This window comes from Lolium perenne, chromosome 6 (genome assembly GCF_019359855.2).
Source record: "Lolium perenne isolate Kyuss_39 chromosome 6, Kyuss_2.0, whole genome shotgun sequence".
NCBI classification, from domain to species: domain Eukaryota; kingdom Viridiplantae; phylum Streptophyta; class Magnoliopsida; order Poales; family Poaceae; genus Lolium; species Lolium perenne.
The window spans coordinates 46693816-46765061 of record NC_067249.2 but is presented as its reverse complement, the minus strand read 5'-3'; the positions used below and the strand labels follow the sequence as shown (position 1 = coordinate 46765061).

Genomic DNA, 71246 nt, shown 5'->3' with positions numbered 1-71246 from the left:
ACCAAGGTTTATCGAACCAGTAGGAGCCAAGAAGCACGTTGAAGATTGATGGCGGCGGGATGTAGTGCGGCGCAACACCAGAGATTCTGGCGCCAACGTGGAACCTGCACAACACAACCAAAGTACTTTGCCCCAACGAAACAGTGAGGTTCTTAATCTCACCGGCTTGCTGTAACAAAGGATTAGATGTATAGTGTGGATGATGATTGTTTGCAGAAAACAGTAGAACAAGTATTGCAGTAGATTGTATTTCAGTATAGAGAATTGGACCGGGGTCCACAGTTCACTAGAGGTGTCTCTCCCATAAGATAAACAGCATGTTGGGTGAACAAATTACAGTTGGGCAATTGACAAATAGAGAGGGCATGACCATGCACATACATATTATGATGAGTATTATGAGATTTAATTGGGCATTACGACAAAGTACATAGACCGCTATCCAGCATGCATCTATGCCTAAAAAGTCCACCTTCAGGTTATCATCCGAACCCCCTCCAGTATTAAGTTGCTAACAACAGACAATTGCATTAAGTATTGCGCGTAATGTAATCAGTGACTACATCCTTGAACATAGCACCAATGTTTTATCCCTAGTGGCAACAGCACATCCATAACCTTAGAGGTTCTTGTCACCCCTCCAGATTCACGGAGACATGAACCCACTATCGAGCATAAATACTCCCTCTTGGAGTTACTAGCATCAACTTGGCCAGAGCATCTACTAATAACGGAGAGCATGCAAGATCATAAACAACACATAGACATAGCTTTGATAATCAACATAACAAGTATTCTCTATTCATCGGATCCCAACAAACGCAACATATAGAATTACAGATAGATGATCGTGATCATGTTATGCAGCTCACAAGATCCGACAATGAAGCACAATGGGGAGAAGACAACCATCTAGCTACTGCTATGGACCCATAGTCCAGGGGTAGACTACTCACACATCACTCCGGAGGCGACCATGGCGGCGTAGAGTCCTCCGGGAGATGAATCCCCTCTCCGGCAGGGTGCCGGAGGCGATCTCCTGAATCCCCCGAGATGGGATTGGCGGCGGCGGTGTCTCAGTAAGGTTTTCCGTATCGTGGCTCTCGGTACTGGGGGTTTCGCGACGGAGGCTTTAAGTAGGCGGAAGGGCAGGTCAGGATGGGGCATGAGGGGCCCACACCCTAGGTCGGCGCGGCCAGGGCTTGGGCCGCGCCGCCCTATGGTGTCGCCACCTCGTGTCCCCACTTCGTCTCCTCTTCGGTCTTCTGGAAGCTTCGTGGCAAAATAGGACCCTGGGCGTTGATTTCGTCCAATTCCGAGAATATTTCGTTACTAGGATTTCTGAAACCAAAAACAGCAACGACAAAGAATCGGCACTTCGGCATCTTGTTAATAGGTTAGTTCCAGAAAATGCACGAATATGACATAAAGTGTGCATAAAACATGTAGATAACATCAATAATGTGGCATGGAACATAAGAAATTATCGATACGTTGGAGACGTATCAAGGAGGAAGAGGCCCCTGCCGAGGGCTACGGCAGCAGCGACGAGGAGCTCGCCGGTAGCAGCGCCGACGGCAGCCACGACAGCGCCGACGAGGGCAGCGACGGCCCTTAGACTAGGACCACTACCATAGGACTAGTAGTAGTAATCGGCTCTTTTGTTCTTCCTCTTCTGAGCAATCGGCTCTTCTTTGTAAAAATCCTCTTTATTAATGAAGAAAATGTTTCTATGTCGATTTTGCCTTCATACCAAATTTGCCGATTGTCAAAGCAAGTCAACGCGCAAAGAGCCGATGGCAGCGCATCGGCCTTCACCATAAAACGCGAGTAAGGCCAAATCAGTTGCCCATTCAAACGGTAACCTGCAACCCTTATCTGAAAGAGCAAACTCAGATCCCCAAATCACCGCTCGAACAGACCCAACTTACAGCCACGCGACTCTCAGATCTCGATCGCGCAGACCCAACTCCACAGCGAATCCAATGGCGGAATCATCAAACGCCAACACTACGGTCTCTGGCCTGAAGGTAATCCTCAACCGCCCCTCGCTATCTGAGCACAGTGTTAGAATTAACAGCAAACATCTGAATTAATGTCTCATTCCGTCATCAATTTTTAGGTATCAGACATTCTGCTGCCGCATCCTTCTCTTCCAAATTCTCTCTGTCTTGGCCCTCGTTCTACCGAGAGTCCTGCCCATTTGATTTCATGCGAGGCCAATAGAATCCCCTTCGTGAGCCAGACTTTAGATCTAACTTCTTGGGCCTACTGCTTACGAGCCTGGCCTAATCCTCCTGAGGATTGGGTTTCATGGTACAATAGAATATCCAAAACCCACCAAGCCACCTGGGAAACCATAGGAATAGCCGATGCCTTAGCTTTATCACTGTCTCCCCTTGAGAAACATGAAAACCTTCTGAAAACCATCGGCTACTTTTGGTCTGATGCTCTGAATTGCTTCATGTTTGGCCATTGGCCCATGACACCAACCCTACTGGACGTGGCCATGATCACTGGTCTAGACATTGCATCCCCAAGCCCCTCTGCTTTTATGCTGCCAAAGGTCCCTTTCACACTCTCGTCCAAAACAGAGTGCACAAACTGGGGTGCTTATCTTCGACGCCACATGAAAACCAAAGGCCCCGTAACAGAGAAAGAACACACGGCTTTCCTGAATTTCTGGTTGGAGCACTTCATATTCTGTGGCCCTTCACTTGCTCCAACCAAGAATTACCTTTCCTTGGCCTATGAACTTGCCAGAGGCACCCAGCTTGGCATTGGCAAACTGTTTCTTGGAGAGGTCTATCGATATCTCCAATTAATGTCTGTCAAGCTGTTTTCCCAAAAGACAGTCAAGACAGGAGGTCCCTGGTGGTTTATTCAGTTATGGGCTCAGCTTCCAGAACCACACTCCAAACTCCCCACTTCTGGCCACTCGCACCTTTCCAGATGCCAACGGGAAGCAAATCCGATGCACTAGCTATGGCCAAGCTTTGTACAGCCTTCCAGGCAGTAAACTGACTCCCAAGGAAGCATCAAAATGGTTTAGCATTTTCTTCCGAGGCCTGGACAATCCTCTCTTCTTCCCTTACACGGAATCTGAGCATTTTGAGAATCCGGTCTCCTTCAGGCTAGACAGCTTTGCCGATGACACCAGCACCCGGCAATTGTATTCTACCATGATCCGTCCCTGCTTCCTTCCAGTGGGCATGAGCACCTCAAACAGGATCATCAAACCTGGCTATGAGTCCTATCAGCCGGTCGTAGCAGCCCGGCAGTTTGGTCTTGGGCAGGTGTCTCCCCATTTCTTCCTCCACCACTTAACAGAGAGCAGAGCTGATCTGCCCGATGTTCTCACGAGTCAGAGGTGTTACTCTTTCTTTGATGCTCTAGCCATCCCAATTCCTCACAACCTCTCTTTTACCTCATCAACCGATGGTTTTGAGACTTGGTGGTCAATGTGGAAAACTCATGCCTTCAGAAGAGCTCTGGGACCATTGCTGAAACAACTTGACGCTGAATATGATATCCCTGCAGAACAGGTACCACTACTCACGAATTATCTTGAAGTGGCTCATAATGATTCCTTTCCTTTTATAATCCTGCTCTGTCTTCTTTCAGCAACAAGACGGTCCAGAACCTGTACATGATGATGGCTCCCCTTTCAATTTCCTCCCACCAGCTCCGGTGGTCCTCTTCTGCAAAAACTCACCACCCTTGAAAAAGGTCGTGATGCAGGGCCAGCCGATTTCACCAAAATCGGCTCCCAAGAGCAGAGCATCTTCTAGGCCAGCTGCCCCCCGAGCCTCAGCTAAGGCGAGAACAGCAGTGAGGAAAGTAGCTGCCAGGAAAACCTTGAAGCGCCAAAACCCTACTCCAGCCCAAGAAAGTTTGCACGTAAGCTGATCCATGCCCTGGCTGATTTTATCTATCCTTCTAGGCTTCTGCAACATGCTTGTATTTCTTTTACAGACTTCTACTGAAGAAAACTCCAGCGAGGGGACATAGTCCAGTCGAGGGGACTCGAGCTCGGGCAACTCTGGGAAAACCACCACGCAGAGCCAGCCAGACTTGCCACCGTCGGCTTCCAAGAAAAGGTCAGCTCCTGAACCTGTTGCTTCCCAAGCTCCAATCAAAGCAGGGCAGGGCGGATTACGCACAAAGAGCCGATGCATCAAGAGAGCTCGCAAGGAACCGCAAACTTCTTCATCAAACCAGGAGGTTTTGGATGTAATTACCCTCCATACTCTCCTTGGCACATATTTCATGCTAACCTGTTGCTGTTCTCATCGGCTAACCACTTCCTTTGCAGACTGATGACACCTCTAGTGGGGAAGTCGAGGAGGTGCTGATGCCATCCACCACCTTGGACCTAGCAACTTCTAAAAGTGTAGCTGATAAGGCTGTCAACTTGGCCACGCCCACAGCAGAAACACAAGAGCCGATCACCTCTTCATCGGCTGCCCCTCTGGTCTTAGGAGAGGTACCCTCCCTTTCCTTAGCTCTGCCTTTCTCTTTCGCTGTATACTGACGTTGTTCTTGTTGTTTGTCAGGGTTATGACCTCTCAAGCTTGCTAACATTCGACCCTGAATCCATCGAGCCAGCTACGTCTAAAGCAAGTGAAGAGTCAGGGCCCAGCGCTACACATGATCAACTCCAGCATCTCAAGGCCCTGCTCTCCTCCTCAATTGAGACATTGGTTGAAGACCACGAAGAAGTGAAGAGCATCCTTGAAGACATCCAGCCTCATCTCCCGGTGACGTTGCAGGTGAGACTCTGGCCAGTTGTGACTCTGTCTGCCTACAGGTCGAGGGTGAAATTGGCTCGTCAGAGAATCAGCCTACGCCACGCCCAGCTTCCGTTGAAAGCCGATATTGCAGACAAATGTCAGCGGCTTAATGAGAAAAAGGCAGCTTTGGACCCCAAAACTGACACCTCTGTCAGCACTGCTGAACTTGTGACCTTGCGCAAGGAGTTGGAGGACCTTGAAGAGAGGGTCCGGGCCACCAAACGGCTCATCCAAGATAAGGAAGCTCTTATTGCCCACTCCCACGAGGAAGCAGAAGGCCTCAAAGCTGAACTAAAGACTGATCTGGCTGAAATACGTGCCCTGAACAGGCAACTGGTGGCGGGCCAGGACGAAGATGACGAGGCCGAGATCGCCGAGGTGGATCGTGTTCGTGCTAACGCCCTCCATGCCCTTGAGGCATATCTTCAGTAGAGCTTTGATGGCGTGTAACTCACACGTTCGTTGGGAACCCCAAGAGGAAGGTATGATGCGCACAGCAGCAAGTTTTCCCTCAGAAAGAAACCAAGGTTTATCAAACCAGGAGGAGCCAAGAAGCACGTTGAAGGTTGATGGCGGCGGGATGTAGTGCGGCGCAACACCAGGGATTCCGGTGCCAACGTGGAACCTGCACAACACAACCAAAGTACTTTGCCCCAACGAAACAGTGAGGTTGTCAATCTCACCGGCTTGCTGTAACAAAGGATTTACCTTATTGTGTTGAAGATGATTGTTTTCAGAAAACAGAGAACAAGATTGCAAGAGATTGTATTTCAGTATAGAGAATTGGACCGGGGTCCACAGTTCACTAGAGGTGTCTCTCCCATAAGATAAACAGCATGTTGGGTGAACAAATTACAGTTGGGCAATTGACAAATAAAGAGGGCATGACCATGCACATACATATTATGATGAGTATAGTGAGATTTAATTGGGCATTACGACAAAGTACATAGACCGCCATCCAGCATGCATCTATGCCTAAAAAGTCCACCTTCAGGTTATCATCCGAACCCCCTCCAGTATTAAGTTGCTAACAACAGAGACAATTGCGTTAAGTATTGCGGGTAATGTAATCAGTAACTACATCCTTGAACATAGCACCAATGTTTTATCCCTAGTGGCAACAACACATCCACAACCTTAGAACTTTCTGTCACTGTCCCAGATATCAATGGAGGCATGAACCCACTATCGAGCATAAATACTCCCTCTTGGAGTTACAAGCATCTACTTGGCCAGAGCATCTACTAGTAACGGAGAGCATGCAAGATCATAAACAACACATAGACATAACTTTGATAATCAACATAACAAGTATTCTCTATTCATCGGATCCCAACAAATGCAACATATAGAATTACAGATAGATGATCTTGATCATGTTAGGCAGCTCACAAGATCCGACAATTAAGCACAATGGGGAGAAGACAACCATCTAGCTACTGCTATGGACCCATAGTCCAGGGGTAGACTACTCACACATCACTCCGGAGGCGACCATGGCGGCGTAGAGTCCTCCGGGAGATGATTCCCCTCTCCGGCAGGGTGCCGGAGGCGATCTCCTGAATCCCCCGAGATGGGATCGGCGGCGGCGGCGTCTCTGGAAGGTTTTCCGTATCGTGGCTCTCGGTACTGGGGGTTTCGCGACGGAGGCTTTAAGTAGGCGGAAGGGCAGGTCAGGAGGCGGCACGAGGGGCCCACACCACAGGGCCGCCCGGCCAAGATGGGGGGGCGCCGCCCTAGGGTGTGGCCACCTCGTGGCCCCACTTCGTCTCCTCTTCGGTCTTCTGGAAGCTTCGTGGTAAAATAGGACCCTGGGCATTGATTTCGTCCAATTCCGAGAATATTTCGTTACTAGGATTTCTAAAACCAAAAACAGCAGAAAACAGCAACTGGCACTTCGGCATCTTGTTAATAGGTTAGTTCCAGAAAATGCACGAATATGACATAAAGTGTGCATAAAACATGTAGATAACATCAATAATGTGGCATGGAACATAAGAAATTATCGATATGTCGGAGACGTATCAAGCTTCTCTATGTAACCTGATAACTGCTCAATCGAGCTTGTACCTCTTGAGTCGATGGCTGCGCATCAGCTTTTTATTCTAAAGTCGATGTCTGTGCATCGGCTGTACTTAACAATTTTTTTTATATATATATGGTCGATTGATTTATGCATCGGCCCCCATATTTCAATGTCCATCCTCCCACATATTTGGTAGGTATTTCTTGAGATGCTGGCCATTGACAGCCACTGGGCACCTACTTCGTAGCCTCGTACCTTATCCGTTTAAGTGCCCCCCGAGCCGAATCTTTCAAGTAATTGAAGATATCGGCTCTCCAGTCATCTTACTATAACTACGTGACGTGCTTGAGGTGAGATCATTGCTTTTTTTTGGGCCGATCGCAGGGATCGGCCTTGCCACGTACGTCTACTGACTTTGGTCTTGCTACTCTGTCAGGCCGGTGGATAAGACCAGCCTCACCCCGTTTTTTGAAGCTTCGATGCGCTCACAGCCGTCCAAACTGATTCCAGAGATCGGCTCTTGGTCGTCTGCATCCCAAATGTTCATGCCAGCTAGTGAGATCTCGATCGAGTCATCTGCATGAACGACCTCCACTTCATCTCCATCCCACTGTATCAGGCATTGGTGCATCATGGATGGAATGCAACAGTTGGCGTGAATCCAATCCCTCCCTAGCAGGACATCGTAAGTGCTTTTGCTGTCGACGATAAAGAACGACGTAGGGATGGTTTTCCGGCCTACGGTTAGATCCACGTTCGGAACGCCTTGCGCTTCTGATGCTTGGCCGTTGAAATCGCTTAATGTGACGTTGGTCTTGATCAGATCTTCGTTAGAGCGTCCCAAACGCCGTAGCATGGAGTATGGCATTATATTGATTGCCGCTCCCGTGTCAACCAACATCTTGTTGACAGGCTGCCCATTGATATAACCTCTTAGGTACAGGGCCTTCAAGTGCTTGTAGCTCCTTTCTCGTGGTTTTTCAAAGATAACCGGCCGTGGGCCGCAGTCAAACTGTGCTACTGGCACTTCTTCAGTTCTTGGAGCATAAAACTCCGATGGCAGTATGAACACCATGTTTGTATCAGCCGATGCCTCTGCATCGACTTTTGTCTGCTTGGGGCGCCATTCTTTCTTTTGCGGGCGCCTCTCCATCTCCAATGTTTGCTGAATTTTCACGGCCAGATTGGGCCGTGCTTTCCTCAACGTGTACAGGTACTGCGCTTCGGCTTCCTTGGCCGGTGGTACCTATCTTCTTCTTCATCTTCTGACTCCTCGAAGTCTTCATCTCGAGATGACTCAGCTCGTCTGCTCTGAGGTGGGAGAGGCCCTAGACGCTTGAACACTGAAACCTCACTTGTGCCCTTCCTCTGCTGTCTACATTCTGGGCAGTTATCGATTGTAGGTAATCGGCTCATTCCTGAGTCCCGGCAGTGCTTAAAGAAAGGACAATCCCAGTGCCTGTCCATGTCCTCCTGCTCTCTTGATCTCCCTTTAGCGCGGCGTTCATATCCTTCGTCGTCTCTGTCATATCGACGATGTTTCCTGTTGTCTGCATCTGACCGACGATATCTGTCGTCATCTACGTCGTACCGCTGGCGTCGGTCGTACTGGTACTCATATTTGTTAAGGAGATGCGCGGAGAGTGGTCGTTGGTACCGCACGCTTCTCACTACTTCCTCGGTGAGGTACCGTATGTTATCATATTGGGGCCGGTCGCGTGGATCGGCCTCCTTCTTATCCTTGCCACAGGAGTGTCTGCTCTCCTCTTTATCTTTACCATGGCGGTCTACAGGCCCTGCCATATTGATATCGAAAGAGAAACCCGGCTGACGCTTTGTGGAATTGTTGAGCTCCACCATGTTGACGCCAGGAAACGGTTGCATATCCACTTTCATGGCAAACTGACCGAAGATCAATCGGCCTTGTTCTATTGCCATTTGAATCTGCCGACGCAACTCTTTGCAGTCGTTGGTGACGTGGGTGAATGTGTGATGCCATTTGCAGTACGGTCTCCCGTTCAACTCTTGCACCGTAGGGAATTTATGGCCTTCGGGTAACTTCAGCTGTTTTTCCTTCAGCAGCAAATCGAAAATCTGCTCAGTTTTGCTTATATCGAAGTCAAACCCTTTTGCAGGCCCTGGTTGTTTCACCCATTTGCAGGACACGGGTACTGCCCCCCGAGCCCATTCAGCCACGGCGACCTCCTGATCTTCTGCAGAGTCGTCAACTTCTTCTGCCTCGACCAGGCCTATCGGGCGCTTGAACTTGTCTTGGTACAATTCCGGGTGGCGCTGCTCATACAATGTCAGTTTCTGGACCATATGCGCCAGTGAATTGTAATCCACTTGGAAAGTCAGATCCTTGAGCGGCGCTGCGAGGCCTGCCACTGCCAGCTCGACTGCTTCTTTCTCAGTTAAACGAACCGAATAACATCGGTTCTTGACAGTCCTGAAATGCTGAATGTAATCAGACACCGTCTCTCCCCGCCTTTGCCGCACCTGCGTCAGATCGGCAATGCCAGCTTCGGTAGCTTCTGAGTGATATTGTACATGAAACTGCTCTTCCAGTTGCTTCCATGTCCGAACTGAATCTGGTGGCAACGAGGTGTACCATCCAAAAGCTGGACCCGTGAGCGATTGTGCAAAGAACCTTACACGTAGCGGGTCTGATGCTGAAACCATGCCCAACTGTGCCAAATATCGGCTCACATGCTCAATTGAGCTAGACCCTTCTGATCCACTGAACTTTGTGAAGTCAGGGAGCCGATACTTGGGCGGCAGCGGGATCAGATCATATTCGTTGGGATACGGCTTGGAATAGCCGATCGTTCTCCTCTTTGGCAGGATACCAAACTGGTCTCTCAGGATTGCACTGATTTGATCCACGGTATGAGCTGCAGGGGTTGAGCTTTCATGACTCGTTCCGGTGGCATATTTAGCTAGCCACGCCTGTTTCTCAGCGTCTGCTCCAGTACTCCCTCCTGCTCCAGCAATCCCTCCTGCTATAATCTGGTTCGTGTGCGCCCAGTTGTTGCAGTCCGGCACGTATGTGCACACGTATCCATGTGGGATCTCTTTGGGCGGCTCATACAGGAATTGGTAATCGCCAGGATCACCTCCAACCTTGTAGACGACGTATGCCGGTGAACCTTGTTGCTGTGGAGCTGCAAGCGTGAATGGCAGTTGCGGTCTGGTGTGGCACGATATTTCTCCTTGGTGAGTCCCTAGGGCAGGTCCTGATGGAGAATACTGATGCTTCATGATTTCCTGAACCGCACGAAGCGCAACATGCTCGAAAGCGTTCACCAGGCTCTCAGAATGACGATGTAGAGAATGAGCCACCATATAATTGGTTTCCTGGCGCAGGGCTCTGGTGCGTTCCTCCGAAGGAAGAGACAGATCTACTCCATCGAGCACGACTTCGGGTGTGAATCCTTTGAACCTAATGCCATGTGAACGGGTCTTTTCGAAAGAGCCGATGAGATCGGCTTCGAAGAGAGCCTTAAGCTCATCATACTTCTTCTTGTGCTCTTCAGTCAGATCTTCGTACTTGACTGGTTCGCCTGACATCTCAGCTGCAGATGTTGACGTGGTTGCTGCAGATTGTCCCACCGGGCGTGCCAGAATGTGTTGCCTGCCAAAACCCACCGGCGAGCAGCGACGAGCAACACGAAGAGCCGGGAGGCTCCCAGATCGCCGTGGGCCCTGGTCCCTCGGTCAACGGCCCGCAATGCTCTGGCACACGTCCTGACGGTCGCAAGGGCATGCCACCTGACCTATACCTGGTCAGGGAGGTGTTGGATCGCTTCGATTAGTTTCCTGCATGGTAGACATGAAAACATTAAATGAGCCTCGATCGGCTCTCAGGTTACCCTGCTCATCGGCTCAAAGAGCCGATTGACCCATGGTTCATGTTAGATCTTGCAATAACATGGGTATCATGCTTCATTAATATTAAGCTAAATCGATCTACGACAGTTTAGGGTTTTCACCGTATAACCGGAACATCCTACACGTAATTGAGCCTAGCAGATACGAAAGATGATGGAAACTAACCCTAAAAGAGGCCTAAAAACCAACACGGAGTCGATTCCCGGAACATCCCTTCTAGGATCGGCAAACCATACCTAACGCACTACCGGATCGTTCAACCCGTTTGCAAGGCCTAACCATACGGATATCATACTAATCCTTGAAGAACAAGGAGCAACTATAACAGATCAAATCTACTAAATAAAGATGAAGCAAGATAAGGGCAGCTAGATATCGAGGGGCAGCATAGCTAAGCAAGCATATCAGGAGAACAACGATGCAAGCCCCAAAACATCTACGATAAGTAGTGTTACTCGCCATCAACAAGGCTTCAGTACGAGTAACACCAGATAACGAATAAACCTATACTGCCTAGATCGCAAGATGCGATCTAGGCAGCATGATGCTTACCCGAAAGAAACCCTCGAAACAAGGGGTGGCGATGCGCCTAGATTGTGTTTGTTGTGAACGTGGTTGTCCTCCTTTCTCAATAACCCTAGGTACATATTTATAGTCCGTGGACTTTCTAATTCGGGAATACACCTAACCGTGTACGAGCTAAACTCTATCTCTTAATTCTAAACTAAGATGCGATCTATCATAATGTACAGATACACGGGCAGTCTAGCCCAAAATCTCGCACGAGGCCGATTCAGAGACACTCCACGTGCATATCCTCCAAGCCCATCTCAATTACGGCCCATGTCTTGCTCTGGCTAAATTCTGGTGATAACAATAATCATTCAACTGTATATGCATGAGGCGTTCTACTAACTCTAACCATTGAGCCCACTTGTTGGGTGTTAGCTTTCACCCTCATATGAAGGTTTACAAATGGCATGCCAAGCTCTTAAACAAAGTGTCTTTGAACTATCATTTTATTGGATGATAGTCCACCAGAATTTTCTAACAAATGTTTGACATGTAATACACTAGAATAGAGGGAAAAACAAATTCAATGAGCGCTAGTGTACAAGCATGTGAGAACTTGTTCACCTTATAACCAGTAAGTTTTGCCTTAAACCTATCAGGAAAGCATAAGCTGCAGATCTACTCTTCTCCTGAAGAATAAGAGGGTGCCCAAGGTGCAACATCCATGTTAGCAACTGGGAAAGTCTTTAAATAGTAGCAACATCAACTCGATTAGTATGTTTACTAAAATAAATAGAAGGCTTTGTCTAGTTCGGCGTCATTCGCAAACATCAAGAAGTGATGGGTGGAGAACTAGGACCTAACATGATTCATTCTATATTTGTTGTTTCCAAAGACCGATGCATCGAAAGCAACATTTGATCAACTACAAGGATAAATAAGTACAACAACAACATACAACCTTGTATGATACCTCGATTGCTACGAAAGCGACCAAATCATATGTGCATTACTTAGTACCGAATACTTGAGATGTAGGTACGGACAAGATAAATGAAATGATCATGCAACCCTTTCCGTGCAAGAGTTCTAGCTATAAAATCCCACTCAATTATATTAGAATTTTTTTCAAGATCAATTTATAGCACCATGAAAGCCTTATGTTCTGAAAAAAGTGAGTAATTTCTTGAGCTTGAGCAACATTATTGGAAATCCTACAATCTTGAACAAAAGCTTGTTGCGTTTCATGAATATAACTTAGCAAGGAACCCTTTAGTCTATCTGCAAGGGTTTTAGTAACGATCTTGTAAATGCCATCGCAAAGACTAATATGTCTAATCTCATGAGGAAAGGAAGGATTACTCTTTGTTGAAATGAAAGCAATGATATTCTCATTTTAATTTAAGGATGCAAAGTACCGCAAGCATTGCAGTCTTGAAAGATATTGGTAACATCATCTCCGATCCATCTGCAAGTAGACAATTAAAACTCCACATTTAACCCTAACCCATCCGGACCAGGCAAAGCATTCTTCTTGATGTCCAAAACCTGTAAAATTTCTTCCTTCTCTGGCATAATAGAAGAAACAAACGGCTCATTTTGCTCTTGTGAAGGAAGAACTGGAGGCTCAAATTTGGATTAGAGGCCGTGAAGATGTTGGTAAAATTATTAGCAAAACAAGTAGCACTATCTTGCGGATTATAAAGTAAGTTGCTGCTGCCATCTTTTATCAAACTTATTATATTATTTCTCCGTCTCTACAAAACAACATTATGAAAACAAGAAGAACTATGTACAATCACCTTGCTTTGCCCCACACTAGTAGGAAAAGCCTCATCAGTGGCGCACGAAAAAGTGATTCTGTGGCGCATGGACGGTGCGCCACAGAAACTTCGCCACAAAAATAAGGTTTCTGTGGCGCACATGTCCATGCGCCACAGAATTAAGGTTTATGTGGCGCACACGGGTCAGCTGCGCCACAGAAATAGGTGCGCCACTGAATTCTATTTTGGTGCGCCACAGAACAATGTACAAGTATACTCGATTTTGTGCTCCCTGGTGTATTATACAGGTTTTATACAAGTTTTGTACACAGTATACAAGTATAATATAGACAGATATAATATGGACACATATAACATAGCAACATTATACATCATCATCACAGTACTTAGAGCCCGATCGAGATACATATATAGTGGCAAGTGTCAAATGTTTTGCATACAACTCTTAATTCATACAAAATTCACAATTTCGAGATACAAAGTAGTCTTCATCTGGTTCCTCCTTTGCTCCCTCCTCTCTACCCACCAGGCTCGCTTGCATCGGGGTCTTCATCCGGTTCCTACTATGATTAAAATGGAAGAAAGTGAGACCAACAAGTCCGATGCACAAGAGAAATGAAATAAATGCCTCATACATTGTTGGTCAACACAAATATTAACATTCAGGGATGGCGTAAGTGAGACCAAGTCCGATGCACAAGAGATTGATATTTGTGCTATCTTACCAGGCTCACTTACGCCACCCCAGAGTGTACCGGTGACCAAACATTTTAATCATCGGCATTTTGAAAATACCAAAGCAAATGGAATGACAAAATGGAATAAGTGCCTCATACATTGTTGGTCAACACAAATATTAGCATTCCGGGATGGCGTCAGTGAGACCAAGTCCGATGCACAAGAGATTGATATTTGTGCTATCTTACCAGGCTCACTTACGTCACCCCAGAGTGTACGGTGACCAAACATTTTAATCATCGGCATTTTGAAAATACCAAAGCAAATGGAATGACAAAATGGAATAAGTGCCTCATACATTGTTGGTCAACACAAATACTATGGTCAGAAACCATAGTTGCAGTATACGCCGCAGTATACTTTGCAGAAGGGCCCCCTTTCCCCGGCCGCCGTTCCGTGAACGGGTCCTTGACGAGACAACAACGCTGATCTGCCTCTCCAGCGCAGAACCACGGCAGTCCCAGCCGCCTCCCTTGTGGCCGCGTCTCCTGCGCTCTTCTCCATGGTCGGACCACTATTGGACTCACCAGGGGAATAATGATAATCGCGATCACCACTATCGCCAGACTCCACAGGTGCATAGCAGTTTGCAGCAGATGCCACTTTTCTTCCCTTGCCGTCCATTGAACGAGTCCTTGATGCAAAAGCGTGTTGGCCGCCCGGCATTATGCCGGCCCGTGTTGCCGCGCTTCAGGCTGTGTGTTTCGCGCCCTGCACTGTTCGCCTTCTTGCCCGATGAACCAATAGACTGATCGTTAGAATAAGGAAACCGATGACGGCCGGTCGCAAGATTAGATTGCGATCGGCCGTCATCGGCTTCCTTATTCCAACGATTAGTCTATTGTTCACCGGGCAAGAAGGCGAAGAGTGCAGGGCGCGGGAGACACGGCTCGAAGCGGCTGCAGTGGGTCGGCATGATGCTAGGGAGGCCGGCACCCCTTTGCATCAAGGACTCGTTCACCGGATCGAGAGAAGAAAAGTGGCATCTCGGCAAAGTACTCTACACCCGTGGAGTCCGACAATAGTGGTGATGGCGATTATCATTATTCCTCGGTGTGTCCAATCGTGGTCCGGCCATGGAGAAAGCGCAGAGCGCGAAGACGCGGCCACAAGGGAGGCGGCTGACCGGCGTGGTTCTCGCGAGAGGCAGGTCGGCGTTGTTGTCTCGTCAAGGACTCGTTCACGAAACGGCGGCCGGGGAAAGGGGGGCTCGTCTACAAAGTATATTGCGGCGTATAGGTGACCAAACATTCTAATCATTGGCACTAAAATGGAAAAAAGAGCCAAGTGGTATCTCAACTAGATATCATATGCCTCATACTTTGTTGGTCGAAAGAAATATTAACATTCAGGGATGGGGACAGCGAGGCCAGGTAGGATGCACAAGAGATTGATATTTGTGCCATCGTACCAGGCTCACTGGCCCCACCCCAGAGTGTACAAGTGACCAAACAATTTAATCATCGGCACTAAAATGGAAGAAAGGCCAATGCAATTAAGAAGTAGCTAGTATGAACTAAATGGAATGCCTCATACTTTGTTGGTCGAAACAAATATTAACATCCAGGGATGGAGTAAGTGAGGCCAGGTAGGATGCACAAGATATTGATATTTGTGCCATCACACCAGGCTCACTTGCTCCACCCCCGAGTGTACGAGTGATCGACCAACCATCTAATCATCGGCAAGTATAAAAACACCACCAAACCAGCAACCATGGTGACATAAGTCAAGATGCTCAAACACACATAGCATGCATGGAGCAGATGCTCCAAAGGGATTATAGACCAAGTGATGCTGGCAAAAGAGAGGCCAATCAAGAACCAGTAAATCCAGTAAGTGATAGATATGCCTAAACAAGCAACAACACATAGCATATCCCAGCTAACCAGATGAGACAAGTCTTGGTAGCCAACTTAATCACCTAGCACCACCTAGGCTTTTAAAACCATCGTAAATGTACCATTTTCTTCAAAGGATACCACAGTGGCATTCATTTACATGATCCCCTACTGTGGATATCTCTATTTTCATCAAAGCCAACAAGAAATAGATCATAAGGCATCAATTAAGGAGGCAACCAGGGACAAAGGGAAACATTTGATGATCCATTATCATAGGCAACAAAGCAGCAAATTTTTCCCCTCTAATCTAGCTAGAGTCCTTAAAAGAAATCCATCATAAGCATGGTAAAATACACATATATAGCATGTGGCAGATGCTCCAAAGGGATTATATATTCATCACTTGGTAATTTGGAGAGCAAACAAGCAGTAGCCATAACACGCAATCCAATAATATAGTAATTTGGATCATAAGGCATCAATTAAGGAGGCAACCAGGGATAAAGGGAAACATTTGATGATCCAGTAAGTGCATGACACTTTGAGCTACCAAGAATAAATGCCAACAGTGGATAAACATCTGCTCAACCATTTCTTGCACTAGAGGAAAAGTAACCAACATTGAAACTTGAACAGTCAAGTGACACTACAAGCAGCTCACACACACATGCAAACACATGTGTTGATAGTAACTAAACAGCAGAAGAACACCACCAGATATTCATGGGTACTTAGGATCAGTAGGGAATTGATAAAGTACAGTGAGGAGCAAGCATACCATCAGAAACTGTCCATTTGAGAGAAATAACATTGGGGTAATGTTAAAATGTTTGTCTCCATATTTGGGAGACATTTTTAATATTGGAGTCTAGCTAATGGAAATCAAGAACTAGTCTTGATCTCCAAATGGTGATTAGAGGGAATTTATTCATCTTAAGCAACATTAGGGACAAATGGGATCATGCAAGGGACTTGGGTCATTTGGATCATAAGACATCAATTAAGGAGGCAACCAGGACAAAGGGAAATATTTGATGATCCATTATCATAGGCAACAAAGCAGCAACTTTTTCCCCTCTAATCTAGCTAGAGTCCTTAAAAGAAATCCATCATAAGCATGGTCAAATACACATATATAGCATGGGGCAGATGCTCCAAAGGGATTATATATTCATCACTTGGTAATTTGGAGAGCAAACAAGCAGTAGCCATATCACTCAATCCAATAATATAGTAATTTGGATCATAAGGCATCAATTAAGGAGGCAACCAGGGACAAAGAGACAAAGTAATTTCGTCGAGCACTTTGTGCCCGCACGGGAGAGGAAGATGGAGGGGAGGGGAGAGGTGGAGCTCACCGACGATGCTGTTGGAGGAGGGGCCGGGTAGAGGAAGAGGGAGGGGCCGGGTAGGGGTGGAGGAGGAGGTTGACGATGACGGCAAGGGTGGAGGAGGAGGAAGACGCGGCGGCTCCTCCTCCTTGACGCGGAGCCGGCCCCTCCTCCTCCACGCCGCAGCGGCTTGTGCTGCTGGTGGCGGGGATGGGTGGAGCGTGGCGGCATGCGGCCCTCGCGGAGGAAGGAGGCGGCGGCGGCGACGGCGACGCTCACCATGAAAGGCGGCGGCGCGCGGCGGTAGGGAGAGGAAGAGGGGTGGAGGAGGATGTACGGGCAGGGAAGGGGGTACGGTTGGATATAGAAGGCGCTATTTCTGTGGCGCACCAGCACAAGTGCGCCACAGAATCAACTACTTCTGTGGGGCACCAGAACCAGTGCGCCACAGAAACACTTATTTCTGTGGCGCAGCACGCCACGTGCGCCACAGAAATACCTACACTATTAATTAGTGGTGGCAGGATGTGGACCCCACATAATTTCTGTGGCGCACGGTTCAGTAGTGCGCCATAAAAATAGCTTATTTTTGTGACGCATTCTTTCTCGTGCGCCACAAAAAATCTTTCTGTGGCGCATTTCTACTGGTGCGCCACAGAACTAAGCTCCACCTATAAGCATTTCCCAGTGACTGCATGCTTTTTTGCATGATACCTATAAAACTCTGTTAACTTGGTCATGGTCTGGTCATAACTTAGGGTGATACATGCTTACTTGACATGATCCCGAAGTTAACTGGCTTTTCTTCCCACACCACTTCTCCGAAGATCCCGCAAGACTCGAAGTTCTAACGTGAAGAGGCTTGTTAGAAGAAACAACCCAAACTTGTTGAGCTGTCTCATGAAAACCATTCTCAAGTAACCACCAGCTTTCCAAATAATTTTGCTTTTCGAAAAGGTTTATATTTCGGAGCAAAGGTAGCACACAAAGTTAAGCATACGACGATTACATTCTGTCTCTTGTAAACTGGTAGACGATTACATTCTGTCTCTTGCGCAACGGTGCCGGTGGCAGCCCACAGCCAGCAAGGTAGGTAGCAGCAAAGTGTGGAGTCGACGAGTCGTGCAAGTCGAAGAAATGGACATGCGGACAAGCGATGGGCCTACGGCCCACAGGGACTGCTCACATGGCAACGGTAGCTGGAGACGTTTCCGGTTTCCCTGCGCGGGACGTTTTCGCCGGCAGCGTTCTCTTCTTGTTTTTTTTTCCTCTCTTCCGCAGCCTCCACCGGGGGGATTTGCACATTTGCCTCCACCGCCGCCGCCTCGCCTCCCCCCAGCGCCGGCCCCTCCGCCCGTCCGCCCCAGATCCCACCGTGCGACTCTCCTCTTTCTCCCGCACCGCACCGTCCCGCAGCGCCGACACCCCTCCTTTCCCTGCAAGCCGCCGGACCATCTCCTGCTCCTACTGCCGCACCGCCGGACCACCCAGCCAGCAACACCCGAGCCGCCCTTCCAAGCGCGCTCTCCCCACCGACGCATCATCTCCTTTCCAGCGAGGTGAGCATCCCGATCTGCCCACTTCTCTCCGTCACATGTGTTGTTCATGTTGCTTGTTCATTCTTGTGGCCAGTGCATTCGGTTTGTGCCAATCAATACCTTGCTGCGGGCAATGCTGGATATGCCGTGTGAAAAAAAGCATTATTTGTCGCGGGCAATGGTAGATAACATATTTCTTGTGTGTAATTTTTTCCCCATCTCATCGTGTGAATCAGGTTTGCTCATGGAATTCGACGACAGCGACCTCGTCTTCGATTTCGAGGCCGACCTCCAAGACGCCGGCTCCGACTCCTCCGTTGTCGTGGGCGCCGCCTCCGCCTCCGGCGCACTCGACCCTGCCGCGGCCGGGCAGCACCATGACCAAAGCACCGTCCGGCGCACCGTGTGCAAGTACTGGCTGAAAGGCCTGTGCATGAGGGGCGAATCCTGCGGGTACCTGCACCAGTACGACCTGGACCGCATGCCGGTGTGCCACTTCTTCCGCGCCGGCGGCTACTGCGACAAGCTGGATTGCATCTTTAAGCACGACGCCGAGGACGCCAAGGAGTGCGCCATGTGAGGAAACATCCCTGTCCCTATCCTATCCCTCTGATGATTTATTCACTTGTGCGGTGGATTGCTACCTGTCAGTTGCTTAGCTATGGATTTAGAACTGTGTTCGGGCCACTTTCTGTTTTGTTATCGTCGGTTAGTCCTAGATCTGTGCTATGTTGTTGTTTGTGCTTCTAGGAATTTGAAGCCATCATTGTGGGAATTCTTGGCACTTGTTCTACAAGTCGAATGATTCCGGGTTGGTGTTAAAAGTAATGGGAAAATCTACTTGTTGGCGCTGGGACCCGTGCCGCGGCTTGTCTGCGCGCGCGGTCGATGCGCTTTGACTGGGTCGCTGATCTGCCGCTTAGAACCATTAGTATGAAGAACTCCCCTTTCACTAGCGCTCAGAGATTAGAGACTGCTAGGTGGCAGCCAACAAACAAGTTTTGAATTTTGATGAGAACCCAAAATTTTGATATGATGGTTGCAAGGATTTTTAATTGACTGGTAATTCTATGTGTGAATCAGATTTGCTCATTGTGTGAATCAGATTTGCTCATCCCAAACCCTAGTCCACGAAATGGAATTCGACGACAGCAACCTCGTCTTCGATTTCGAGGCTGACCTCGAAGACCCTGGCTCCGACTACGTTATCGTGGGCGCCTCCGCCCCCAACGCACTCGACCCCAAGCAGAATTACATCTTTAGGGTTGTATTCTACTACTCTTTGAGTTGATAGTGACTAGTGATGTCATATATTTCTAAACCCTCGTGGATATATTTATTATATAATATTACTTAATTGGTAGCTTTTAAATTAGCTGATACACTGGTAATTTTTGGCACCATCGATTAAACTGGTTTCAGTATTGTTCAATTAGTATTGATTTAATCTTTAACTTACGTGAAGATCCATATTGTTACTGACACTTTTGTCTCTTGTGCTACCCAGTAGATCATATAAAGTGCTTTATGACTTCAAATCTAAATTCAATTCTACATTCTTTGTACCAGTTGTAAAAGGGCGATGGCTTAACTTTAACCTAAACTGTGTTCCTGTTTAATCTGAATCGCAGGTATAACATGGGGTTTTGCCCTAATGGTCCCTGTTGCCGGCTCAGGCATGTTAAGAAACCTGGGCCGCCTCCTCCGGCTGAGGAAGTTGTCAAGAAGCTTCAGCAGATGAATCCGTGGAACTATGGCTCATCAAATGCAACTTATCAGGCCAGACACAATAACAGTAATCAGCCGGAGAAAGAGAGTCAAAATTTGGCTGCAAATGCTACTCCTGTACTGAAACAACCTGCTGCACATCATGCTCAGACAGAAAACCCACAGCATGTACCACCACCACACACACAGCAGCAGCAACAACATGCTCAGGTGCAAGGTGTTCCTAATGGTTCATCTGACCAAGCTACTATAACTGCAAGCCCACTTCTACAAGGGAAATCAAGGTGGGTAGGGGACTTGTAGAGGTTTTGTGAAGCTTTTCAAGCATATTGGGTGAAACGACAAAAACATAGCGTTGGACAATGTGTTATCTTGTTCTGGTTTTTTATGCTTCCCGTCTTCCCTGAAAGATTGATGGGTTTAACTTCCGAACTTACTATGCAGTGTTCTTGACTGTCTATTAGCAATCGTCGTAATTCCCTGTTGCATTGTTATGCTAGGAAAGACTTTTTTCTCTATATTCTGAGACAAAGTAAGCTATGGCTAGGCAATCACGGTGATTTCTATATGCTTAGTGTTATTAGTAGTTGATGCGTGTTCCTAGTCTTTAGATGCACGTGTTGAGATATTTATCTCAGTCGAGCATTTTGGGTGAAAACGATATACATGACCGTTATGATGCACTCCCTCTGTCCGGAAATAAGTGACTCAAATTTGTCTAGTTCCGCTTGTATCTAGACACGTTTTATTGTGTAGATACATGCGAATCTAGACAAATCTGAGTCACATTTCCGGATGGAGGCTGTATCTGTCTTACACATCAGGGACAATGTGTTGCTTGTTCCGGTTTTTTATGCTTCATGTCTTCCTCATAGATTGTTAGGCCTAATTTCCAAACTTGGTGTGCACTGTTATTACTTTTCTTTCAGCTAGAGCCATAATTCACTATTGTATTATTATTATGCTAAAAATAATTTTTTTCTCTGGATGATGAGACTAGAGTGTATGGTTAGGCTTACTTTTGGCTTTTAAGCCAAAAAACACCTAAATAGGTGTTTTGTCTGGATATTATTGCATGATGGTATAAACTAAAATCCAAAACCAAAAGCACATACTTAGGTGTTTTTTGGGCTTATAAGCCAGAGTCCAAACCCAAAGTAGCCTAACAAAACATCCCCTTAGCTATGGCTTGGCAAGAAAGGTGATTTTTATATGGCTGATGCTATTTAATGAAAGAGTCTTTTGCATCGTCTTAGATGTACATGTTGAGATATTTGTTTCACTCCTCACCTGTAGCTCTTTGCATCACATGATTTGGCTAGTGGAACATGAATTCTCACTTGGTTGTTTACCTTTTTATGTAATTTGGAACTGTGCCTATGGGATCTCGTGAGCACGTTAATGCATTATATGAGTTTTGGAATTATGCTTAAAAGATTTTATGTTGATATGTTTAAAACACAGGTACTCTGTTGTTCAAAGTTGCAACCAGGAGAATCTGGAAATATCAGTTCTGCAGGGTGTTTGGGCGTTCCAAAAAGGAGTAATGATGTCATTTTAATATTCTCCATCTCTAGGACTCTACATCTCCATCCTCCAGGTGAAGAATATGTTCCATCTTAGCTATGAAATAGCTAACATATAAAATACTCTCAGATACACAGCAATATAATTTATGCTTTAATGGAAAACTATTTAGTGTCTTCTAAATATGGTCATACAATAATTAGTTATTGCTGTCCAGAATAGAACAAAAAAGTTAGCTCAGTTATTAAGGGAGTTAAATGGTGGTAGAGGTGAATTGGTAACCATGACATGTTTCTTTCTTTTTTCTGGTAGAGGTGAATATGGAATACTCCAAATTGCTATGTATTTTGTCCTTTAGCTCCAACCACACAGGACAAGGAAGGATTTAATGGCTTAGTCTTTAACATAGGTTGATCCAACTGTATGCCAAACTCTGACATCAGTACCAAAAAGCATAGGGCGGAAACTATTGCCTCCAAACTAGTGTAACGAGTATATATAGACGAAGCCAACTTGCTAACAGTCTAATAGGACATATCCTATTGACTGAAGGTGGTAATTTAGTATAATATCATTTGTTCTGTAACATAGTAGTTTAAATTAAAATAATGTCATTCTAGTTGGATACATCAAATTATAGCTAAAATCACTTTTTTCAAGGGTTGTACGAAGGTTACTTCTCAATTTGGTGGTGGAATTTGGAAATATCAAGTCCATTATTGTCAGAACTTCTCTCCAGTGGCTTAAGGTATTGACCTTCTTATCCATACTCTTTTTTCATTTATCATCATGTCACATTATTTATTCCCAGTGATAAATAGTACTACTCTTTATCGCTGATGGAATATAGGATCTGGTAGCAGATTAGACAGCATAAGGTTGTACATTCACACCATACCCCAGTGCATGCTAATATTTGTTAATTGCAAAGAAATAAGGTGAGTTTCTGTACCATTCCATTCACTCAGCATAATGTAACGTCAGATCTTATGTTAGAGCCGTGTACATTAATTATACTAGTACTTTATGCCTGGGTTAACCACGCCCTTGCATATAACTTAGATTAGTTTACTACTCCCTCCATACCGGTTTATTGGGCTCATTAGGAGCAGCACTGCGACCAAGGTGCTCTGCGATTGGGCGAGAAAATTTCCTTCCATAGGCTGTAACTCCTGATTTATCTCTCAATCAATGTATTAATTATGGAAAACAAAGACAACCTTTGGTTTGCATGCCATCCAATCAAAATAGAAAAAAAGAAAGGATTTGGCGCATGCATTGGTGAGTCATTTTTTGGCATTTGACAGGGAGATGAAGGTTGTGGCCTTCCCAGAGAAAAACATGCATTAATAGGTAATTGAGCCTAATTTAATGGATTATTCTAGTTTTCTTAGGAGCCTAATAAATCGGTATAGAGGGACTAATGAATTCAATTAGTGCATAGCTCTGTGGTATCATGTCTGCATGATCGTTTATTAATATGTTCTGCCTCAGATTAGGTACTCCCTTCGTCCACTTTTGTAGGGCATATTTTCGTTGAGTGCATAGACTAGGGAAGAAATCATTGGACTGCATGCTAATAATTACTAATTCTGCTTAATCACCAAATAAACTTTAGTGAATTTCTTTACCATTCCACTTCCGATCCATATGGATCTGAGGGAGTATCATAATATTTAATGACAGATCTAATGCTAGAGATATTTCTACTAATTTGTACTTGCTTTGCCTTAAGGTTGATATTAACTTGGCTGAATTCACAGGTTCTGACATTGGCAAACACACAATCTGATTAGTTATAACCATGGTTTTTGAGTCGCCGAGTCAAGTCAAGTCGCCGAGGCTGCGACTCAGTGTATAATCGACCAAAGTCGCTGTATAGTCGCGAGTCGCCGTGATTTTTGGAAAACGACTCGGCGACTATACAGCGACTATACAGCAACTCAAAAACCATGGTTATAACAAAGAAATCAAGATATAGGAGCCAATGTCTGAACTTTGCTGGATATTTAGGCTTACTGTGGACAATTTCATAGGAACTTCGGGCAAAAATAATTCAACATTCCATGCGGTAGCAAGGCAGTTATGGGGAGTGGCCAATTAATGAAATCTTACAATCACCACCTTATTTTTTGGAGTTAGGTAGTAAGGAGATATGTAGAGAGTAAGAAAACTGAGGTATCTTATACTTGCAGTCTGAATACATGCTAGCTGAAAATAAAGAGAATCAAGCTAGGATGACCAGGTGACTCTAAAATATCCACTACATATGTTGTAATTTATTGTTTGCTGATCCATGGAAATCTCAGAACTGGTGAATCTTGATGGTTTTTAACCATTTGGGACTTCATTTACGATGGCTACGAGTTGAAATTCTGGATTTTTTTTTCTAGGATGCGCTGCTCTCTAATGAGGCACATGGAGTTGGCGCTGATGAAGGTGTCATGCTATGTGAGGAGGGAGGCGAAGAAAAGGACCAGAACTGTGGTCCATGGTGATAGTTTTGGTCTGTGGCCACAGATTTGCTGGTGATTTCAGGGTTCTCTGCTCAATAAGCGCATATTCATGAGTATATCTTGCATGTACTATCTGCATCCACCACAGCATGGGTCGGCCATAGCTGTTTCACATCCGGCATCCCGCCTCCCCGTGGATGCATGTAAAGGCAGTGTCCACCAGACCACGAGGACTACAAGAAACAGCTCATCCACCACAGTGCACTGCTAGTTTGCCACATTGAGGTACTTCTTTGATCTGATTCTTCCCCTCACTATAAATCTTGTTGCTTCAAAATTGTGTATATTGGGCACTCAGTTGGAGGTTTGTTTGGCTTGTTAGAAGCAGTGGTATTGTTTTTCATTTGCTACTAGTTCATCTTGCTAGAAGGGGGCCAGTTAACTATGGCGCAATTCTCTATCCATTATTAATCTATATTTTTCTTATGAGCTCTACTATCGACCAATCTTTGATGGATAGATTTGGGGAGAATACCTGAGATAGGAGGTGACTTGTGCAAGTGTGTAATCACGACTGACTAATTTACTACAGGTAGGTAGTATTGCCCAAGAGAACCTACCTATATACAAACAATGCTTGCCAGTTAGTTATTTCTGCTGTTTGATACTCAGCTTTTGTGGGGTTTGTTATTGCTGCTGTTCCCTAAGGTGATCCTAGTAGCACTTAATATGTTGAGATCATGTACTAGTGGTCTATATATATGACCAGCACTTGTCTTTACATGTACATCTTTATATAATCTTGTTTTTTCTATGAATTGCGTGATCATAGTTGTGTCTGCAAGATATTGGCTCTGCTCCTGACGTTAAGAAGCAAACGAATTCACCTTGATTATTTTCTTTGAATTTAATCTGTTAACATGCACAGTTTATTTGTGAACTAACTAACTAGGAGGACAGTAGCTAGCTTTCTGTAACTGCAGGAGCTATCATTCTGCACCAATGGTGTTTGCAAATTTCGACCACAATGGACCAAGAAAGAATCGTAGTCCCTAGTGCATTGCTGATAACGTTCATGTCATTTCTTGCTGGCTTGTTGATGATGGATGCTTAGAAAATTGTAGCCCAGTATTGTCGTGTAACTCAAGTTACCAATTTCTTGCTGATCTGTATCACTGTATGCAATACTACATGTAATGGTGCATTCAGAACTATGTGAACTACAATGTTAGAAAAGTTCAGATGATGTTTTTTCTTCTTATGCTCCATTTACAATTTCTGGTCGAAGCTTTTACCTGTTTTGCCTCTGTGGCTTGCCCACAGGCGTATGTAGTCACAACAATATCCAAGTATGACTGGCAGTTTTGAGGTTAGCTCAAGACAAATATGTTTCCGTTTGAACCAAACTAGGGTATTTCCCCAATAACTCTTCCTTTTCGGCTGCACTCAGTAGATGGAACTGCCCTACCTTTTATGGGAAGGCCAGTACATGGTACTTTGCCGAAAAGGCATCCAGTTCATGCTATATTCAGTATGTGTAGCAGAAGACACAGAATTTACAGCAAATGTCCAGCAGGAAACACTGCTGAAACATTCAATGTGCAGAAAAGGCAAGTCAGATGAGCTGCTTCCTTAAACCAGTGCACTGCAGGAGAACAGATGTAATGATTCTTCAGCCTAGCGGCCTGGAGAAGTGGAGAATCTGACGGCTTTGACAGGTTACCATTTGTTGACAAACACCTGGAAAAAGCATGCGCAATATGTGGGGCGATGCTCCACCTTCGATTTCGGCGCCCAAAGAAAAGGTGGTCAGGTTGTAAAAAATAGCCCACTGGGATCTAAATTTGGGTCCCAGATGAAGATCTGGGACAGATGAGAGGAATGTCCAGAGCTAAATAAAAGGTTGGTGGTGGTGCGTGCGTGTGCGCTTTTGTGATCCACTTTGAATTTGTCACAATCGACAACCAAATAAACCCAATAACGCGTCAGCGTGCTGGTGGCACGATGTTAAAACGTTGCCAATTGCACCAGGATCACAGGAGTCCTGAGGGCTTGAAGAAACTGTTATGTGATGGGGAGATGCATCACATTGGCCTTCTAGATAGACAACTGGCCTCAGGGCATCTCCAACCGCGCGACCCAAACGGACGCGCTGGGCCGTCCGTTTTGGGTCGTTTGGGTCGCCGCCCGGACACGCGGACAGCGCCCCGCGTCCGCGTGTCCGTTTGGGTCGCGCGCTGCGCCCAACGCGCGGACGCATCGCATAGGGCCAATTTAAACGAAATTTGAATAAAATGCGAATTTAAACGAAATTTCATTGAACATATGCCCTATTTTGGGCAAATTTGTACATAGCCCTATTTTGGGCAAATAAAACTAACAAAAGAAGCCCCTATATGGGCTTTTAAATTTAAACTAATATAGAAAACCCTCTATTAGGGTTAGGTCGGTGGCGCGGTGGCCGGCGCCGCCTAGCCCTCAGGGCGTCGTCGGCGACGCGGCTGTTGTGGCTGGACCGCGCCGGGGACTCCGGCCACAGAGACCACAGGGCCTCCTCCCACGGCGAGTGGGGGTCCGAGCCACCCGAGGCTGCGGCGGCGCACGGAGCGAGCGCCTCCTCCCCGAGGCGGCTCGTCGCCTCTCTCCCGGGCGCGGTGCCCGGCCTCGGCGCCGCCGCCGCGCTCCGCGCGGCGCCGTCCTCCTCCCGCCGCTGCTCCCCGGCGGCGGTCCTCGTCGGCGCGGCGCCCGGCCTCCTCCCGCCGCGCCGCCTCCTCCTCCTCCCGTCGCGCACCCGGCGGGCCCGGGCGTAGAGCTCCCGCCCTCCGCCTCCTCGACCTCCCGCCGCCGGCCGCCTCCTCCATCTCGGAGGTGCGAATGGCCTCATGGAGGTCTGGCCATTTCGCCTCCTCCTCCGCCGCCGAGATCATCGGGGGCGGCGCGGAGGTCCGGTCCTCCTCCGAGGACTCCGGCCGGCTCGAGGAGGAGAGGCGGCGGTTGCGGCAATGCCGCACCGCCGCGGCGGCCTCTCCGATGTGGAGGCCGCGCCGGTGTCCTCCCGATGGCCGCAACGCCGGCGGACGACGGCGGCTGCCGCTCGCCTCGTCGTCGTTCGCTCGGGAGCGAACCGTCGCCCGGGGCCATGGCGGCGGTTTTGCTCGGGGAGTGGAGTGGGGACTGGAGTGGAGGGCCGGATCCCCTCCGGTCCCCATTTAATAGTCTCCCGGTCACCGATAGGTGGGCCCAAGGGAGACGAGGCGACTGGCCAAGGCGGACGCGAGCGGACGGCGCGTGCCATCCGCGGCCACGCAAACCTAGCCCAGATTTGGGCCGGGTTTGCGTCGTCCCGGACGCCGCGGCCGTCCGCTTTTGCGGTGCGTCCTCGCGCTGGGCCGCGTTTTTGTCCGGCTCGACCCAAACGGACGCGCGGGCGCGGTTTGGGTCGCGCGGTTGGAGATGCCCTCAGGAAAGGGAAAATCAGCACTCAAAATGGTCAATCCGATGGGGACCCAAAAGGCACATGGCAAGATGTCTTTATCTTTGCAAGTCATTGTCTCCAAGAAACTGGTGCTAAATTATAGAATAAGTGGTAAAGGATCAGGTGACTTCCCCTTGGATCTATCTACATGAGCTTTTCAGGAGCATGCCAAACTATATTTTTTTCTGGGAACTGCACTGCTACACAATACATGTCAGGAATAGAAATATGAACTTGGGCGGAGTTACAACATTCCCAGGAATAGTAAGGACATTCCTACCTATAAGTTGCTTATCAGTATTTGATGTGAAATATTACAAGTGTAAACATGGTAGGATCAGCTCACTGGTCACTAACCTCACTTAAAATGATATCATGAAATGAACTCATACATACAATGTAGAAATATTTTATCATTGCAAACAGTGACATCATTAGTAGTAACAACGTGGAACCAAAACATCATAAGTAGTAAGTACACAGGATATGACCGAAACAAGTTCAGTCCCAGTCACACAAGGCAACAAGGTTGAAGAGTCACCAAAGGCATGGGTATTCCACAGAACAAAGTGTTGACATGCATACCGAAATGTAGCAACTACTCCTTACTAAAGAAGTCTATCATATGGCGTAATTATCAGAACGTGGAATAGCTTTGAACTACACTTGATCTATGTGCTTTAATTCCACTTCACAAAACTAGGATGAGCTGCAGAAACATATATAGAACAGGCCAGAGCCTAAGGTTCAGGTGCTCCTATCTTCAGAACTCGACAGTGCCCAGCTTTCTCGATTCTGGCCTGCTACCGTAGTTATCGCAACTGTTGCCGAGCCTCCTAGCAGGAGCCGAACTCAAGAGCTCGATGCCCTGCTTCCCCATCTGCTGTACCTCCTGCGGAGAGAGTATCTTTATGCACGATACGCTGTTCACAAATTCCCTGCAGATTACAAGATCCATAATTGTAAGAATAAAGATGAAATCATAAAGAAAAAAAGCACATAAACAGTCTGAGAAAGCTTCTTAGGAACTTGTCGACTAGAACTTACTGCCACGGGTCATCACCAACTAGAAGGACATCATCCTCTCTGTCAACAAATACAAGCTGCCAGCCTGATCTCACAGGGTCCTCCAACTGGCTCTCAAGGCCAAATAGGCACCCTACCTCACTACGAAGTTCATGATAGCTGCTAAATCTAGTGATGTCAAGCAACCTTCCAAAGGCTCCAGATTTGTAAACCTATATAGGACAAGGTTTGTCAATTCAAAATGCTTTCAGAGAAAATAATACTATGAAGTGAAGCAACTTTATAGATTAATTTCATCAAGTGGACATGCCAATTCGCTCACCTTCACGAAAGTAGCAGGCGGTCGATTTACGTTATCAGAATTTTCCGAAAATGGCACATATTCTGATTCATCTAAGCAGCCCGAACTAGTTAATGCTTCATTCAAGGGAAAATCACTTTGAGAAGGGCTCAGGAAATTGCAGGTAGAATATGGAATCGTGCTTGAACCATTTTCATCCTGAAGGCTTGCATTGCAACCATTGTCATCCTGCATGCTTGGAATGCCACCTTCCATCAAAAGTGACTGAGAGTCTATATTAACACCAAACAAGAGGTGATTTTGATGATCAGAACTCCCATCTTGATCCACCAAACACTCTCTTCCAGGCAATGGTGCTAATGAAGAGCTTTGTGGTATACTAGAAGGGGCTGAATCGAACTGTTCAAGGTGCGATGAATTGGCATGAGACCGGGAAGGGATCACAGACTCCACCGCAATCCGCTTAGATGACCATGGGTCAGAGACAGGTGAAGGGGTGGCTCTTGGCACACCTTGGAGGTTCGAACCGGCTTCTGAAGGAAATGGTCTCAACGTGTCCTGCATGGACGAGATATCCGATGGAGAAATAGAGCTTATATTTGTGTCCTGAAAGTTTTGCTGCGGTGAGAATTCTGAAACTGGCTGCAATGTGGAAGGAGGAGATTGAGTGTTACAGGAAAACTGAGAGAAGACCGACAATGCATTTGGTCCCGAATGAAAGTCAGACGAGTGCTTCTGTTCTTGCATTTGTTGATGCTGTGGTGTTTGCACACACTGTGATGACTGATGCTGCTGGTGTGATTCTTGCTGCTGCTGCTGCTGCGGCGGCAGAGGATTCTGCCCATTAAATGATTGGCAGCGCTGAAGCTGTTGCTGGAGGTACTCAGACTGATTATGGCCTTGGATTGCACTATCATTCATGTGTTGGTGGTGCATCTGCTGATACTGAGGCTGTACTTGTTGCAGAATCTGACTAGATAGAAGAGCAGATCTACCAGCAATGTTCTGAGGCTGCTGGAACTGCAATAATGTCGGCGATACTTGCTTCGTCATGTTCTGAAAACCTGCTGCTGATATTGCTTGGTACATGTCAGGTTGCAGGCCAAGTAGGGAAGTATCCACCCTTGGCTGCATCCAAGGACTTGCACCAAGTCCACCAAAGTTGAATGATTGGAAACCTGGGTTTGCACCAAAATCGTCATTTGTACCATATAAGGAAGGCAATCCTGTTGGCCACGGACGCTTCAGTCGCATAGGAAAAGGAGATGAATACATTGGGTAAGTTGTCAGAGGCTCAATCTCCCAGAGAGACACCCTTGGTTGCCTCTCTCCAGCAGTTGACTCATCCCATCCAACCTGCATTCAAGAAAAAGAAAAATTGCATGCTCAGGCATAAAGCAAGAGGCAGATACATCATAATATGTAAAGACATGCTATCAACTGGAAATTGGACTAGCCGCAATTTTTTAATAGAAATATTAGCATGCAAGCAAATATCTACATTCACAAATGAACAAATAGATAATTGTTATTTCAAGATCTACCTTTACAGAACGCCAGTGTGAGTTTTGCCAACGAACAGGATCAAGGTCGCTTATTCCTGTAATTGTTCCCATGTATCTACAAGAGCACATGAGCGATTTAGACCACTTATATCATATACTACTGAAAATGCAGCTCATGACAGTATCTCAGGAAAACAGCTAGGTAGATATATACATGCAGCAGCAGACATAAGTTCAGGAGGCCCAGTGCAGAAAAATAAGTTAAGGGAGCTAAGTGAGAAAGAGGTGATAGTTTAGGAAGAATGATTTCTCTACAAAGATAACAGAGAAAGAAATAACAAAAGAACCTTATGCAAAAGCCTTCAATTCACTTGTCGAAATCAAGATAAGGAAAGAGTACTATGCGATGACCACACAACAACATTATAAAAGATAAACACATGTTTGACATACCGCCTAACACTGGATTCTTCTGTCTCAAAAAGCATTCGGAAACGCATGCCCACAGATATGCGAGTATGGTAAACTGCTTTTACATATTTAGCCAATGGTATAACAAACTCCGTAGGGCTTGCTCTGCAAAACACGTTGGCAGATCTGAGTATCTGAGAGAAAAAATATCAGATATATATAAGGACTTGTTCTACCTTGGATTATAGAAAGTAGTGAAGCGGCTATTTGTAGATGCAGCATGAGCAGCTGCAGCGAGAAGACCAATATGCATGCTGTCACTAGACAATACTGATGATGGCATGACAGTTTGTGGCCTATTTGCTCGACGAATTCCTAGAAGCAGCTGATTGTTGTCATTCCTGATCAATCAAGGACATAAAGGACATTATCAGAAAAACTCTGATGTGAACAATAAGGTTAAGATGGCGAGCATGGAACGACTGTTCTGAAGAACAGAAATTGGAAACGCAGATATATACCAAATAAAGAGAACAGAGTCTCCAGCGACCAGTCTCTTCGCACTTATAAAGACGCTCCAACCTGTCGTTAGAAGATGCCGCTTTGGTTGACCTGCGCCAGCAATTTGATTTGCAAGTTATTTTACATCATGTACTGGGTTTTGAAACTTATATGAATTGCATGGAACAAGGCTGTACAAAATTAGAGCATATACAGGGCTATATGCACTATCGCTACTGAAAGATCACACAAATAAGAACCAATAAAAGCAGCTGGAAAATAACTAACCTCGAAAAATATGGCGAAATTTCCACTCATTGCCATGAAGATCTTTAGCCACCAACTCCTGTACTGGAGGCTGCTGAGTGAAATCCTACAGAAATATCAAGGAATGTTTAATAATAATAATTCAGTCTAGTTGATCTAAAATAATAACATATCGGTTCAAACGAGGCAGCAGAAAAATGCTGATCAGCAGCACATACCAATGGAGGAAACACCTTCTCCGCTGCTCGGCGGGGAACAGAGAATCCACCATGTGTACTTGTGTCGCTTGCAGTTAACGTTTTGCAAAAATAATTTGTTGGCTGTTTGCTTGCACAGCCCAATTCAGCAGGTAGAAATGGGTCCTTCAGTTCTTGCTGCAATGAAAAGCAAGTACAGTATAAGTTTGTTACAAACAGAAGTATACAGATACAAGGATGTAGGTAGGAAATCCTGTTTTACCGGGCTGAGTGGCTGTAGCGTCATCTGTGCATAGACCTCATCTGTCTCTGCATCAGCCTGAAGCGAAAACAGCAAAGTTTATGAGACACAAAGCTAATGCCAGTATTTACTTGGCTTCGAAACAGATGCGGTATCGCTCCAAACTTACGTGCATGGTCGCATTATGCAGTTGGCATATAAGCTGCGGAGGCAGGTTAGGATAGTTGGGGATCTGGGACTCCATCTCCTTATTTGTTGATGCAGACACCTATGGTAAAAAATTACTATGTAAATCCATTGGTGTCTAACAAAGAAATGCTGCACGATATGGAATTCAAGAGGAAAGTTGTGAAAATGGAAAAAAAATTAAGCGAGATCCATTTGCAACCTTTATTGATATTTAGAGATATTTTACAGAACATTTCAGTCTATTCCTTTGGTATTGAGAGAAAGGAGAGTAACCTGCTCACTATGACCTTGAGGAAAATACAGCACCCGACTACCAACCGCAGGCAACGAAACAAGCGGTCCGGCGCAAGCATGCCACAGCTCTGAATTTAGGCACTTGTGTTCTTCTGACACTGAAAAGGAAAACTATCTCAGCAGAAGGTATGCCAAGTATATATATATGTAGAGTTGAATTAACAACAATAGCTCTAGGTAGCATCTTTCACACATGTCCAAGTTCACAAAATGATTCCTGCATATTACAAGCAATACTATTTCCACACTTCTCACAGAATAAAATGACTTGTCGCAAGAAAATATGCACTAAAAGATAACAGTACCAATTTGTTCATAAACATTAACTGAAAACAATTCCATCATGGGTACATTAACAAAGCAGTTCCGTTGTCAAGAAGCATAAAACACCAAAAAAGAAGAAAAAATTGATAGGTTGCATAAGCCACATTGAATTGATTCGGGCCACATGATTACACAGATTTAAAGCAAGAGCAGCAAGCCAGCCTAACTACAAACTTAATCCATCAATGGAACCAAGAGTAGAGTATTAATGAGCCAAATAAGGTACTACTACAAACTGTCAACGGAAATGCCAAGATAAGGTGCTACTGTACCTTCAGGCGACGCCGGCTGATCCGGAAGGCCGCCGCCGCCACCACCGGCCGACGGCGAGAGGTTCATGCTTGACGAGCTAGAAGGCAATACAGTAAACGGAGAAGGAAGGCAGCAGATTTTTTTTGTGAAAGAAATCTTCCTTTCTTTTCTCTACACCAAATCACGAGCGCTTCCAAACAGCATCACCATCGCTTTCTCCTCCCCCAAACTGGCCAAACCTCCCGCCTTGCCTCCGCCGCCGCACGAAGGCGCAATCTTTTTTCGATCCAGGAGTCAGAAATTTCCGAGCCTCTCGATCCAAGAAGCCCAGCTCTGTCTCAGGGAAGCGGAAGCCGCGGTCTCCAGAAGCAGCCGGCGGCGGCGGCGGGAATGCGCCGCCTTCGCAGCTCGGGGAGCTAGAAAGCCAAGAAACGAGCCGGAGCCTTCTCGGTTGCGAGAAGGCAGATCTCGCCGGCACGAGACCGGAAGCGGTAGCTCCCAGCTCCGGAAGACACGCGGCTGCTCGGGAGCAGATCCACCCGCCGCCGCCGCCGGAGGGGAGCGGAGCAAGCTACTGTAGCTACTAGCTAGCGCTGCCTGCTTGTCGCTGGTGGCTTCCTGCTTGCCCGTGGCACTGTGCTCGTACTGGTAGTGGTGGGAGAGAGATAGAACTGCACTTGTTCTCAGTGGTGGCTTGCTTCGCTTCTTCCTGCTTCGGCTTCTGCGCCCTGCGCTGCTGCTCCTATGCAGTTCTTGGGGTTTTAACCCCACGACCACGAGCGCTGCTCTCTCTCCTCTCTCCACTTTTTTCTCTGTGCAACGTGCATGGTTGAGGTAAGTTTCTTCTACATTTCTTTTCCACTGCAACCCGTGTAACTTATGCAAGTATTCAAGTATGTACACGAGTGAAAAAGTTGCCGCCGCTTGGTTCTTCACATCTCATGGATTAATGGTACTGTATTAGTACTGTACTAACTAATACTCTAATTATTACTATATTATAGTACTATATTGTTATTAAAATAATTGTCTTTTTAACTGTTAGATGAGTTTTCTGGATTTGAACTTTGACTAATATCAGACAGATTTGCAAGTGACCAAATCAAATTATGGTCGATGAACAAGCGTCAACATGTTTTCTATATGGCTGCTATGCAAATGGTTGACACCGTTTCCTACTCGTGCATGCTCGATCCATATACTCCTATAAGATAATCCATGGAAATGACCAATGGTCAGGTGTGGAATCGAAACGTGTTGGGATGAAAAAGTATCGATTTCTTTTCTTCTATGTACTGTGTATTTGCGGTCGTGGTCAGCTAGTGGGCCTTTTTTCCGTCTCATGTAGATCCCCCATGATACTGCCTTTTTGACCAATGTTTATTCACCATCATTACATCCTGTGTTTTTTCTCTCCGTCTTGTATTTCAGCTGTACCGTGCGGTCAAACCAGCGTACATGTACGTGTTGATATGTTTATTGCTCGGCGCACATGCGGCTAGACATGTACCTGGAGGTAGTGTGTCTAGACTTGATTTAATTTAAGTTTTTTCTTGCATGGACACAGTGACGTTGTACTGGACCACTGCTGGCCTAACTCTACTAAGACATGGTTTTTTTTTGGAGCAACCGGCAGGAGCACTGCCTCTTCATTAAGCAAGGGGGAAAAAACACAACAAACTGTACAGGGAGGCATATGTTTAGATTAAGGTGGTAACATAGAAAAACCCACCCTAAAGAAATAAAAACTAATCAGGCTCGGGCGGAAAGGCCTGTCCGGAGGTGGTAAAAGCGCGTTGACGTTGTGTAATGTCCTCCCTAGCAAGATCCGCAACCTCCGGGTATGTGAGTCGAAGGCCGGTGAAGATACGACGGTTCCTTTCCTTCCATGCGTTCCATACAACGTAAAGGAAACGCCCGCTGATACGTCTTTGCTCATTGCGAGGCTTGCCGGTAAGCATGTCGTCCCACCAATCTGAAATGGAGATGAAGGAGGATCTGGTGTCGGCGGAAACATCATTATCCCAGGATTTGGCCATGTTCCAGAGGGCCACAGTGAACGGGCAGTCCTTGCAAAGATGCACAGCCGTCTCGGGCGCTCGTCGACAGAGCGGGCAGACAGGGTCATGGGTCCAACCTCGGATGGCTAACATGTCGGCGGTAAGTAATTTCCCGTGTAGCACAAGCCAGGCAAACAATTTGCACTTTGGCTCTGCATGCGCCGACCAAATCTTTTGCGCAGCGAAGCTGGGATGGGAACCGAGGAATTGTGCCTTATAAGCCGAACTGGCGCTGTAATTCCCGTCGGTGGTCAAAAGCCAGGATATGGAGTCCGGTCGCGAGGGGTCAAGGAAGATGGTCTGAACAATGTCCCAAATCTCCAAATATTGCGTTAGCTGTGTAGGGGAGTTAATCCTTGCGACGGAACGTATCCAGTTGTTGTCGCTTATCTCCTTTGCGACAGAACGGTTTTTCCTTGTGGCGATGGCGAAAAGGTCAGGGGCCCATGCGGCGAGAGGTCCGCGAGTACACCAATTATCGTGCCAGAAGGAAGCTGTTTCACCGTCACCGATGTCAATCCTTGTAGAGGCCCTGAATAGGGACATATCCTTTTCATCACAGGGAAGTTGGGAGCCTGCCCATGGGCGCTCCGGCTCAGTCCAGTTCAGCCAGGGCCATCGAAGTCGAAGAGCGCGCCCCGTTCTCTCGAGATCAGGCATTCCAAGGCCACCGAGCCCTTTAGGCTTGCAGACGGTCTTCCAGTTAACCAGCGCTTTTCCTTTTGCCGCGTGCTCAGCGTCATCCCCAGCCCAAATGAAGTTCCTGGCAATCCTATTAATCTTGTCCCGAGCCCATTTAGACAAAGGTATGGCGGTGGCATGATAGATCCCGGTCGCCATGAGAACCGACTTGGCGAGAGTTACCCTTCCAGGTCGTGCCAGATTCTTGCCCATCCATCCCGGCAGCTTTCCAGCAATCTTGTCGATAAGGGGTTGGAGGTCAATCTTCCGAAGACGGCGGAAATGAAGAGGAAGGCCGAGGTACCTCCCAGGAAAGGTTCCAATCCTTGCGGGAAGATCAGCGAGAATGTCAGTGAGATCAATCCCCTCACAACGTACCGGAAAGACCTCGGTCTTGCTCATATTGGTGATGAGGCCACTCGCTTTGCCAAAGCAGTCAAGGATGGAGGAAATGGCCTGGAGTTCTTCCTTGAGTGGATTCACGAAGATGCCAGCGTCATCAGCGTACAGCGAGATACGACATCTAGTAGTCCGCGAGCGAATGGGGCTCAAAATGCCGTGTAGGGTCGCTTTGGCCAGAATGCGTTGTAGAGGATCAATGGCGAGGATGAAGAGCATAGGGGACAAAGGGTCGCCCTGGCGTAGACCCCTCCTATGGCTGAAAGGGCGGCCGGTGTCTCCGTTTAGGAGCACACGAGACGTGGCCGAAGCAAGAGAGAGAGAGATCCAGTCTCTCCAAATCTGCCCAAAGCCCAGTGCCGTGAGAACTTCGAGGAGGTAGGCCCATCCGACTGTGTCAAAAGCCTTTGAGATGTCCAGCTTGAGGAAAAGGCATGGCGTTTTGGAGGAATAAAGCTCCTTGATGAGGTTCTGGACGTGTAGAAAATTATCATGAATGCTTCTTTTCTTCACGAAAGCGCTCTGGCACTTGGAAACGATGTCGGGGAGAACGGGCGCGAGTCGGTTGGCCAGGAGCTTGGAGAAGATCTTCGAAAGGCTATGTATGAGACTGATGGGACGATAGTCCCCCACAGAAGACGCGTCAGTCTTTTTGGGGATGAGGACGATGTTGGCCGAATTAACAAGGCCCGCACACCCCTCACGTAAGTGAGACATGTGAATGATTGCGGCCACGACGTCCACTTTAATGATGTCCCAGCACGACTTGAAGAACGCACCAATGAAGCCATCCGGGCCTGGAGCCTTAACGGAGGGTAAGGAGAAAACCGCGTCCCTAATTTCCTGATCGCTGAAGGGCTCGTTGAGGTCAGATAAATCGTGGGGGTTGTAGTCTAGACTCGCCCAATCCAGACCGCAGAGTCTGGTAGCCTTAGAGCCAAGGAGGCCCTTGAAGTGATCTAGGAGAACGTCCGCTTTGTCATCGTTTGTGATAGCGGTGCCCGTAGCCGTGGACAGAGACTGAATATGGACCTTCCTTCTACGTCCGTTTGCCCTAGCATGAAAAAGCTTTGTATTAGCGTCCCCCAGCTTGATCCAAGTGAGCCTGGACCTCTGTCGGATCTTGACTTTCTGGATGGAGAGGAGACCAAGGTAGGAACTCTTTATCTGACGACGCATGTCCCGTTCCTCATCGGAAAGAGGCCGCTGCTCCTCGGCATGGTCAAAACGTAAGATGATCTCCTTAGCAGTTGCGATTTGCAAACCGAGGTCCCCAATGTTAAGCCTGTGCCATTTCCGAAGGGCCTTGGCAGTGCGCGATAGTTTGATGTGAACGCGGCGGATGGGGTCGATGGCCAAGATGGTCCTGTTCCAGGCCTCAGCAACAGTCTCCTTGAACCCCTGAATACGGAGCCAAAATTCTTCAAATTTGAAGGAAGGCTTTCTGGCGCAGGCAATAGACCCTTGCAGGAAAAGGGGGGCGTGGTCCGAGCAGGCCGAGGTGATCGCCTGGAGGTAGGCATCGGGGAAAAGGTCGTCCCACCCATCAGTGTAGAAAACGTGGTCAATCTTGGTGAGCACAGGGTCTTGCTGAGCGTTGGACCAAGTGAACCGTCTTCCATTCATCCTCATGTCTTTGAGAAGGAGGAAGTCTCTTGCGGCCCGGAACTTTCCAATGAGGCGCCGGTTGATGTTGAGGTTGTTCTTGTCCGAAGCCTTGGAATTAAGTTGAAGTCCCCTAACAACAGCCAAGCATCAAGCATCAGAGGTTTTAGCTCCCGAAGCTCATCAATGAATAGCAGTTTATCGCTTTCTCCCTGCGGCCCGTAAACGCACGTGATCGACCAAGCGGAACCGTCAGAGAGAGCCGTAACGGAAGCCGACACGGAGTTCTCCGTGATGTGGACGTTTGAAAGCGAGAAATGGGCATCAGATACCGCAAGAAGTATCCCTCCGGATGTGCCAATGGACGGACGGTAGGCAAAGTTGGCGGTGAAGTTGTGACCTAACATGGCGGAGATGAGCGGGGCGTCGATTACAGCCAGTTTTGTTTCTTGTAGACAGACGATGGAGGCGTGTGTGTCACGAAGCAGGTCTCGGACGGCGTCGCGGCGGGCAATACTGTTGAGACCGCGGGGGTTCCAGTTGAGGATGTTGGCGTTTTTGCACGACATTATGAAAAATCGAAGGTCACGTGGGTGTAGGTGCGATGATCGTAGGCGAAAGTCGAGGCTTGCATAGGAGCATCGGAGGTAGCAGTCGAGTTCAACCGGCGCCAAACAGATGGCTTACAAATTGACAGAGTCTTGGAATTTAACGGGCCGACGCAGCGGCAGCTAGTGGAGGCGGTACAGGTCCTCAATCGGGGCAGCTGCCCAACGGATCTAGTAGAGACGGTGTCTCTAAACATCAGGGACGACGGACACGGTGGTGGTTGCCTGAGCAACCGACCCAGGCGCAACAGCCTCAGGCCCCTTCTTCTTCTTCTTCTTCAGGTTCTTCACGTGCTTCACCAGGGCTTCGAGGGCCTTGATCGCGGAGGAGGCCAGAGGAGCCTGGTGGAACACCTGCTGGTAGGCTTCCCAGGTAACAGCATCGAAGGAGGCCGAAGGAGGGAGGATGCCGATGGCCCTGGCGATCAGCTCCTGCACCGCGACGGAGCCGTCGGAGACGATGCGGTTCTTCCTCTTGATTGCAAGACGTCCACTGCGCCTAGGAGAGGCCAGAGGCTTGTCGCGGATCCTCTTCTTGTTGGACGGTGGCGTGGCTGCGAGCGGCGGCTGTAATGGGAGACATGGTTCGGGGGCATGGAAATCTCACAAAAAAGTAGTTTAATAACCACATAAAACAGAAAAATCCATGTGTTAAAAGAAGCACCTAAAATGGAAGGATCTTGGACGCAGGCACGGAGATAGAGGAGGACGAGAATTAGCTTAAGCTACCCCCGAGCTGACATTTTAACACATGTTAGTTTTGTGGATAGCATTTTAAGGGAAATTTTGTGAATAGCATTTGAAGCCTCATGCATGAGGTTTAAGTTCTTTTCTCATATTTCAACATAAAAAAGGCCACAGCGTATTTGAAGCATATTTTTACAGTGAGACTGATGTACTGCCACTAAGATGATCAATTTGACTCGTGTCTTCCTCTCTAGAATTTACCTCTTGCAATTTAAAAAATATTACGTGACACGGCGTATTTGAAGCACATTTTTACCATGATTATAAAAAATATTTTTTAGTGGTTTTGTTGAGGATTTGAGTATATCTAGGAGTTTTTTTTAGGCATGCATTCCTAACACTTTGTCCTTCATTGAAACCCTTCTAAATATATGGTTTCCCCATGACCCAATCATAAGAAAAAGATGCGTAAAAATTGCATACACCATCTTCTTTCCTGTTTTGCTTTAGGGTGGAGGGATGGGTGTCCGACCACCCTTCTACAATTGCATGGAACTAAAACATGTTCATATATATCCTCCATGAATATAATTAGTTCCCAATAACTTCTCATTAACACCTAAAGCCACTTAGGGGCAAAGATGTTTTTTTCAAAGACCTTGTTTGACTTGATAACTTTGATCTTTATAAGTTTTCTAGGGAGCTCGGACAACTAGCCCGTGTCTTCATTCCTTGTTGGACTCGATATCCTTGATCTTGTTAAAATTGATTGCTAGTGTAACCTAGACATTTATGATTGTTCACCTAGTCTCATTTTAGAGAATATTTTTTATCCGCACATCCCTATTATAAATTAATTGACTATAATGTGTAGTCGCCTATCCACTCCCTCTAGTCAACATCTTTGATCATTCAAATTATTTTATGGAGCAACTAATATCACTTAATGGATGAAATATGACCTTGTGGGATGTGGCTTGGCTCGTGGGTACAATGGTACAAGTAATGTGTTGATATATGACCCTTCATTTTCGTCACCGAATCATCACGGTGGTTCATCTATGACGATCATATGAAGAAATTGAGATCATCAAAAGTTGGCCGTCAGTAATGAAGTATACCGATGTTTTTTTGTGAAATCGGCCGTCAGTAATGAACTATAGTTAATTACGACGATCCTAGATCGTCATAACCTCTATGACGATCTAAAATCTTCAAAGGAAGGTGCTCCCAACATCTACAAAATTTTGCCCCAATCATCTCCTAATTTTTGTGTGAAGGAAATAATCTCATAAACATTTATCAACCACATTTACAGATTCCTCCCCCTTAGGAAGAAGTTGTAGGTTATTAACTTTTTATCCCAATGAGAAGCAATTCGGTGACCACATGGATAGTCATACATGTTTGTGTTTAACTTTGATTCAAGCCTTATGTTCATGTCTTAGCGTGTTTTCCTAGTAGAACGCGGATTTTTTTGGTGTACAAAAGGGATTTCAGATTTTTGGTTTGATAATTTTGGCTAAAGTGTAAGGGTACATTACCCCTATGTGTGGTTTTGGTAATTAATGAAATTCTATATGGACTAATGTGTGTAAGGGTACAATGCCCCTAAGGATGGTTTTGGTAATTAATGACAATCCTTATGGACTAATGTTTTAACTGAGTTTATATGTAGGAATACTCCCTGGGTATTTCTTATATTCCATGTGAGTGTGGATGCCATGAAGATAAAGATATACCTTGGGTATTGGCATCGTAATCTTGAGTGTTTGGTTTCTAGAGAAGTATTCAAGATATGGCTATCCCTCCCCTCCCCCCATTATGCCCATAGTAAGAAAATCATTCTCTTTATATCGTTTTGTGATATATGAGCTTCAATGACGAGTATTGGTTATGTCGTTGCCTAATCGACGGTACCTCGGAGGAGGGATCCTCACGAGGGGGAGAAGAAGTAGGGGCCATAGGGCGGAGTGCTCTCGGGACGGTGGTACGCGATTTACCCAGCTTCGGAACACCTGCACGATGACAGGGCCTACTGCTGCTTGTCTGGAATTATCTGGGCGCTTCCGCGTTGTTACAATGAGTTGTGGTTGTGCCTCTAGGGCTCCCAGGATCCGGCTTATATAGGCGCACGGATCTAGGGTTTACATGGAGAGTCCTAGCCGGAATACAAGTTGCCTAACTACGGTACAATGTCTTGCCGTGTACGTCAAGGATCCGCCTCCCTCCAAATACGTGCTGGATCCGGATACTTCATGGGCTGTCACGGATCCGGCCTCCTTCGTAGGTCGGTTGAGATCCGGCTTCTCGTTCCCCGGGCTGGACTTCATCCTTCATGATCTACAAGAATCGGGCCGCCCGATGGGCCACATGCCTCACCACCAACTATGGGCCACCCGGGCTTGCCGGATCTAGGCCATGCCGTTGATATACCCATAAAGTATACCCACAACAGTAGCCCCCGAAGTTCTCCGAGATTCATCATTCCTCCGACTTCATTCAGCTCGGACCCGAAGAGAATCTTGAAGAGCTTCAAAACTTTTACTTGATTCCGGGTTCATTCACTCGGAAGTCCTTTATCTTCAGATCACGTATAACAATGGAAACTCCGCTTTTCCCGCGCACAACCTCCTTATTTCCCGCGCTAAATTTTCGCAGATGCAAATCTTTAGCCGGAATTTTCGGAAGTGCATGGTTAAGTTACCTCCACGTCGTTTTACCGCACTTGACCTAAAACACGTGTCGTCCATCCAACGGTGTGACCGTTTCGTTTCCACCGTCGGATCCGAATCCCGAATCTCCGCGTGTAGCCTATAAATACCCCGCGGCTCGGTAATTCTTCATTCTTTCACCTCTCCTCACCACTTCATCTTCCTCCTCGCGCCGCGCCGCCCGACAGATCTTGACTCCGGCGAACCTTGCCACGGTGAACTCCGTGCGCCGCCAGTCCAAGCCTCTCCTCGCGCCAAGACCGCTTCGGTTGAACGGGAAATCCTCCCCGCCGCCGATTCGTGGTCACGCGAGGTGATTTCCTGCAAGTCCGGTGACCTCGACTTCACCGGAGCTCCGTCGAGCCACCGCGCCATTAACGGTACGTGCGCCGGCCTTGTAGAAGACAAACGTAGTGTAGATCCGGGTACTCAAATAATTTGCATGGGCGCAACCGGAAGCATGCCACTTGATTCATCGCACTGCACTGGTAGCTCTCCGAGTAGCCCGGATCCCAATCCATTAGAACCAATATGTCCGGATCCCATAGCATACCTGCCACCATATGTTTCCGACATTAGGTTAGCTCAACCGTTTTCCGCATCTTCCAGCACCGCTCCAGGCCGGATCCCCTCCCTCAAAGAGCTTCAAGAAGAACTCGAGGGACAAGCTAGGATGGCAGCCAAAGTACAGGAGGCGGAAAACAAGAGGGCGTCCAAGGCCCGGATCCGTGAAGGAGAGCGGGGTCAGTGGTGGCCCTGCGAAACTACTGATGTGGAGCTTAGAGAGCTCCAGAACGAGGGTATGATCTCCACTCATTGGAGCTTCACACGCGATTCCATCGTCCCCAAACCCGAAGCCGGAGAAATCGTCATGACTAAGGCTTGGGTGGAACGCGGACTATCACTCCCTTGTTCAGAGTTTTTCCTCTCCATCCTCAACACATACGGGCTCCAGCCCCACAACATCTGCCCAAACTCATACCTTCTCCTTTCCAACTTCGTAACTCTTTGCGAAGGGCACCTTGGGATCCGACCAGATGTCAAATTATGGCAGTTCTTCTTCCGGGTGAAGAAGGAAACGAAAGATAAAGCAATGGTGAATTGTGGGAGTATGACGTTCATGCTCCGACCTAGCCGCATGTATCCTCCTCACGATTCGCACGAATCCGTCCGGTACTGGAACGCCGAATGGTTCTATGAAAAGAACGCCTCAGTTCCGGACATCCACGATGGCTTGCCCAAGTTCATCAACGAGCCTCCGGAAGAGCTCGCAAGCTGGAGCTTTGTTCCCTCGCTCGCCCAAACCCCTATCTTGGAGAAGGCAGCGCGGAGAATCTCCTGGCTAGTCCATGACGGACTGACCGGAGCCCAGCTCACTCTCAGCTGGTTTTCCCGGAGGATCCAGCCCCTGCGCTACAACGCACGCCTGATGTGCGCTTATACTGGGGCGGACGATCTCCTCCGAGTCACTCGCCACGATCTTCCGGCCGACTCCCTCAAGAGAAGGTTCAAGACGTTGGTGAAGATTCCTAGGGGCCAACAGGTCCCGGAACTGATCAAGGATATCTACACAAACGACCAGTGTCCTCCGGTAAGCTCTGTTCTTTTCATTGCTTCAAACTTCACAAGTTTTTGGATGTTAACTCTGTCTTTATTTCATATTCCTCCCAGCTCAACACTTTGGCGGAGGAAAACTTCCGCACCATTCTTCGTGTCCCTGTCAGCGGCGACGCGGCGGAGGAGGTTCCGGAAGACGAGGAGGAGGAAGAGGAACAGGCACCCCGCAAGGCGGCCCCTCGACTGTTGTGGGTATACTTTATGGGTATATCAACGGCATGGCCTAGATCCGGCAAGCCCGGGTGGCCCATAGTTGGTGGTGAGGCATGTGGCCCATCGGGCGGCCCAGTTGCTGTAGATCATGAAGGATGAAGTCCAGCCCAGGAACAGGAAGCCGGATCTCAACCGACCTACGAAGGAGGCCGGATCCGTGACAGCCCATGAAGTATCCGGATCCAGCACGTATTTGGAGGGAGGTGGATCCTTGATGTACACGGCAAGACATTGTACCGTAGTTAGGCAACTTGTATTCCGGCTAGGACTCTCCATGTAAACCCTAGATCCGTGCGCCTATATAAGCCGGATCCTGGGAGCCCTAGAGGCACAACCACAACTCATTGTAACAACGCGGAAGCGCCCAGATAATTCCAGACAAGCAGCAGTAGGCCCTATCATCGTGCAGGTGTTCCGAAGCTGGGTAAATCGTGTACCACCGTCCCGAGAGCACTCCGCCCTATGGCCCCTACTTCTTCTCCCCCTCGTGAGGATCCCTCCTCCGAGGTACCGTCGATTAGGCAACGACAGTTGGCGCCCACCGTGGGGCCTGTGGCGTCTGGAGGCCGGAACCGGGAGGGTTCCGCCATGGGAAGCTACGACGACACCATCGCTGTGGGGCGCGTCCTCTACGCCGGAAATCTGCCGATCGTCCCTCCGGATGAGTGTTGGATTCCGGCTAGGACAAACCCCGTCAAGCTCTCCATCGTCCCAGTTGGTGGCATACACATCTTCATCGGGGAAACCGTCGATTCCGACGGAAACCCACTGGTAAGTAACGCAGACGCGACCGCCGCAGAGCTGGACGCTGTCGCGAAGATCCGATCTGAGATGCAGGAACTTCCCAAGGAAGGTTCCGCCTCGGATCTGGAAATTTCAAAGCCCACCCAATCCGCCCCTGAGCAAGAAAGAACGGTGGAAGACCAATGCAGATCCGCCTGGGTCTCCCAGGTGTTAGAAAAGCAGAGGTGCCACTTCGTACACTTCTTGGCCCATACCGCCGGAACCGCCCCTCAAGAAGACGGAGCTGGTCCTGAGCAGGCAGAGGCACCGGAAAACGACGCTGATCCGGATCAGGCTGAGCCTGTCGGAGAAAGCGAAACTCCGGTTGAAGAGTCGATTTTGGGCAATCTGAGCCCAATTTCCGGAGATACCCCCTCCATGGATAATGACGAGTTTAACCGCAAGCTAGGGGAGTACGGGTTCGGTGATCAACCTGAGGTCGACTCCGCCCAGCCTAAGCAGGTTCTCGCAACCGTAGCAGCGCTGGGGCAAACTGGATCAGAAGAGGCAACCAACCAATCTGACCCTCAGCCGTCCCACCAAGGATCTCCAATGTCACGGGAGCGACCCGCAGGAGTCTTCCTCGGAGGAACTCCCCGTCAGTGAAGAGATGGTTGCACGAGCAGTTCTTAACAAACCTATAACCCCAGGCGACGCCGCAGATCCGGAGGCTCTAGAGGCCACTAGAAAGGAAATGCTGGCCACAGCCAAGAAGCTCGCCGATGCCGAAGCCGCATTAAGGGAGGAAAGGGCAGAAGCTGCAGGATTGGTGGACCAATTCGACAGACAGGATCGCGAAATTGCTGCCACACTCGAGCATGTCAAGAGCATGGCGCAAGAGTGGGAAGTAAAGATGACCTATGCGCAGGCGGAGGCCGATCGAATTGTTAGAGAAGCAATTCCGCCTCGCAGAATCAACTTTGCCACGCCCGCAGAGCAGCAGCTCACTTGGAAACCCCAAAGGACAACATGCTAAAAGCTGCGGAGCTGTTAAAGAAGAAGGACGAAGAGGTTGATATCAACTACCTCTCGCAAACTTGTCGCTTCAGCAATGCAGCAGCAAAGCAAGGCGGATACTTCGCGCAGGTTAGAATCCAATCCGGATAACTGTGTATCTACCGCGCAGAAGGACGCCCGCGCCAATCGGCATCCTGATGATGAATCACACACCGGATCCTCGGAGCGCAGAAGAAGAACCAGGGAACACCCAAATCCGATCCCCGTTCCGTCAAAGACGCCTTCGTCAGATCCAAGAAAGGGAAAGGATGCAATGTACTCTGGACGAGACAAATATCGCAACCCCTCTCCTCCACCTAATGGTTACCCGCGACCCCCTCGCCGCCGTAGTCCAGCCGGAAACACCAGGCCCCCAGGGCATGGTGGGATTGTTATCCGCGACAACGTGCTGCCAAGAAACAGAAACAGGGAGCGCTCGCCGGAACCTCGTCGGAACCAGAACAACGTTCGTGAGCCCGAGCCCAGGAGGAGTCGGAATGAGGAGCGCGACCCAGAGCCTCGCCGGAGCCGCGACCCGGAGCCTCGCCGGAACGACCAGGGCAGCCAACGCCATGGCGAAGGCAGCCACAGAAGCCGGAGTCAGCACCGGGAAGGCCGAGGAGAATCGGAAGGCGGAAGCAAAAAATCGGACCGACCACCTCGCAGGTCTCCCTCACCACCACCTAGCGGCGGCGGCGGAGGTGGAGGCGGAGGCGACGGCCGGAGATCCCGCTCTCGCTCACAATCTCCTCGCCACGGCCCGCGCGACGCACGGGACCGCCTTAACGAATACAGAACCGACTAGATTGGTCCGAAATGCTTTGGCAGGATGATTCGAGAGGAACCAAAGCCAAGGATGAACCTCAAGCTACCCGGAAACCTGAAGCATTATGATGGCACCGAAAGGCCGGATACCTGGATTGAGGATTACTATAATGCAGTAACCTTTGCCGGAGGAACCCCTAACATCGCCTGCCGCATGCTCCAGTTGTACCTTGTAGGTCCAGCCCGGATCTGGCTCAGTGACCTCGAGAAGAACTCCATCTTTTGCTGGTTCGACCTGAAGACCGCTTTCGAGAAACACTTCAGAGGCACCTACAAAAGACCTGCCACGGCAAGCGACCTGCAAGCATGCATCCAGAAGAAGGGAGAAACCTCAAGAAACTACCTCACACGATGGTTGGCATGCAGGAACGAGTGCGAAAACGTCGACCACACCACCGCCATGTATGCCTTCATTGGTGGACTGCAGAGGGGAGGATTGCTGCGGCATACGCTCACTCGTTTGGCTAACTCAAACAAGCTGACTTTGGATGAGATGATCTCCATTGCCAGTGATCATACTGCCGCCGATGACGACGCATGCGGTGATCTCGCAGCTACAGCAATCCCCCTACATCAACAAAAGAAGAACCGTGATAACGGCAACAGCAGCAGCCATAAGCGCAAAAACCCTGATGACCAGAAGAGTGGCGGATCCGAGATGGTCGCCATGGCGTTTCAACGCGGAGGTTCAGGAGGCGGAAGAGGACGCGGTCGTGGAGGCGGAGCCGGCAGGGGTCGCAGACATGCCACCGAGGTCACAGCGGCGGATCCCGCGCCCCGCAAACCTACGAGGAGTACAGAGACATGCCCTGCCTGGCCCACCTGGATCCGGTTACAGGGAAGTCCACTCACACCAACCGCAACTGCAAATGGGTCAATGATCTAAAGAACGACCCGGAGGCAGGATACAAGCGAGCCCGGAAGCACCGCCCACGCGGCAAGGGAGGCAAGGGCAAAAACAAGGACAAAGATGAAGATAGTTCCGAGGCGATGGACGAGGATGATAACTCGCCGGATCCCAAGGTAGGATCCGCAGGTAAATCCAACCCATTCGACAAAAAGAGCGTGGGGGCTTACCACACTTTCCTCGGAACCCCAACAGTCCGCGCTGCCAAGTCAGCTACCCGGATCCTGAACGCCATAGTTCCGCCGTGTCGCTGATATGTCGTGGTCGGAAATCCCGTGCACATTTGATAGGAAGGATCACCCTGCCATTGTGCCCAAAGAATGCTACGCCTTGGTTGTAAGTCCCCGCATAGATGGGTATGATTTCTCCAAGTGCCTCATGGATGGTGGAGCCAGCTTGAACATCATGTACCTGGAGACTCTAGAGCGGATGAACCTCACCAAGGAACAGCTCAAACACAGCAACACTGAGTTTCACAGCGTGGTTCCGGGTAAGAAAGCGAATTCCCTCGGCAGCATCACACTTCCCGTGGCTTTTGGCGATGTTCACAATTTCCGCGAAGAAAATATCACGTTTGAAGTTGTGCCCTTCAAGAGCTCCTACCACGTCATCTTCGGCAGGCCCACCTACCACAAGTTCCACGCAAGAGCATGCTACATCTACAACAAGCTCAAGATTCCGGGTCCTAAGGGTATGATTACCGTATCCGGAGACTACAAAAAGGCTCATGAGTGCGAGTTAGGCGAAGCCGCCTTCGCAGAGTCTGTGATATCTGGAGAGGAGCTGAAAGGCTACAGAGCCGCGGTGGATCCGAGTGAGATGCAGACCACCAAGAAGCAGATCTCCGAACAGAAGACCTCCTTCAAGGCCGCGATAAAAACCAAGAAGCACGACCTCATCAAAGGCGACTCTTCCAAGCAGGTTTCAGTCGGAGCCAACATGGACCCCAAATAGGAAGACGCGCTCGTCGAGTTCCTCCGCGCTAACATGGATATCTTCGCCTGGCAACCTTCTGACATGTCCGGAGTACCTAGGGAACTCGCCGAGCACTACCTCAATATAAATCCGGGGGCTAAACCGGTGAAGCAAGCTATGCGACGCTTTGGAGATAAGAAGCGCCGCGCCATAGGAATGGAACTAGCAAAGTTACTAGAGGCAGGTTTTGTAATAGAAGTTATCCACACCGATTGGGTCGCAAATCCCGTCCTTGTACCCAAAAAGAACACTGAAATACTAAGAATGTGCATCGATTACTCCGGCTTGAACAAGCATTGCCCGAAGGATCCGTTCCCCTTGCCGCGCATTGACCAAGTCATTGATTCGACGGCGGGGGCGGAACTTCTGTGTTTTCTTGATGCGTATTCCGGGTATCATCAGATCCGGATGAAGGAATCCGACCAAAAGGCGACTTCATTCATTACCCCGTTTGGTACTTACTGCTATGTTACTATGCCTTTTGGTTTAAAAAACGCAGGTGCCACCTACCAACGTACGATGCAGCGGTGCCTGAAGGACCAAATCGGCCGGAACGTGCACGCTTACATCGACGACATCGCGGTCATGACCCGGAAAGGATCCGACTTGATCAGCGACCTCACAGAAACCTTCGACAACCTCCGCAGGTACAAGATGATTTTGAATCCGCTGAAGTGCGTCTTTGGCGTGCCAGCCGGAAAACTCCTTGGCTTCATAGTCTCTCACAGAGGCATTGAGGTTAACCCGGAAAAAATCAAGGCAATCCTGTGTATCAAACGGCCAACTTGTCTCAAAGATGTGCAACGACTAACTGGTTGCGTCGCAGCAATCAGTAGGTTTGTTAGCCGTCTTGGCGAGAAGGCGCTACCTTTGTACAAGCTGCTGAAGAAAACAGACAAATTCGTCTGGGACGACGCAACCGACACAGCTCTTCGGGGGTTGAAGGAAATACTCACCTCCCCACCTATCTTGGCAGCCCCAAGCAGGTCGAGCCAATGCTCCTTTATCTGGCAGCTACCAACAAAGTCATCAGCCTCGTCATCGTGGTGGAGCGAAAGGAAGAAGGTCATGAATATGACGTCCAAAGACCTGTCTACTACATTAGCGAGGTACTGACGGAGTCAAAGCAAAGATACCCTCACTTTCAGAAGCTAGCTTATGGAGTGTTCCTAGGCAGCCGGAAGCTGAGACATTACTTCCAAGAGCACCCAGTAACAGTTGTGAGCAAGGCTCCGCTGTCAACAATTCTCAACAACGCTGACGCAACAGGACGTACGACTAAATGGGGCATCGAATTATCCGCCTTCGACATCGCTTACAAGCCTAGGACTGCGGTTAAATCCCAAGTCTTGGCAGATTTCGTCGCAGATTGGACAGAAGCTCCGGATGCAAGTCTGGAGCCGGAACCAGAAACATGGGTCATGCACTTCGATGGATCCAAGCAGCATCAAGGCTCAGGAGCCGGAGTCACCTGAAGTCCCCTACCGGAGAAGAACTGCAAAGATGTTACGCAGATCCACTTCGAAGCTACAAACAATATGGCGGAATACGAGGCTCTACTACACGGTCTGCGCATCGCTAAGGAAATCGGGATCAAGCACATCATATGTGGAGACTCCGACCTGGTGGCACAACAAGTAGCCGGAACCTGAACGCCAGAAATTCCGTCATGGCGGCCTACAGAGACGAAGTTGACGAGATCGCCAAGTGCTTCCTCGGATACGAAGTCAAGTACGTCAGGAGAGACGATAACACAGCGGCAGACATGCTATCCAAGCTTGGATCCGGCAGGAAGCAAATTCCGCCTGGCATTTTCCTGGAGCATCTCCGGATACCCTCGGTTAAGGGCGCTAACCCGGAAAACCCAGAAGTGGCAGTATCTCCGGCTAGGGAAGTGATGGCTATCATTCCGGCTTGGACACAGCCTTTCCTGGACTACCTCATCGATCAGAAGTTGCCAGAGGATGAGGTCCTTGCGCGACAGATCGTCAGACGAGCAAGATCCTACACAATTGTTGATGGACAGCTCTACAAACGAAGTGCAACAGGGGTATTTCTCAAATGCGTCTCCAATCAAGATGGCATTGAAATCCTCAGAGAGATCCATGCAGGGGACTGCGGGCATCATGCCGCCCCCAGGTCACTCGTTGCAAAAGCTTTTCGGCTAGGTTTTTACTGGCTCACAACTAAAGAAGATGCTGACAAAATAGTCAAGACCTGCCGAGGTTGTCAGTACTACGCTACTCAACCAAACGCTCCAGCCCAAGAGCTGAAGACCATACCTATCACCTGGCCATTTGCGGTCTGGGGGCTCGATATGGTTGGTAAGTTAAAAAGATCATCTCCTGGCGGTTTTGAATACCTCTTGGTCGCTGTTGACAAATTCAGCAAGTGGATCGAGGCAAAGCCAGTGAGGAAAGCCGATGGTGCTACGGCACTAAAATTTGTCTGCAGCCTCGTGATGAGATTCGGCATCCCACACAGCATAATCACAGATAATGGCACAAACTTCGCTCAAGGAGAGTTGAGGGATTATTGTGAGACAGTAGGGATTCGATTGGACCTTGCATCTGTGGCTCACCCACAATCCAACGGTCAGGTTGAAAGGGCTAACGGCCTAATATTATCAGGAATTAAACCGCGCCTTGAAGAACCGCTGCGACGAGCAGCTGGAGCTTGGGCTGATGAGTTGGAAGCTGTTTTGTGGAGTTTACGAACTACCCCTAACAGATCAACAGGGTTCACCCCATTTTTCCTGGTATACGGATCCGAAGCCGTGCTTCCCTCCGACATCATCCACGATTCACCGTGAGTTTCCGCCTACAATGAAGAAACAGCTGACGAGGCCAGACAGCTATCTGTGGACCTGATCGAGGAAGCCCGGAACTTAGCTGACCAGCGCTCCGCCATCTACCAGCAGAAGCTCCGACACTATCACAGTCGTCGAGTTCGGAATCGCTCCTTCATGGCAGGAGACCTGGTCCTCCGCCTTCGACAGGTGAAAGACCATAAGCTGCAATCTCCCTGGGAAGGACCCTTCGTCGTTAGTAAAGTGCTTCATAACGGGTCGTACTACCTTGTTGATTTCCGTGAGCTGAAGGATAGACCTGCTAATTGGCACCGGAAACGCAAGCGTGAGGATCCGGATGACATCTACGACGAGACAGATCGCCCTTGGAACATCGCACAGCTACGTCCTTTCTACACTTAGCATATTTTTTCCGAGTTACAAACTCTGTAATAGTTATACATGATCAATGAAATAAAGCTTATGGTTCACTCTTTGAGTCTTTTACCTCCTTTACTTATTCATTTTAGATCATGTATGTTTTCCGACTAAAACCGCAGAGCTGGATGTTTCCGCCTAGGCGTGTATGAAAGTTGTGATTTTCAAAATCGTCCTTTAGGACGTAAGCTTAAGTTTTCTGGTGGAAAATTTTTTCGTTGCGAACTCGTGGATTCCTGGTAGCGACTTCCGGCACCTAGGCGGGGGGCTTGTTTCCGCGGTTATGGACGAACGCCATTGGGCTTCGTCACCGCAGGCGAGCGTTTCCGGCCAAAGGTTTTCCGGCTCGTGGAAGGTCAAACGAGTAAGCCGGAAAATTAACAAACCAGCACTTGCTTTTAACAAACGAAACATGCAAAATAATTCTAACGGATAGCAGGATAAGTTTTCCGCCCACGCATAATTGTTTCGTCCCTAGATACTTAAGAATTTAAAGTTATATTACAAACCCTCGCTGGGGCCAAAATGATGCATTGTTTCTCCCGCAGGAATAAAAGTTTTCACTCCCCCTTAGCCGGAGAAGTCTTGCCCTCTGGATCTTTTCCTTTGGCGTCTTCGGCCGGAGATGACACGTCTTCATCACTTTCTTCCTCTTCTTCAGAAGCTGCAGCGCTGGTCTTGGGTTCCTCTTGGGGAGCGTCCTTGGAGCTGGTCCAGGTAAATTGGGTTCCGGATTCCGTAGGTCGCGCCTCCGCGTCGCGCTCCTTTTGAAGTTCGGCTTCCAAGGGCTCGTCCGCAGGAAGAACGACCTTGTCGTAGAATTCATTATGCCGGATCCTGCGTGCGATACGGGTGTCGTAGCCGCTCACTGCATCCAGGAGCGCGTTAACATCCGCATCCGGAGGAACGCCCGTGGTTACCTGCTCAAGATCAAGCTCCGGGTTATGTGCTAAGCACATAGTTAAGGTCATTGCAGCTGCGCCTCGGGCTGATGATGCTTGTAGATCCATCACCAGCTCCGGAAGAACGTCCATTTTTCCAACAAGTTTGCGAACGTTGCAAGTGCGACTCCTCTTGATGGATAAGTTGTAGCATATCTTGCGGGAGGCGGAGATGAGATCTTTGCAATCATCGCCTGCAAGTTGAAGAAGGTCGTCTCGTGGGAACAAATTCCGACGCTTTTCCGGATACCCAAGCGGCTCTGCATAAGATAATCAGGATATAAGCATGCGATTTGAGCATAAAGAAAAAAAAAGTCGGAGCAAACATCTAGACAAGGTTTCAGCATAGTACCCAAGATGTTCTCGTTGAGCAAGTCCCAGTGATGTTCCGCGGTCTCCATATATTTCCGGAGTCCATTGAGCTCTTTCTGCAGCCTCTTGATGATCTCGCTGTCTTCCAGCACCGCTCCAGGCCGGATCCCCTCCCTCAAAGAGCTTCAAGAAGAACTCGAGGGACAAGCTAGGATGGCAGCCAAAGTACAGGAGGCGGAAAACAAGAGGGCGTCCAAGGCCCGGATCCGTGAAGGAGAGCGGGGTCAGTGGTGGCCCTGCGAAACTACTGATGTGGAGCTTAGAGAGCTCCAGAACGAGGGTATGATCTCCACTCCGCCAAGAAGTCCAAGACCGTAAGGCCACCTCCGCTAGACTCGAGGAAAGCGGAACGTGCACGCCTGAAGATGCTTTCAACTGCTGGCAAACGCACGCGCCCCATCATCCCCGGCGCCCCGTAAGTTTCCGAATATGGTGCACCTCTATTTGGCGAAATTATTTCTTATTCGATCCCTTTCACTTGTTTGCAGGAATCCGAGTACCACTGCCACGTGGACCATCAGCCAAGAGCCTATTACTAAATACATGAAAAAGTCTCCGGCAGTTGGTCCTACTACTCCAGCTCCGCCAAGTACCTCCCACCCTACTCCTCGGCCGTCTCCCCCTCAGGCCGATCAATCTCCCCCTCCTGCCGCAAACACTCCACCGGAAATAATTCCGGTTAGCAGCGAAAAAGTGGGCGGAGAAGATCCTAAGGCCAAAGGCCCTGCCCAAGAAGACGCAGAAGAACAAGGCCAAGGAGAGGCTGAAGTCACTTCTTCTGAGAAGGCCGGAGACGGCGCTGGCGACATCGTCGTTTTTCCGAAAAACTTTGGAGATCCGGCTGACACCACTTCCACCCCCAAGGCATATGCTACCAAGTTTTTCAACAAGTTAACCGAGGCGGAGAAATGGGAGCTTGAACAAGACTTGCTCAACGCCATGCTGAACAACGCCTGGGGGAAGCCTGACACCGCGACATCGGAAATCCAGGACTTTAAGAAGAATGTCGGCCAGTTCTTCGACAAACTCATCTGCAAGCAAAAGGTACTCCCCAGTAGCCCCCAAGCATGTAGGCGGAAACTCAAATAATAGTTGGCGCTTAGATGCTTAGAGAAAGATTACTTCCGGGAAAGTTTGTAAATTGGATCAGTAGCCCCCAAGCATTATGGCGGAAAGTTTCCGGCAATAATGCTTTGAAGGAAACCACTGTTACAAGCCGAATTTTTACTCCTGCCCTGTCTATGTTTTACAGGAACAGCAGGCGCTGCATTATGAGCTGCACAAGAACATTGCCCTTCAGCGCCGCGTTACTCTGAACCAGGCGGAAAATATCCGAACTCTGAAAGATGCGAATGCGGAACTGAACAAACAACTGGCAGACGCCCAAGGTTGGTTTCCGTCTTTTTTGTCATTAGTTCACATTCCGACTTTGAACTTGTTTTTGACTTATGTTATTATAGGCGCATCCTCTTCCCTTGCTACAGCCTCGTCGGAACTTGAGAACCTGCGCTCCTCGTACCAAGAATTGGAAACGAAACTAAAGGAGGCGGAACTGAAGAGGGAACAAGCCGAGAAACAACTGGCGGAGAAAAACTCCGAGCACATCAGGGAAAAGGGCGAATTTATATTGAAAAGAAATGCTGACAGCGAGACCATCAAGAGGCTGCAGAAAGAGCTCAATGGACTCCGGAAATATATGGAGACCGCGGAACATCACTGGGACTTGCTCAACGAGAACATCTTGGGTACTATGCTGAAACCTTGTCAAGATGTTTGCTCCGACTTTTTTTTTCTTTGTGCTCAAATCGCATGCTTATATCCTGATTATCTTATGCAGAGCCGCTTGGGTATCCAGAAAAGCGTCGGAATTTGTTCCCACGAGACGACCTTCTTCAACTTGCAGGCGATGATTGCAAAGATCTCATCTCCGCCTCCCGCAAGATATGCTACAACTTATCCATCAAGAGGAGTCGCACTTGCAACGTTCGCAAACTTGTTGGAAAAATGGATGTTCTTCCGGAGCTGGTGACGGATCTACAAGCATCATCAGCCCGAGGCGCAGCTGCAATGACCTTAACTATGTGCTTAGCACATAACCCGGAGCTTGATCTTGAGCAGGTAACCACGGGTGTTCCTCCGGATGCGGATGTTAACGCGCTCCTGGATGCAGTGAGCGGCTACGACACCCGTATCGCACGCAGGATCCGGCATAATGAATTCTACGACAAGGTCGTTCTTCCTGCGGACGAGCCCTTGGAAGCCGAACTTCAAAAGGAGCGCGACGCGGAGGCGCGACCTGCGGAATCCGGAACCCAATTTACCTGGACCAGCTCCAAGGACGCTCCCCAAGAGGAACCCAAGACCAGCGCTGCAGCTTCTGAAGAAGAGGAAGAAAGTGATGAAGACGTGTCATCTCCGGCCGAAGACGCCAAAGGAAAAGATCCAGAGGGCAAGACTTCTCTGGCTAAGGGGGAGTGAAAACTTTTATTCCTGCGGGAGAAACAATGCATCATTTTGGCCCCAGCGAGGGTTTGTAATATAACTTTAAATTCTTAAGTATCTAGGGACGAAACAATTATGCGTGGGCGGAAAACTTATCCTGCTATCCGTTAGAATTATTTTGCATGTTTCGTTTGTTAAAAGCAAGTGCTGGTTTGTTAATTTTCCGGCTTACTCGTTTGACCTTCCACGAGCCGGAAAACCTTTGGCCGGAAACGCTCGCCTGCGGTGACGAAGCCCAATGGCGTCCGTCCATAACCGCGGAAACAAGCCCCCCGCCTAGGTGCCGGAAGTCGCTACCAGGAATCCACGAGTTCGCAACGAAAAAAATTTCCACCAGAAAACTTAAGCTTACGTCCTAAAGGACGATTTTGAAAATCACAACTTTCATACACGCCTAGGCGGAAACATCCAGCTCTGGCGGTTTTAGTCGGAAAACATACACGATCTAAAATGAACAAGTAAAGGAGGTAAAAGACTCAAAGAGTGAACCATAAGCTTTATTTCATTGATCATGTATAACTATTACGGAGTTTGTAACTCGGAAAAAATATGCTAAGTGTAGAAAGGACGTAGCTGTGCGATGTTCCAAGGGCGATCTGTCTCGTCGTAGATGTCATCCGGATCCTCACGCTTGCGTTTCCGGTGCCAATTAGTAGGTCTATCCTTCAGCTCACGGAAATCAACAAGGTAGTACGACCCGTTATGAAGTACTTTACTAACGACGAAGGATCCTTCCCAGGGAGATTGCAGCTTATGGTCTTTCACCTGTCGAAGGCGGAGGACCAGGTCTCCTGCCATGAAGGAGCGATTCCGAACTCGACAACTGTGATAGCGTTGGAGCTTCTGCTGGTAGATGGCGGAGCGCTGGTCAGCTAAGTTCCGGGCTTCCTCGATCAGGTCCACAGATAGCTGTCTGGCCTCGTCAGCTGTTTCTTCATTGTAGGCGGAAACTCGCGGTGAATCGTGGATGATGTCGGAGGGAAGCACGGCTTCGGATCCGTATACCAGGAAAAATGGGGTGAACCCTGTTGATCTGTTAGGGGTAGTTCGTAAACTCCACAAAACAGCTTCCAACTCATCAGCCCAAGCTCCAGCTGCTCGTCGCAGCGGTTCTTCAAGGCGCGGTTTAATTCCTGATAATATTAGGCCGTTAGCCCTTTCAACCTGACCGTTGGATTGTGGGTGAGCCACAGATGCAAGGTCCAATCGAATCCCTACTGTCTCACAATAATCCCTCAACTCTCCTTGAGCGAAGTTTGTGCCATTATCTGTGATTATGCTGTGTGGGATGCCGAATCTCATCACGAGGCTGCAGACAAATTTTAGTGCCGTAGCACCAACGGCTTTCCTCACTGGCTTTGCCTCGATCCACTTGCTGAATTTGTCAACAGCGACCAGGAGGTATTCAAAACCGCCAGGAGATGATCTTTTTAACTTACCAACCATATCGAGCCCCCAGACCGCAAATGGCCAGGTGATAGGTATGGTCTTCAGCTCTTGGGCTGGAGCGTTTGGTTGAGTAGCGTAGTACCGACAACCTCGGCAGGTCTTGACTATTTTGTCAAGATCTTCTTTAGTTGTGAGCGGTAAAAACCTAGCCGAAAAGCTTTTGCAACGAGTGACCCGGGGCGGCATGATGCCCGCAGTCCCTCGCATGGATCTCTCTCGAGGATTTCAATGCCATCTTGATTGGAGACGCATTTGAGAAATACCTGTTGCACTTCGTTTGTAGAGCTGTCCATCAACAATTGTGTAGGATCTTGCTCGTTCGATGATCCGTCGCGCAAGGACCTCGTCCTCCGGCAACTTCGATCGATGAGGTAGTCCAGGAAAGGATGTGTCCAAGCCGGAATGATAGCCATCACTTCCCTAGCCGGAGATACCGCCACTTCGGGTTTTCCGGGTTAGCGCCCTTAACCGAGGGTATCCGGAGATGCTCCAGAAAATGCCAGGGCGGAATTTGCTTCTCGCCGGATCCAAGCTTGGATAGCATGTCTGCCGCCGTGTTATCGTCTCTCCCGACGTACTTGACTTCATATCCGAGGAAGCACTTGGCGATCTCGTCAACTTCGTCTCGTAGGCCGCCATGACGGAATTTCTGCGTTCCAGTGTTCCGGCTACTTGCCGTGCCACTGTGTCGGAGTCTCCACAAAGCATATGATGTGCTTGATCCCGATTTCCTTAGCGATGCGCAGACCGTGTAGTAGAGCCTCGTATTCCGCCATATTGTTTGTAGCTTCGAAGTGGATCTGCAACATACTGCAGCTTCTTCTCCGCAGGGGACTTCAGGGTGACTCCGGCTCCCGAGCCTTGATGCTGCTTGGATCCATCGAAGTGCATGACCCATGTTTCTGGTTCCGGCTCCGGACTTGCATCCGAGCTTCGTCCAATCTGCGACGAAATCTGCCAAGACTTGGGATTTAACCGCAGTCCTAGGCTTGTAAGCGATGTCGAAGGCGGATAATTCGATGCCCCATTTAGCCGTACGTCCCGTTGCGTCGGCGTTGTTGAGAATTGTTGACAATGGAGTCTTGCTCACAACTCGTTCATCGGGTGCTCTTGGAAGTAATGTCTCAGCTTCCGGCTGCCTAGGAACACTCCATAAGCTAGCTTCTGAAAGTGAGGGTATCTTTGCTTTGACTCCGTCAGTACCTCGCTAATGTAGTAGACAGGTCTTTGGACGTCATATTCATGACCTTCTTCCTTTCGCTCCACCACGATGACGAGGCTGATGACTTTGTTGGTAGCTGCCAGATAAAGGAGCATTGGCTCTGACTCTGCTGGGGCTGCCAAGATAGGTGGGGAGGTGAGTATTTCCTTCAACCCCGAAGAAGAGCTGCGTCGGCTGCGTCGTCCCGGCACGAATTTGTCCTGCTTTCTTCAGCAGCTTGTACAAAGGTAGCGCCTTCTCGCCAAGACGGCTAACAAACCCATCGATTGCTGCGACGCAACCAGTTAGTCGTTGCACATCTTTGAGACAAGTTGGCCGTTTGATACACAGGATTGCCTTGATTTTTTCGGGTTAACCTCAATGCCTCTGTGAGAGACTATGAAGCCAAGGAGTTTTCCGGCTGGCACGCCAAAGACGCACTTCAGCGGATTCAACATCATCTTGTACCTGCGGAGGTTGTCGAAGGTTTCTGTGAGGTCGCTGATCAAGTCGGATCCTTTCCAGGTCATGACCGCGATGTCGTCGACGTAAGCGTGCACGTTTCGGCCGATTTGGTCCTTCAGGCACCGCTGCATCATACGTTGGTAGGTGGCACCTGCGTTTTTGAAACCAAAAGGCATAGTAACATAGCAGTAAGTACCAAACGGGGTAATGAATGAAGTCGCCTTTTGGTCGGATTCCTTCATCCGGATCTGATGATACCCGGAATACGCATCAAGAAAACACAGAAGTTCCGCCCCCGCCGTCGAATCAATGACTTGGTCAATGCGCGGCAAGGGGAACGGATCCTTCGGGCAATGCTTGTTCAAGCCGGAGTAATCGATGCACATTCTTAGTATTTCAGTGTTCTTTTTGGGTACAAGGACGGGATTTGCGACCCAATCGGTGTGGATAACTTCTATTACAAAACCTGCCTCTAGTAACTTTGCTAGTTCCATTCCTATGGCGCGGCGCTTCTTATCTCCAAAGCGTCGCATAGCTTGCTTCACCGGTTTAGCCCCCGGATTTATGTTGAGGTAGTGCTCGGCGAGTTCCCTAGGTACTCCGGACATGTCAGAAGGTTGCCATGCGAAGATATCCATGTTAGCGCGGAGGAACTCGACGAGCGCGTCTTCCTATTTGGGGTCCATGTTGGCTCCAACTGAAACCTGCTTGGAAGAGTCGCCTTTGATGAGGTCGTGCTTCTTGGTTTCTATCGCGGCCTTGAAGGAGGTCTTCTGTTCGGAGATCTGCTTCTTGGTGGTCTGCATCTCAGTCGGATCCACCGCGGCTCTGTAGCCTTCGGGCTCCTCTCCGGATATCACGGACTGCGAAGGCGGCTTCGCCTAACTCGCACTCATGAGCCTTTTTGTAGTCTCCGGATACGGTAATCATACCCTTAGGACCCGGAATCTTGAGCTTGTTGTAGATGTAGCATGCTCTTGCGTGGAACTTGTGGTAGGTGGGCCTGCCGAAGATGACGTGGTAGGAGCTCTTGAAGGGCACAACTTCAAACGTGATATTTTCTTCGCGGAAATTGTGAACATCGCCAAAAGCCACGGGAAGTGTGATGCTGCCGAGGGAATTCGCCTTCTTACCCGAAACCACGCCGTGAAACTCAGTGTTGCTGTGTTTGAGCTGTTCCTTGGTGAGGTTCATCCGCTCTAGAGTCTCCAGGTACATGATGTTCAAGCTGGCTCCACCATCCATGAGGCACTTGGAGAAATCATACCCATCTATGCGGGGACTTACAACCAAGGCGTAGCATTCTTTGGGCACAATGGCAGGGTGATCCTTCCTATCAAATGTGCACGGGATTTCCGACCACCTGACATATCATGCGGCAGAACTATGGCGTTCGGGATCCGGGTAGCTGACTTGGCAGCGCGGACTGTTGGGGTTCCGAGGAAAGTGTGGTAAGCCCCCACGCTCTTTTTGTCGAATGGGTTGGATTTACCTGCGGATCCTACCTTGGGATCCGGCGAGTTATCATCCTCGTCCATCGCCTCGGAACTATCTTCATCTTTGTCCTTGTTTTTGCCCTTGCCTCCCTTGCCGCGTGGGCGGTGCTTCCGGGCTCGCTTGTATCCTACCTCCGGGTCGTTCTTTAGATCATTGACCCATTTGCAGTTGCGGTTGATGTGAGTGGACTTCCCTGTAACCGGATCCAGGTGGGCTGTGCAGGCATGTCTCTCGTACTCCTCGTAGGTTTGCGGGGCGCGGGATCCGCCGTTGTGACCTCGGTGGCATACCGTCGACCCCTGCCCGGCTCCGCCTCCACGACCGCGTCCTCTTCCGCCTCCTGAACCTCCGCGTTGTAACGGCATGGCGTCCATCTCGGATCCGCCACTCTTCTGGTCATCAGGGTTTTTGCGCTTATGGCTGCTGCTGTTGCCGTTATCACGGTTCTTCTTTTGTTGATGTAGGGGGATTGCTGTAGCTGCGAGATCACCGCCTGCGTCGTCATCGGTGGCAGTATGATCACTGGCAATGGAGATCATCTCATCCAAAGTCAGCTTGTTTGAGTTAGCCAAACGAGTGAGCGTATGCCGCAGCAATCCTCCCCTCTGCAGTCCACCAATGAAGGCATACATGGCGGTGGTGTGGTCGACGTTTTCGCACTCGTTCCTGCATGCCAACCATCGTGTGAGGTAGTTTCTTGAGGTTTCTCCCTTCTTCTGGATGCATGCTTGCAGGTCGCTTGCCGTGGCAGGTCTTTTGTAGGTGCCTCTGAAGTGTTTCTCGAAAGCGGTCTTCAGGTCGAACCAGCAAAAGATGGAGTTCTTCTCGAGGTCACTGAGCCAGATCCGGGCTGGACCTACAAGGTACAACTGGAGCATGCGGCAGGCGATGTTAGGGGTTCCTCCGGCAAAGGTTACTGCATTATAGTAATCCTCAATCCAGGTATCCGGCCTTTCGGTGCCATCATAATGCTTCAGGTTTCCAGGTAGCTTGAGGTTCATCCTTGGCTTTGGTTCCTCTCGAATCATCCTGCCAAAGCACTTCGGACCAATGTAGTCGGTTCTGTATTCGTTAAGGCGGTCCCGTGCGTCGCACGGGCCGTGGCGAGGAGATTGTGAGCGAGAGCGGGATCTCCGGCCGTCGCCTCCGCCTCCACCTCCGCCGCCGCCGCTAGGTGGTGGTGAGGGAGACCTGCGAGGTGGTCGGTCCGATTTTTTGCTTCCGCCTTCCGATTCTCCTCGGCCTTCCCGGTGCTGACTCCGGCTTCTGTGGCTGCCTTCGCCATGGCGTTGGTTGCCCTGGTCGTTCCGGCGAGGCTCCGGGTCGCTGCTCCGGCGAGGCTCTGGGTCGCGCTCCTCATTCCGACTCCTCCTGGGCTCGGGCTCACGAACGTTGTTCTGGTTCCGGCGAGGTTCCGGTGAGCGCTCCCTGTTTCTGTTTCTTGGCAGCACGTTGTCGCGGATAACAATCCCACCATGCCCTGGGGGCCTGGTGTTTCCGGCTGGACTACGGCGGCGAGGGGGTCGCGGGTAACCATTAGGTGGAGGAGAGGGGTTGCGATATTTGTCTCGTCCAGAGTACATTGCATCCTTTCCCTTTCTTGGATCTGACGAAGGCGTCTTTGACGGAACGGGGATCGGATTTGGGTGTTCCCTGGTTCTTCTTCTGCGCTCCGAGGATCCGGTGTGTGATTCATCATCAGGATGCCGATTGGCGCGGGCGTCCTTCTGCGCGGTAGATACACAGTTATCCGGATTGGATTCTAACCTGCGCGAAGTATCCGCCTTGCTTTGCTGCTGCATTGCTGAAGCGACAAGTTTGCGGAGGTAGTTGATATCAACCTCTTCGTCCTTCTTCTTTAACAGCTCCGCAGCTTTTAGCATGTTGTCCTTTGGGGTTTCCAGCGGCTGCTGCTCTGCGGGCGTGGCAAAGTTGATTCTGCGAGGCGGAATTGCTTCTCTAACAATTCGATCGGCCTCCGCCTGCGCATAGGTCATCTTTACTTCCCACTCTTGCGCCATGCTCTTGACATGCTCGAGTGTGGCAGCAATTTCGCGATCCTGTCTGTCGAATTGGTCCACCAATCCTGCAGATTCTGCCCTTTCCTCCCTTAATGCGGCTTCGGCATCGGCGAGCTTCTTGGCTGTGGCCAGCATTTCCTTTCTAGTGGCCTCTAGAGCCTCCGGATCTGCGGCGTCGCCTGGGGTTATAGGTTTGTTAAGAACTGCTCGTGCAACCATCTCTTCAGCTGACAGGAGTTCCTCCGAGGAAGACTCCCTGCGGGGTCGCTCCCGTGACATTGGAGATCCTTGGTGGGATGGCTGAGGGTCAGATTGGTTGGTTGCCTCTTCTGATCCAGTTTGCCCCAGCGCTGCTACGGTTGCGAGAACCTGCTTAGGCTGGGCGGAGTCGACCTCAGGTTGATCACCGAAACCGTACTCCCCTAGCTTGCGGTTAAACTCGTCAGTATCCATGGAGGGGGTATCTCCGGAAATTGGGCTCAGATTGCCCAAAATCGACTCTTCAACCGGAGTTTCGCTTTCTCCGACAGGCTCAGCCTGATCCGGATCCGCGTCGTTTTCCGGTGCCTCTGCCTGCTCAGGACCAGCTCCGTCTTCTTGAGGGGCGGTTCCGGCGGTATGGGCCAAGAAGTGTACGAAGTGGCACCTCTGCTTTTCTAACACTTGGGAGACCCAGGCGGATCTACATTTGTCTTCCACCGTTCTTTCTTGCTCAGGGGCGGATTGGGTGGGCTTTGAAATTTCCAGATCCGAGGCGGAACCTTCCTTGGGAAGTTCCTGCATCTCAGATCAGATCTTCGCGACAGCGTCCAGCTCTGCGGCGGTCGCGTCTGCGTTACTTACCAGTGGGTTTCCGTCGGAATCGACGGTTTCCCCGATGAAGATGTGTATGCCGCCAACTGGGACGATGGAGAGCTTGACGGGGTTTGTCCTAGCCGGAATCCAACACTCATCCGGAGGGACGATCGGCAGATTTCCGGCGTAGAGGACGCGCCCCACAGCGATGGTGTCGTCGTAGCTTCCCATGGCGGAACCCTCCTGCTCCGGCCTCCGTACGCCACAGTGCCCCACGGTGGCGCCAATCGCCGTTGCCTGTCGACGGTACCTCGGAGGAGGGATCCTCACGAGGGGGAGAAGAAGTAGGGGCCATAGGGCGGAGTGCTCTCGGGACGGTGGTACGCGATTTACCCAGCTTCGGAACACCTGCACGATGACAGGGCCTACTGCTGCTTGTCTGGAATTATCTGGGCGCTTCCGCGTTGTTACAATGAGTTGTGGTTGTGCCTCTAGGGCTCCCAGGATCCGGCTTATATAGGCGCACGGATCTAGGGTTTACATGGAGAGTCCTAGCCGGAATACAAGTTGCCTAACTACGGTACAATGTCTTGCCGTGTACGTCAAGGATCCGCCTCCCTCCAAATACGTGCTGGATCCGGATACTTCATGGGCTGTCACGGATCCGGCCTCCTTCGTAGGTCGGTTGAGATCCGGCTTCCTGTTCCTGGGCTGGACTTCATCCTTCATGATCTACAGCAACTAGGCCGCCCGATGGGCCACATGCCTCACCACCAACTATGGGCCACCCGGGCTTGCCGGATCTAGGCCATGCCGTTGATATACCCATAAAGTATACCCACAACAGGTTATGACCCAAGATACATATTCGCGGTGTCATGTCAAGCACTCGTACATGGTGGCCTAGGACACCACCCTCTTCTTTGTGAAGAGTTGCTCTTATTTGGAATTTATTGGTTCTTTATTTGACATATATGGTTCTTTATGGGAATTGGCTCCAAGTTGGTGTTCTCGATGTTTTGTCTTGCAATTTGGAGCTATTAGTACCACACTTCAGCTTACCTTCTAAACCCAAGCCAAAACCTCCTCTACAAACTTTCCATCTCATCAAACATATCGAATACACAAAACTAGTGTTCTGGGTTGGGGGAGACTCCGGTCTCTGCGGGTTTCACATATCAGGATACCTGGTCATGGTGAGAGTTATTCCCTCATCCCCCCCCCCCGACCACAAACCCTCCAAAACTATCGCCCCTTGCTCCGGACGCTGCAGGGTGGTCTCCACCGCCTAGATCCGTTGTGCCACCGGCCGGCTCCCTCCTCCTCCTCACCCTTGGGATCCTTCTCCCTAGGTTGAGGTCCTCCATGGATGCTTCGGGTATTGCATCTCCTCTTCCCCATCTAGTTCTTGCTAGATTTGTGTAGAAGAAGCTTTCCTCTTAGTTCCTCTGGTGGATAACACAATGATGGCATGTTTCCATTCGTAGCAATAGTTTCAAACTGATTTTTTGCACTTTTTTAACATCTAGAAGTAGTTTCCTAAGCAACCTAGGGTTTCGGACCGGAGACTCCGGCCTAGATATGAAATTATGCACCCAATGTTTCCCTATTGCTATCTCTTGACCATTGATAACGCGTGAAGCACACGTCCGTTGGGAACCCCAAGAGGAAGGTGTGATGCGTACAGCAGCAAGTTTTCCCTCAGTAAGAAACCAAGGTTATCGAACCAGTAGGAGATGAAGGCCACGTGAAGGTTGTTGGTGGAGGAGTGTAGTGCGGCGCAACACCAGGGATTCCGGCGCCAACGTGGAACATGCACAACACAATCAAGATACTTTGCCCCAACTTAACAGTGAGGTTGTCAATCTCACCGGCTTGCTGTAAACAAAGGATTAATCGTATGGTGTGGAGAATGATGTTTGTTTGCAAAAAACAGCAGAGAACAATGATTGCAGTAGGTTGTATTTCAGATGTAAAAGAATGGACCGGGGTCCACAGTTCACTAGTGGTGTCTCTCCAATAAGATAAATAGCATGTTGGGTGAACAAATTACAGTTGGAAAATTGACAAATAGAGAGGGCATAACAATGCACATACATATCATGATGACTAATATGAGATTTACTTAGGACATTACGACAAAGAACATAGACCGCTATCCAGCATGCATCTATGCCTAAAAAATCCACCTTCGGGTTAGCATCCGCACCCCTTCTAGTATTAAGTTGCAAACAACAGACAATTGCATTAAGTACCGTGCGTAATGTAAACAATACAAATATCCTTAGACAAAGCATTGATGTTTTATCCCTAGTGGCAACAGCACATCCATAACCTTAGAACTTTCTGTCACTGTCCTAGATTCAATGGAGGCATGAACCCACTATCGAGCATAAATACCCCCTCTTGGAGTCACAAGTATCAACTTGGCCAGAGCCTCTACTAGCAACGGAGAGCATGCAAGATCATAAACAACACATATATGATAGATCAATAATCAACTTGACATAGTATTCCATATTCATCGGATCCCAACAAACACAACATGTAGCATTACAAATAGACGATCTTGATCATGATAGGCAGCTCACAAGATCTAAACATGATAACACAAGAGGAGAAGACAACCATCTAGCTACTGCTATGGACCCATAGTCCAAGGATGAACTACTCACGCATCAATCCGGGGGCGAGCATGGTGATGTAGAGCCCTCCGGTGATGATTCCCCTCTCTGGCAGGGTGCCGGAGGCGATCTCCTGAATCCCTCGAGATGGGATTGGCGGCGACGGCATCACAGTATATTTTCTCGTACCGTGGCTCTCGGTACTAGGGTTTTTCGTGACAGAGAGTTTAAGTAGGCGAAGGGGCAGAGTCGGGGGGCGCCCGAGGGGCCCACACCATAGGGCGGCGTGCCCCCCTCTTGGCCGCGCCGCCAGGTGGGGTCGCCACCTCGTGGCCCCTCTCCGTCTCTCCTTCGGTCTTCTGGAAAGCTCCGTGGAATATAAGACCGTGGGCTTTTGTTTCGTCCAATTCCGAGAATATTTCCTGTGCAGGATTTCTGAAACCAAAAATAGCAGAAAACAGGAACTGACACTTCGGCATCTTGTTAATAGGTTAGTGCCGGAAAATGCATCAAAATGATATAAAGTGTATATAAAACATGTGAGTATTGTCATAAAACTAGCATGGAACATAAAAAATTATAGATACGTTTGAGACGTATCAAGCATCCCCAAGCTTAGTTCCTACTCGCCCTCGAGTAGGTAAACGATAACAAGGATAATTTCTGAAGTGACATGCTACTATCATAATCTTGATCAATACTATTGTAAAGCATATGAGATGAATGAAGTGATTCAAAGCAATGGTAAAGATAATGACTAAACAACTGAATCATATAGCAAAGACTTTTCATGAATAGTACTTTCAAGACAAGCATCAATAAGTCTTGCATAAGAGTTAACTCATAAAGCAATAAATTATTGATAGAAGGTTTTGAAGCAACACAAAGGAAGATATAAGTTTCAGCAGTTGCTTTCAACTTCAATATGTATATCTCATGGATAATTTTCAACACAAAGTAATATGATGAATGCAAATAAGCAAGTATGTAGGAATCAATGCACACAGTTGACACAAGTGTTTGCTTCTAAGATGGAAAGAAGTAGGTAAACTGACTCAACACAAAGTAAAAGAAAGGCCCTTCGCAGAGGGAAGCAGGGATTACTCATGTGCTAGAGCTTTTTATTTTGAAAACATGGAAACAATTTTGTCAACGGTAGTAATAATTCATATGTGTTATGCATAAAATATCCTATAAGTTGCAAGCCTCATGCATCGAATACAAATAGTGCTCGCACCTTGTCCTAATTAGCTCGGATTTCCATGGATTATCATTGCATTACATATGTTTCAACCAAGTGTCACAAAGGGGTACCTCCATGTCACCTGTACAAAGGTCCAAGGAGATAGATCGCATTTGATTTCTCGTTTTTGATAGATCTCAACTTGAGGACATCCATACCGGGACAACATAGAAAACAGATAATGGACTCCTCTTTAATGCATAAGCATTCATCAACAGATAATATTATCATAAGAGATTGAGGATTAATGTCCAAACTGAAACTTCCACCATGATACATGGCTTTGGTTAGCGGCCCAATGTTCTTCTCTAACAATATGCATACTCAAACCATACAACTCATGGCAAATCACCCTTACTTCAGACAAGACAAACATGCATAGCAACTCACATGATATTCAACAAAAATGGTTGATAGCGTCCCCAGAAACATGGTTACCGCTCAACAAGCAACTTATTAAGAAATAAGATACATAAGCGACATATTCTTTACCACAATAGTTTTTTAAGCTACTTTTCCATGAGCTATATATTGCAAAGACAAGGAATGAAATTTTAAAGGTAGCACGCAAGCAATTTACTTTGGAATGGCAGAGAAATACCACATAGTAGGTAGTTATGGTGGACACAAATGGCATAAGTTTTGGCTCAAGGTTTTGGATGCACGACAAGCATTCCCTCTCAGTACAAGGCTTTGGCTAGTAAGGTTGTTTGAAGCAAACACAAGTATGAACCGGTACAGCAAAACTTACATAAGAACATATTGCAAGCATTATAAGACTCTACACTGTCTTCCTTGTTGTTCAAACACCTTTACCAGAAAATATCTAGACTTTAGAGAGACCAATCATGCAAACCAAATTTCAACAAGCTCTACAGTAATTCTCCACTAATAGGTTCAAACTACATGATGCAAGAGCTTAAACATGATCTATTTGAGAGCTCAAAACAATTGCCAAGTATCAAATTATTCAAGACCATATACCAATTACCACATGAAGCATTTTCTGTTTCCAACCAAATAGCAATAAACGAAGCGGTTTCAACCTTCGCCATGAACATTAAAGGTAAAACTAAGAACACCAGTGTTCATATGAAACAGCGGAGCGTGTCTTTCTCCCACACAAGGAATGCTAGGATCCGAATTTATTCAAACAAAAACAAAAATAAAAGCATACAGATGCTCCAAGTAAAGCACATAAGATGTGACGGGATAAAAATATAATTTCACTAGAGGTGACCTGATAAGTTGTTGTTGAAGACGGGGATGCCTTGGGCATCCCCAAGCTTAGATGCTTGAGTCTTCTTGAAATATGCAGGGATGAACCATGGGGGCATCCCCAAGCTTAGACTTTTCACTCTTCTTGATCGTATTATATCATCCTCCTCTCTTGACCCTTGAAAACTTCCTCCACACCAAACTCAAAACAATCTCATTAGAGGGTTAGTGCATAATCAAAAATTCACATGTTCAGAGAGGACACAATCATTCGTAACACTTCTGGACATTACCCAAAACTACTGAAAGTTAATGGACAAAGAAATCCACTTAACACAGTAAAAGAGGCAATGTGAAATAAAAGGCAGAATCTGTCAAAACAGAACAGTCCGTAAAGACGAATTTTTTCGAGGCACTTAACATGCTCAGATGAAGAAGCTCAAATTTAATGAAAGTTGCGTACATATCTGAGGATCACTCATGAATTTTCGCAGATTTTTCTGAGTTTCCTACAAAGAGATCTACTCAAATTCGTGACAGCTAGAAATCTGTTTCTGCGTAGAAATCCAAATCTAGTATCAACTCTACTATCAAAGACTTTACTTGGCACAACAATGCAATAAAATAAAGATAAGAAGAGGTTGCTACAGTATTAACAACTTCCAAGACACAAATATAAAACAAAATTGCAGAAATAAAATAATGGGTTGTCTCCCATAAGTGCTTTTCTTTAACGCCTTTCAGCTAGGCGCAGAAAGTGTAAATCAAGTAACATCAAGAGAAGAAGCATCAACAGAGGAGTTAGGAGTTTTCTCAACAATGCATTGTATCTTATCTATGTAACTTTCAGAGGCTCTTTTTCATTACTTTTAGGCTTACTATCCTCATCAAATAAATTTTCAGGAACAATTCAATCAAAATTCTTTTCTAGTGCCTCATGCATTCCTATGAGTTTATAGGGTATTGGTATTTTAATCTCCCCCTCACAATTGACTTTATTAGTGTACTTTAGTCTATCTTTTTCCATCTTTTCAAGAGTATTTGCAAAATTGGTATAAAAGCCAAGCATCTTATGTTGAATGAAGACTTTTCTAGCTTCTCTAGCTACATCACCAAATTCTTTAAGAAGGGTTTCTAAAACAAAATCTTTCTTCTCTCCTTCTTCCCCTTGTTTAAAAGTAAAGATCAGTTCCTCAGGTGACAGAGTAACAAGTACAGGACTAGACATGATAACAATTTAAATGCAAGTAACTATTTTTTTTTTGTGTTTTTGATATAAAGAAAGCAAACAAAACAGAAAATAAAATAAAGTAAAGCAAACTAAATTAAGTAAAGTAAAACAAGTAACTAATTTTTTTGTGTTTTTGATATAAAGAAAGCAAACAAGACAGAAAATAAAATAAAGTAAAGCAAGACAATAAACAAGTAACATGCTATTTATCTTATTGTGAGAGACTCCCCTTGCAGCGTGTCTTGATCTCCCCGGCAACAGCGCCAGAAAAAGAGCTTGATAACGCGTGAAACACACGTCCGTTGGGAACCCCAAGAGGAAGGTATGATGCGTACAGCAGCAAGTTTTCCCTTAGTAAGAAACCAAGGTTATCGAACCAGTAGGAGATGAAGGCCACGTGAAGGTTGTTGGTGGAGGAGTGTAGTGCGGCGCAACACCAGGGATTCCGGCGCCAACGTGAAACCTGCACAACACAATCAAGATACTTTGCCCCAACTTAACAGTGAGGTTGTCAATCTCACCGGATTGTTGTAAACAAAGGATTAATCGTATGGTGTGGAGAATGATGTTTGTTTGCAAAGAACATCAGAGAACAATGATTGCAGTAGGTTGTATTTCAGATGTAAAAGAATGGACCGGGGTCCACAGTTCACTAGTGGTGTCTCTCCAATAAGATAAATAGCATGTTGGGTGAACAAATTACAGTTGGGCAATTGACAAATAGAGAGGTGATACGTCCAAAACGTATCTACTTTCCCGAACACTTTTGCTATTGTTTTGTCTCTAATTTGTGTGTTTTGGATACAACTAACGCGGACTAACGCTGTTTTCAGCAGAACTGTTCTGGTGTCTCGTTTTTGTGCAGAAATCCATCTTTCAGGAAAATCCTCGGAATTTATGCGAAAGGTCTTATTTTTTCAGAAGACTCACGGAGCCAGAAGGGCAAGCCAGGTGGAGGCCCGAGGGCCCCAAACACTAGGCCGGCGCGGCCCAGGAGGGGGGCGCGCCGCCCTAGCGTCTGGCCCCCTCGGCTGGCCTCCGACGCCCTCCTCTGGACTATTTAAGGGGTTTCGATCTAAAAATCGCGACCGAGAAGTCGAAGTCGCCAGAAACCCTCCAGAACGCCGCCACATCGCGAAACTCCGTCTCAGGAGCCAGAAGTCTCCGTTCTGGCACTCCGCCGGGACGGGGAATTGGAGGAGATCATCGCCATCATCACCGCCAACGCCTCTCCATCGACCAGCCATGTTTCCCCCATCCATGTGTGAGTAATTCCCCCGCTGTAGGCCGAAGGGGATGGTAGGGATTGGATGAGATTAGTCATGTAATAGCATAAGATTGTTAGGGCATAGTGCCTAGTGTCCGTAATTGGTACTTTGATGATATTGTTGCAACTTGTTATGCTTAATGCTTGTCACTAGGGACCGAGTGCCATGATCTCATATCTGAACATGTTATTGTTTCATCATGATATTCTTTGTTTATGATCTTACCTGCAAGTTGTATATACATGTCGCTGTCCGGAACCAATGGCCCCGAAGTGACAGAAATCGGGACAACCGGAGGGGATGGTAGTGATGTGAGGATCACATGTGTTCACGGAGTGTTAATGCTTTGCTCCGGTACTCTATTAAAAGGAGTACCTTAATATCCAGTAGATTCCCTTGAGGCCCGGCTGCCACCGGCTGGTAGGACAAAAGATGTTGTGCAAGTTTCTCATTGCGAGCACGTACGACTATAATTGGAACACATGCCTATTGATTGCTTTGTACTTAGACACCATTTTATTATTATCTGCAAATGCCCTGCTATGATTGTTACATGAGTTTCTCTCATCCATGCAACGCCCGTTATCCGTCCCCGTGCCTACAGTATTTTAATCCTGCTGTTTACTATAATCACTACTGCTTTCTCTACTACTCTGCTGCTACTATTTCACTACTGCTACTGCTATAAAACTGTTACTACTGATAAACTCTTGCGAGCAAGTCTGTTTCCAGGTGCAGCTGAATTGACAACTCCGCTGTTAAGGCTTTTAAGTATTCTTTGTCTCCCCTTGTGTCGAATCAATAAATTGGGATTTACTTCCCACGAAGACTGCTGCGATCCCCTATACTTGTGGGTTATCAAGACTGTTTTCTGGCGCCATTGCCGGGGAGCATAGCTTTATTTGGAAGTTCACTTGGATTGATATTGTTCGCTGTAAATTCTCCATCATGGGTAAAACTCGCGATCC

The 71246-nt window shown here is 48.2% G+C and overlaps 3 protein-coding genes and 1 non-coding gene across 4 annotated transcripts; 1 reads left to right on the top strand and 3 right to left on the bottom strand.

Annotated features, from left to right (window-relative positions):
- Positions 1-13132: 13132 nt before the first annotated feature.
- On the bottom strand, positions 13133-13242 carry LOC127321396 (small nucleolar RNA SNORA5). The gene has a single exon (XR_007864043.1). It is a non-coding gene; the product is annotated as a small nucleolar RNA SNORA5 (small nucleolar RNA).
- A 4837-nt stretch (positions 13243-18079) lies between these two features.
- On the top strand, positions 18080-25433 carry LOC127321382 (30-kDa cleavage and polyadenylation specificity factor 30-like). Its single transcript, XM_051350399.1, has 6 exons — positions 18080-18482; positions 18698-19037; positions 20093-20473; positions 21654-21789; positions 22377-22464; positions 24110-25433. Exons 1-4 carry the CDS (start codon positions 18080-18082, stop codon positions 21748-21750), a joined length of 1221 nt encoding a protein of 406 aa, XP_051206359.1. The 3' UTR covers positions 21751-21789; positions 22377-22464; positions 24110-25433.
- A 2614-nt stretch (positions 25434-28047) lies between these two features.
- On the bottom strand, positions 28048-33943 carry LOC127321389 (auxin response factor 6). The gene is made up of 13 exons (XM_051350424.2): positions 33176-33943; positions 32559-32677; positions 32266-32364; positions 32118-32174; positions 31877-32032; positions 31680-31764; positions 31412-31502; positions 31127-31291; positions 30933-31055; positions 30519-30594; positions 28996-30330; positions 28695-28885; positions 28048-28585 (listed from the first exon to the last, which is right to left on the bottom strand). Exons 1-13 carry the CDS (start codon positions 33240-33242, stop codon positions 28411-28413), a joined length of 2739 nt encoding a protein of 912 aa, XP_051206384.1. The 5' UTR covers positions 33243-33943; the 3' UTR covers positions 28048-28410.
- A 960-nt stretch (positions 33944-34903) lies between these two features.
- Positions 34904-38469, bottom strand: LOC139832378 (uncharacterized). Its single transcript, XM_071822119.1, has 2 exons — positions 38132-38469; positions 34904-38033 (listed from the first exon to the last, which is right to left on the bottom strand). The coding sequence occupies exons 1-2, from the start codon at positions 38467-38469 to the stop codon at positions 34904-34906; spliced, it is 3468 nt and encodes a 1155-aa protein (XP_071678220.1).
- Positions 38470-71246: the final 32777 nt, after the last annotated feature.

Bases quoted from the DNA above. Each gene is read 5' to 3' on its own strand.
- LOC139832378 (XM_071822119.1), bottom strand. From the start codon at position 38,469: ATGTCGTGCAAAAACGCCAACATCCTCAACTGGAACCCCCGCGGTCTC. The intron at 38,034-38,131 runs GTGCGTTTACGG...GGCTGTTGTTAG, and splicing joins GGTTCCGCTTGGTCGATCAC to GGGACTTCAACTTAATTCCA.
- LOC127321389 (XM_051350424.2), bottom strand. From the start codon at position 33,242: ATGAACCTCTCGCCGTCGGCCGGTGGTGGCGGCGGCGGCCTTCCGGAT. The intron at 32,033-32,117 runs GTAAAACAGGAT...TTTTCATTGCAG, and splicing joins CGCTACAGCCACTCAGCCCG to CAAGAACTGAAGGACCCATT. The intron at 28,586-28,694 runs GTAAGTTCTAGT...TGTAATCTGCAG, and splicing joins GTTGGTGATGACCCGTGGCA to GGAATTTGTGAACAGCGTAT.
- LOC127321382 (XM_051350399.1), top strand. From the start codon at position 18,080: ATGGGCCTACGGCCCACAGGGACTGCTCACATGGCAACGGTAGCTGGA. The intron at 18,483-18,697 runs GTGAGCATCCCG...CGTGTGAATCAG, and splicing joins ATCATCTCCTTTCCAGCGAG to GTTTGCTCATGGAATTCGAC. The intron at 20,474-21,653 runs GTGGGTAGGGGA...TTTAAAACACAG, and splicing joins CTTCTACAAGGGAAATCAAG to GTACTCTGTTGTTCAAAGTT.